Raw genomic sequence first — 72089 nt, 5'->3', positions numbered from 1 at the left:
AAAAATCGCAGGTTTTTCTTCTTCAAGACACAAAATCCGTGAATACGATTTCGTATTGAAAATTGAATTTTAACAGTTTTTTGAATGAATATCGTTACATTTGCTTGAATTAAAGCAAAAAGTATAAAAATAATGGTTTCAATGGTTATTTTTGAAAATAGTGAAGAAATACTCAAAATATGCTTCTTTGGCCGTGAAACGTCGATTTTGAAAATGTTATTAAAAATCGAGGTACATTTTTATTTATTGTTCAATCGAGATGAAATCACTTTTAATGAGTGTTTTATAGGGAATTAAGCTGAATTCGGTCAAAAATTTCTCCAGAAAAAAATTCATTCAAAAAAGTACCGAAAAAATCGCAGGTTTTTCTTCTTCAAGACACAAAATCCGTGAATACGATTTCTTATTTAAAATTGAATTTTAACAGTTTGTTGAATGAATATCGTTACATTTGCTTGAATTAACGCAAAAATTACAAAAATAATGGTTTCAGTGGTTATATTTGAAAACAGTGAACAAATACTCAAAATGTTTTTCTTAGGCCGAGTTACGTCGATTTTGAAAATGTTATTAAAAATCGAGGTACATTTTCATTTATTGTTCAATCGAGATGAAATCACTTTTAATGAGTGTTTTATAGGGAATTAAGCTGAATTCGGTCAAAAATTTCTCCTGAAAAAAATGCATTCAAAAAAGTACCGAAAAAATCGCATGTTTTTCTTCTTCAAGATACAAAATCCGTGACAACGATTTCTTATTGAAAAATTTAATTTTAACAGTTTTTTGATTGAATATCGTTACATTTGCTTGAATTAAAGCAAAAAGTATAAAAATAATGCTTTCAGTGAACATATTTGAAAATAGTGAAGAAATACTCAAAGTATGCTTCTTTGGCCGTGAAACGTCGATTTTGAAAATGTTATTAAAAATCGAGGTAAATTTTTAATTATTGGTCAATCGAGATGAAATCACTTTCAATGAGTGTTTTATAGGGAATTAAGCTGAATTCGGTCAAAAATTTCGCCAGAAAAAAATGCATTCAAAAAAGTACCGAAACAAATCGCATGTTTTTCTTCTTCAAGATACAAAATCCGTGACTACGATTTCTTATTGAAAAATTGAATTTTAACAGTTTTTTGAATGAATATCGTTACATTTGCTTGAATTAAAGCAAAAAGTATAAAAATAATGGTTTCAGTGGTTATTTTTGAAAATAGTGAAGAAATACTCAAAATATGCTTCTTTGGCCGTGAAACGTCGATTTTGAAAATGTTATTAAAAATCGAGGTAAATTTTTAATTATTGTTCAATCGAGATGAAATCACTTTCAATGAGTGTTTTATAGGGAATTAAGCTGAATTCGGTCAAAAATATCTCCAGAAAAAAATTCATTCAAAAATGTACCGAAAAATTCGCAGGTTTTTCTTCTTCAAGACACAAAATCCGTGAATACGATTTCTTATTGAAAATTGAATTTTAACAGTTTTTTGAATGAATATCGTTACATTGCTTGAATTAAAGCAAAAAGTATAAAAATAATGGTTTCAGTGAATATATTTGTAAATAGTGAACAAATACTCAAAATGTTTTTCTTAGGCCGAGTTACGTCGATTTTGAAAATGTTATTAAAAATCGAGGTACATTTTTATTTATTGTTCAATCGAGATGAAATCACTTTTATTGAGTGTTTTATAGGGAATTAAGCTGAATTCGGTCAAAAATTTCTCCAGAAAAAAATGCATTCAAAAAAGCACCGAAAAAATCGCATGTTTTTTTTCTTCAAGATACAAAATCCGTGACAACGATTTCTTATTTAAAATTGAATTTTAACAGTTTGTTGAATGAATATCGTTACATTTGCTTGAATTAACGCAAAAATTACAAAAATAATGGTTTCAGTGGTTATATTTGAAAACAGTGAACAAATACTCAAAATGTTTTTCTTAGGCCGAGTTACGTCGATTTTGAAAATGTTATTAAAAATCGAGGTACATTTTCATTTATTGTTCAATCGAGATGAAATCACTTTTAATGAGTGTTTTATAGGGAATTAAGCTGAATTCGGTCAAAAATTTCTCCTGAAAAAAATGCATTCAAAAAAGTACCGAAAAAATCGCATGTTTTTCTTCTTCAAGATACAAAATCCGTGACAACGATTTCTTATTGAAAAATTTAATTTTAACAGTTTTTTGATTGAATATCGTTACATTTGCTTGAATTAAAGCAAAAAGTATAAAAATAATGCTTTCAGTGAACATATTTGAAAATAGTGAAGAAATACTCAAAGTATGCTTCTTTGGCCGTGAAACGTCGATTTTGAAAATGTTATTAAAATTCGAGGTAAATTTTTAATTATTGTTCAATCGAGATGAAATCACTTTCAATGAGTGTTTTATAGGGAATTAAGCTGAATTCGCTCAAAAATTTCTCCAGAAAAAAATTCATTCAAAAAAGTACCGAAAAAATCGCAGGTTTTTCTTCTTCAAGACACAAAATCCGTGAATACGATTTCTTATTGAAAATTGAATTTTAACAGTTTTTTGAATGAATATCGTTACATTGCTTGAATTAAAGCAAAAAGTATAAAAATAATGGTTTCAATGAATATATTTGAAAATAGTGAAGAAATACTCAAAGTATGCTTCTTTGGCCGTGAAACGTCGATTTTGAAAATGTTATTAAAAATCGAGGTAAATTTTTAATTATTGGTCAATCGAGATGAAATCACTTTCAATGAGTGTTTTATAGGGAATTAAGCTGAATTCGGTCAAAAATTTCGCCAGAAAAAAATGCATTCAAAAAAGTACCGAAAAAAATCGCATGTTTTTCTTCTTCAAGATACAAAATCCGTGACAACGATTTCTTATTGAAAAATTGAATTTTAACAGTTTTTTGAATGAATATCGTTACATTTGCTTGAATTAAAGCAAAAAGTATAAAAATAATGGTTTCAGTGGTTATTTTTGAAAATAATGAAGAAATACTCAAAATATGCTTCTTTGGCCGTGAAACGTCGATTTTGAAAATGTTATTAAAAATCGAGGTAAATTTTTAATTATTGTTCAATCGAGATGAAATCACTTTCAATGAGTGTTTTATAGGGAATTAAGCTGAATTCGGTCAAAAATATCTCCAGAAAAAAATTCATTCAAAAATTTACCGAAAAAATCGCAGGTTTTTCTTCTTCAAGACACAAAATCCGTGAATACGATTTCTTATTGAAAATTGAATTTTAACAGTTTTTTGAATGAATATCGTTACATTGCTTGAATTAAAGCAAAAAGTATAAAAATAATGGTTTCAGTGAATATATTTGTAAATAGTGAACAAATACTCAAAATGTTTTTCTTAGGCCGAGTTACGTCGATTTTGAAAATGTTATTAAAAATCGAGGTACATTTTTATTTATTGTTCAATCGAGATGAAATCACTTTTATTGAGTGTTTTATAGGGAATTAAGCTGAATTCGGTCAAAAATTTCTCCAGAAAAAAATGCATTCAAAAAAGTACCGAAAAAAATCGCATGTTTTTTTTCTTCAAGATACAAAATCCGTGACAACGATTTCTTATTTAAAATTGAATTTTAACAGTTTGTTGAATGAATATCGTTACATTTGCTTGAATTAAAGCAAAAAGTATAAAAATAATGGTTTCAGTGGTTATTTTTGAAAATAGTGAAGAAATACTCAAAATATGCTTCTTTGGCCGTGAAACGTCGATTTTGAAAATGTTATTAAAAATCGAGGTACATTTTTATTTATTGTTCAATCGAGATGAAATCACTTTTAATGAGTGTTTTATAGGGAATGAAGCTGAGTTCGGTCAAACATTTCTCCAGAAAAAAATGCATTTAAAAGTGTACCGAAAAAATCGCATGTTTTTTTTCTTCAAGATACAAAATCCTTGACAACGATTTCTTATTTAAAATTGAATTTTAACAGTTTTTTGATTGAATATCGTTACATTTGCTTGAATTAAAGCAAAAAGTATAAAAATAATGCTTTCAGTGAACATATTTGAAAATAGTGAAGAAATACTCAAAGTATACTTCTTTGGCCGTGAAACGTCGATTTTGAAAATGTTATTAAAAATCGAGGTAAATTTTTAATTATTGTTCAATCGAGATGAAATCACTTTCGATGAGTGTTTTATAGGGAATTAAGCTGAATTCGGTCAAACATTTCTACAAAAAAAAATTCATTCAAAAAAGTACCGAAAAAATCGCAGGTTTTTCTTCTTCAAGACACAAAATCCGTGAATACGATTTCTTATTGAAAATTGAATTTTAACAGTTTTTTGAATGAATATCGTTACATTGCTTGAATTAAAGCAAAAAGTATAAAAATAATGGTTTCAATGAAAATATTTGAAAATAGTGAAGAAATACTCAAAGTATGCTTCTTTGGCCGTGAAACGTCGATTTTGAAAATGTTATTAAAAATCGAGGTAAATTTTTAATTATTGTTCAATCGAGATGAAATCACTTTCAATAAGTGTTTTATAGGGAATTAAGCTGAATTCGGTCAAACATTTCTCCAGGAAAAAATGCATTCAAAAAAGTACCGAAAAAAATCGCATGTTTTTCTTCTTCAAGATACAAAATCCGTGACAACGATTTCTTATTGAAAAATTGAATTTTAACAGTTTTTTGAATGAATATCGTTACATTTGCTAGAATTAAAGCAAAAAGTATAAAAATAATGGTTTCAGTGGTTATTTTTGAAAATAGTGAAGAAATACTCAAAATATGCTTCTTTGGCCGTGAAACGTCGATTTTGAAAATGTTATTAAAAATCGAGGTACATTATTATTTATTGTTCAATCGAGATGAAATCACTTTTAATGAGTGTTTTTTAGGGAATTAAGCTGAATTCGGTCAAAAATTTCTCCTGAAAAAAATGCATTCAAAAAAAACCGAAAAAATCGCATGTTTTTCTTCTTCAAGATACAAAATCCGTGACAACGATTTCTTATTGAAAAATTTAATTTTAACAGTTTTTTGATTGAATATCGTTACATTTGCTTGAATTAAAGCAAAAAGTATAAAAATAATGGTTTCAGTGAACATATTTGAAAATAGTGAAGAAATACTCAAAGTAAGCTTCTTTGGCCGTGAAACGTCGATTTTGAAAATGTTATTAAAAATCGAGGTAAATTTTTAATTATTGTTCAATCGAGATGAAATCACTTTCAATGAGTGTTTTATAGGGAATTAAGCTGAATTCGGTCAAACATTTCTCCAGAAAAAAATGCATTCAAAAGTGTACCGAAAAAATCGCATGTTTTTTTTCTTCAAGATACAAAATCCGTGACAACGATTTCTTATTTAAAATTGAATTTTAACAGTTTTTTGAATGAATATCGTTACATTTGCTTGAATTAGGTATTGTGGAAAAACTTTGGCTTTCTACGTTACGTTTGAGATCCCACAACGCCGCTCCCGGGTGGGCTCGAACCACCAACCTTTCTGTTAACAGCCAAACGCGCTAACCATTGCGCCAAGGAAGCCCAAATATTAAATATTCGTCAGGTATTGTGGAAAAACTCTGACATTTTACGTCACATCTGAGAACTCACAACACCGCTCCCGGGTGGGCCCGAACCACCAACCTATTGGTTAACAGCCGAACACGCTAAACATTGAGCCACGGAAGCTCAGAAATTAAATCGTTGTCACGTATTGTGGAAAAGTTTTGACTTTTTACGCTACATCTGAGACCCCACAACACCTCTCCCGGGTGGGCTCGAACCACCAACCTTTCGATTAACAGAAGAACGCGCTAACCATTGCGCCACGGAAGCTCAAAAATTAAATGGTCGTCAGGTATTGTGGAAAAACCTTGACATTTTACGTCACATCTGAGACCTCACAACACCGCTCCCGGATGGGCTCGAACTACCAAACTATTGGTTAACAGCCGAACGCGCTAACCATTGAGCCACGGAAGCTCAGAAATTAAATGGTCGTCAGGTATTGTGGAAAAACTTTGGCTTTCTACGTTACATTTGAGATCCCACAACACCGCTCCCGGGTGGGCTCGAACCACCAACCTATTGGCTAACAGCCGAACGCGCTAAACATTGAGCCACGGAAGCTCAGAAATTAAATCGTTGTCACGTATTGTGGAAAAGTTTTGACTTTTTACGCTACATCTGAGACCCCACAACACCGCTCCCGGGTGGGCTCGAACCACCAACCTATTTGTTAACAGCCGAACGCGTTAAGCATTGCGCCACGGAAGCCCAAAAATTAAATGGTCGTCAGGTATTGTGGAAAAACTTTGGCTTTCTACGTTACGTTTGAGATCCCACAACGCCGCTCCCGGGTGGGCTCGAACCACTAACCTCTCGATTAACAGCTGAACGCGCTAACCATTGCGCCACGGAAGCCCAAAAATTCAATGGTCGTCCGGTATTGTGGAAAAACCTGGACTTTTTACGTAACATCTGAGACCTCATAGCACCGCTCCCGGGTGTGCTCGAACCACCAACCTTTCTGTTAACAGCCGAACGCGCTAACGATTGCGCCACGGAAGCCCCAAAATTAAATGGTCGTCCGGTATTGTGGAAAAACCTGGACTTTTTACGTCACATCTGAGACGTCACAACACCGCTCCCGGATGGGCTCGAACCACCAACCTATTGGTTAACAGCCGAACGCGCTAATCATTGAGCCACGGAAGCTCAGAAATTAAATGGTTTTCACGTATTGCGGAAAATTTTTGACTTTTTACGCTACATCTGAGACCCCACAACACCTCTCTCGGGTGGGCACGAACCTTCAACCTTTCGATTAACAGCTGAACGCGCTAATCATTGCGCCACGGAAGCCCAAAAATTAAATGGTCGTCAGGTATTGTGGAAAAACATTGGCTTTCTACGTTACGTTTGAGATCCCACAACACCGCGCCCGGGTGGGCTCGAACCACCAACCTAATGGTTAACAGCCGAACGCCCTAACCATTGCGCCACGGAAGCCCAAAAATTAAATGATCGTCAGGTATTGTGGAAAAACTTTGGCTTTCTACGTTACATTTGAGATCCCACAACGCCGCTCCCGGGTGGGCTCGAACCACCAACCTTTCGGTTAACAGCCGAACGCGCTAACCATTGCGCCATGGAAGCCCAAAAATTAAATGTTCGTCAGGTATTGTGGAAAAACCTTGACTTTTTACGTCACATCTGAGACCTCACAACACCGCTCCCGGATGGGCTCGAACCACCAACCTATTGGTTAACAGCCGAACGCGCTAAACATTGAGCCACGGAAGCTCAGAAATTAAATCGTTGTCACGTATTGTGGAAAAGTTTTGACTTTTTACGCTACATCTGAGACCCCACAACACCTCTCCCGGGTGGGCTCGAACCACCAACCTTTCGATTAACAGAAGAACGCGCTAACCATTGCGCCACGGAAGCTCAAAAATTAAATGGTCGTCAGGTATTGTGGAAAAACCTTGACATTTTACGTCACATCTGAGACCTCACAACACCGCTCCCGGATGGGCTCGAACTACCAAACTATTGGTTAACAGCCGAACGCGCTAACCATTGAGCCACGGAAGCTCAGAAATTAAATGGTCGTCAGGTATTGTGGAAAAACTTTGGCTTTCTACGTTACATTTGAGATCCCACAACACCGCTCCCGGGTGGGCTCGAACCACCAACCTATTGGCTAACAGCCGAACGCGCTAAACATTGAGCCACGGAAGCTCAGAAATTCAATCGTTGTCACGTATTGTGGAAAAGTTTTGACTTTTTACGCTACATCTGAGACCCCACAACACCTCTCCCGGGTGGGCTCGAACCTTCAACCTTTCGATTAACAGCTGAACGCGCTAATCATTGCGCCACGGAAACCCAAAAATTAAATGGTCGTCAGGTATTGTGGAAAAACTTTGGCTTTCTACGTTACATTTGAGATCACACAACACCGCTCCCGGATGGGCTCGAACCACCAACCTATTGGTTAACAGCCGAACGCGCTAACCATTGGGCCACGGAAGCCCAAAAATTAAATGGTCGTCAGGTATTGTGGAAAAACTTTGGCTTTCTACGTCACATCTGAGACCTCACAACACCGCTCCCGGATGAGCTCGAACCACCAACCTATTGGTTAGCAGCCGAACGCGCTAACCATTGAGCCACGGAAGCTCAGAAATTAAATGATTGTCACGTATTGTGGATAAGTTTTGACTTTTTACGCTACATATGAGACCCCACAACACCTCTCCCGGGTGGGCTCGAACCTTCAACCTTTCGATTAACAGCTGAACGCGCTAATCATTGCGCCACGGAAGCCCAAAAATTAAATGTTCGTCAGGTATTGTGAAAAACGGTGTTGTGAGGTCTCAGATGTGACGTAAAATGTCAAGGTTTTTCCACAATACCTGACGACCATTTAATTTTTGAGCTTCCGAGGCGCAATGGTTAGCGCGTTCTTCTGTTAATCGAAAGGTTGGTGGTTCGAGCCCACCCGGGAGAGGTGTTGTGGGGTCTCAGATGTAGCGTAAAAAGTCAAAACTTTTCCACAATACGTGACAACGATTTAATTTCTGAGCTTCCGTGGCTCAATGTTTAGCGTGTTCGGCTGTTAACCAATAGGTTGGTGGTTCGGGCCCACCCGGGAGCGGTGTTGTGAGTTCTCAGATGTGACGTAAAATGTCAGAGTTTTTCCACAATACCTGACGAATATTTAATATTTGGGCTTCCTTGGCGCAATGGTTAGCGCGTTTGGCTGTTAACAGAAAGGTTGGTGGTTCGAGCACACCCGGGAGCGGTGTTGTGACGTCTCGAATGTAACGTAAAATGTCAGAGTTTTTCCACAATACCTGACGAACATTTAATTTTTGGGCTTCCGTGGCGCAATAATTAGCGCGTTCAGCTGTTAATCGAAAGGTTGGTGTTTCGAGCCCACCCGGGAGCGGTGTTGTGGGATCTCAAATGTAACGTAGAAAGCCAAAGTTTTTCCACAATACCTGACGACCATTTAATTTCTGAGCATCCGTGGCTCAATGGTTAGCGCGTTCGGCTGTTAACCAATAGTTTGGTAGTTCGAGCCCATCCGGGAGCGGTGTTGTGAGGTCTCAGATGTGACGTAAAAAGTCAAGGTTTTTCCACAATACCTGACGACCATTTAATTTTTGGGCTTCCGTGGCGCAATGATTAGCGCGTTCAGCTGTTAATCGAAAGGTTGAAGGTTCGAGCCCACCCGGGAGAGGTGTTGTGGGGTCTCATATGTAGCGTAAAAAGTCAAAACTTATCCACAATACGTGACAATCATTTAATTTCTGAGCTTCCGTGGCTCAATGGTTAGCGCGTTCGGCTGTTAACCAATAGGTTGGTGGTTCGAGCTCATCCGGGAGCGGTGTTGTGAGGTCTCAGATGTGACGTAAAAAGTCTAGGTTTTTACGCAAAACCTGACGAGCATTTAATTTTTGGGCTTCCGTGGCGCAATGGTTAGCGCGTTCTGCTGTTGACCCATAGGTTGGTGGTTCGAGCCCACCCGGGAGCGGTGTTGTGGGATCTCAAATGTAACGTAGAAAGCCAAAGTTTTTCCACAATACCTGACGACCATTTAATTTCTGAGCTTCCGTGGCTCAATGGTTAGCGCGTTCAGCTGTTAATCGAAAGGTTGGTGGTTGTGGGGTCTCAAATGAAACGTAGAAAGCCAAAGTTTTTCCACAATACCTGACAACCATTTAATTTCTGAGCTTCCGTGGCTCAATGGTTAGCGCGTTCGGCTGTTAGCCAATAGGTTGGCGCTTCAAGCATACCCGGGAGCGGTGTTGTGGGATCTCGAATGTAACGTAGAAAGCCAAAGTTTTTCCACAATACCTGACGACCATTTAATTTTTGGGCTTCCGTGGCGCAATGGTTAGCGCGTTCGGCTGTTAACCGAAAGGTTTTGGTTCAAGCCCATCCGGGAGCGGTGTTGTGACGTCTCAGATGTTACGTAAAAAGTCAAGGTTTTTCCACAATACCTGACGACCATTTAATTTTTGGGCTTCCGTGGCTCAATGGTTAGCGCGTTCGGCTGTTAACCAATAGGTTGGTGGTTCGAGGCCACCCGGGAGCGGTGTTGTGGGATCTCACATGTAACGTAGAAAGCCAAAGTTTTTCCACAATACCTGACGACCATTTAATTTTTGGGCTTCCGTGGCGCAATGGTTAGCGCGTTCGGCTGGTAACCGAAAGGTTGGTGGTTCAAGCCCACCCGGGAGCGGTGTTGTGGGATCACGAATGTAACGTAGAAAGCCAAAGTTTTTCCAGAATACCTGACGACCATTTAATTTTTGGGCTTCCGTGGCGCAATAATTAGCGCGTTCAGCTTTTAATCGAAAGGTTGGTGGTTCGAGCCCACCCGAGAGAGGTGTTGTGGGGTCTCTGATGTAGCGTAAAAAGTCAAAACTTTTCCACAATACGTGACAACCATTTAATTTCTGAGCTTTCGTTTCTCAATGGTTAGCGCGTTCGGCTGTTATCCAATAGGTTGGTGGTTCGAGCCCACCCGGGAGCGGTGTTGTGGGATCTCAAATGTAACGTAGAAAGCCAAAGTTTTTCCACAATACCTGACGACCATTTAATTTTTGGGCTTCCGGGGCGCAATGGTTAGCGCGTTCAGCTGTTAATCGAAAGGTTGGTGGTTCGAGCCCACCCGGGAGAGGTGTTGTGGGGTCTCAGATGTAGCGTAAAAAGTCAAAACTTTTCCACAATACGTGACAACGATTTAATTTCTGAGCTTCCGTGGCTCAATGTTTAGCGCGTTCGGCTGTTAGCCAATAGGTTGGTGGTTCGAGCCCACCCGGGAGCGGTGTTGTGGGATCTCAAATGTAACGTAGAAAGCCAAAGTTTTTCCACAATACCTGACGACCATTTAATTTCTGAGCTTCCGTGGCTCAATGGTTAGCGCGTTCGGCTGTTAACCAATAGTTTGGTAGTTCGAGCCCATCCGGGAGCGGTGTTGTGAGGTCTCAGATGTGACGTAAAATGTCAAGGTTTTTCCACAATACCTGACGACCATTTAATTTTTGAGCTACCGTGGCGCAATGGTTAGCGCGTTCTTCTGTTAATCGAAAGGTTGGTGGTTCGAGCCCACCCGGGAGAGGTGTTGTGAGTTCTCAGATGTGACGTAAAATGTCAGAGTTTTTCCACAATACCTGACGAATATTTAATATTTGGGCTTCCTTGGCGCAATGGTTAGCGCGTTTGGCTGTTAACAGAAAGGTTGGTGGTTCGAGCACACCCGGGAGCGGTGTTGTGACGTCTCGAATGTAACGTAAATTGTCAGAGTTTTTCCACAATACCTGACGAACATTTAATTTTTGGGCTTCCGTGGCGCAATACTTAGCGCGTTCAGCTGTTAATCGAAAGGTTGGTGTTTCGAGCCCACCCGGGAGAGGTTTTGTGGGGTCTCAGATGTAGCGTAAAATGTCAAAACTTTTCCACAATACGTAACAACCATTTAATTTCTGAGCTTCCGTGGCTCAATGCTTAGCGCGTTCGGCTGTTAGCCAATAGGTTGGTGGTTCGAGCCCAACCGAGAGAGGTGTTGTAGGTTCTCAGATGTAACGTAATAAGTCATAACTTATCCACAATACGTGACAACCATTTAATTTCTGAGCTTCCGTGGCTCAATGGTTCGCGCGTTCGGCTGTTAACCAATAGGTTGGTGGTTCGAGCCCACCCGGGAGCGGTGGTGTGGGATCTCAAATGTAACGTAGAAAGCCAAAGTTTTGCCACAATACCAGACGACCTTTAAATTTTTGGGCTTCCTTGGCGCAATGGTTAGCGCCTTCGGCTGTTAACCGAAAGGTTGGTGGTTCGAGCCCAACCGGAATAGGTGTTTTGACGTCTCAGATGTGACGTAAAAAGCCAAGGTTTTTTCCACAACACCTGACGACCATTTAATTTTTGGGCTTCCGTGGCGCAATGGTTAGCGCGTTCGGCTTTTAACCAATAGGTTGGTGGTTCGAGCCCATCCGGGAGCGGTGTAGTGAGGTCTCAGATGTAACGTAATATGTCAGAGTTTTTCCACAATACCTGACGAACATTTAATTTTTGGGCTTCCGTGCCGCAATGACTAGCGCGTTCAGCTGTTAATCGAAAGGTTGAAGGTTCGAGCCCACCCGGGAGAGGTGTTGTGGGGTCTCAGATGTAGCGTAAAAAGTCAAAACTTTTCCACAATACGTGACAACCATTTAATTTCTGAGCTTCCGTGGCTCAATGGTTACCGCGTTCGGCTGTTAACTAATAGGTTAGTGGTTCGAGCCCACCCGGGAGCGGCGTTGTGGGATCTCAAATGTAACGTAGAAAGCCAAAGTTTTTCCACAATACCTGACGATCATTTAATTTTTGGGCTTCCGTGGCGCAATGGTTAGGGCGTTCGGCTGTTAACCAATAGGTTGGTGGTTCGAGCCCACCCGGGCGCGGTGTTGTGGGATCTCAAACGTAACGTGGAAAGCCAAAGTTTTTCCACTATACCTGACGACCATTTAATTTTTGGGCTTCCGTGGCGCAATGATTAGCGCGTTCAGCTGTTAATCGAAAGGTTGAAGGTTCGAGCCCACCCGGGAGAGTTGTTGTGGGGTCTCAGATGTAGCGTAAAAAGTCAAAACTTTTCCACAATACGTGACAACCATTTAATTTCTGAGCTTCCGTGGCGCAATGGTTAGCGCGTTCAGCAGTTAACAAATAATTTAGTGGTTCGAGCCCACCCGGGAGCGGCGTTGTGGGATCTCAAACGTAACGTAGAAAGCCAAAGTTTTTCCACAATACCTAATTCAAGCAAATGTAACGATATTCATTCAAAAAACTGTTAAAATTCAATTTTAAATAAGAAATCGTTGTCACGGATTTTGTATCTTGAAGAAAAAAAACATGCGATTTTTTCGGTACACTTTTGAATGCATTTTTTTCTGGAGAAATGTTTGACCGAATTCAGCTTAATTCCCTATAAAACACTCATTGAAAGTGATTTCATCTCGATTGAACAATAATTAAAAATTTACCTCGATTTTTAATAACATTTTCAAAATCGACGTTTCACGGCCAAAGAAGCTTACTTTGAGTATTTCTTCACTATTTTCAAATATGTTCACTGAAACCATTATTTTTATACTTTTTGCTTTAATTCAAGCAAATGTAACGATATTCAATCAAAAAACTGTTAAAATTAAATTTTTCAATAAGAAATCGTTGTCACGGATTTTGTATCTTGAAGAAGAAAAACATGCGATTTTTTCGGTTTTTTTTGAATGCATTTTTTTCAGGAGAAATTTTTGACCGAATTCAGCTTAATTCCCTAAAAAACACTCATTAAAAGTGATTTCATCTCGATTGAACAATAAATAATAATGTACCTCGATTTTTAATAACATTTTCAAAATCGACGTTTCACGGCCAAAGAAGCATATTTTGAGTATTTCTACACTATTTTCAAAAATAACCACTGAAACCATTATTTTTATACTTTTTGCTTTAATTCAAGCAAATGTAACGATATTCATTCAAAAAACTGTTAAAATTCAATTTTTCAATAAGAAATCGTTGTCACGGATTTTGTATCTTGAAGAAGAAAAACATGCGATTTTTTTCGGTACTTTTTTGAATGCATTTTTTCCTGGAGAAATGTTTGACCGAATTCAGCTTAATTCCCTATAAAACACTTATTGAAAGTGATTTCATCTCGATTGAACAATAATTAAAAATTTACCTCGATTTTTAATAACATTTTCAAAATCGACGTTTCACGGCCAAAGAAGCATACTTTGAGTATTTCTTCACTATTTTCAAATATTTTCATTGAAACCATTATTTTTATACTTTTTGCTTTAATTCAAGCAATGTAACGATATTCATTCAAAAAACTGTTAAAATTCAATTTTCAATAAGAAATGGTATTCACGGATTTTGTGTCTTGAAGAAGAAAAACCTGCGATTTTTTCGGTACTTTTTTGAATGAATTTTTTTTTGTAGAAATGTTTGACCGAATTCAGCTTAATTCCCTATAAAACACTCATCGAAAGTGATTTCATCTCGATTGAACAATAATTAAAAATTTACCTCGATTTTTAATAACATTTTCAAAATCGACGTTTCACGGCCAAAGAAGCATACTTTGAGTATTTCTTCACTATTTTCAAATATGTTCACTGAAAGCATTATTTTTATACTTTTTGCTTTAATTCAAGCAAATGTAACGATATTCAATCAAAAAACTGTTAAAATTAAATTTTTCAATAAGAAATCGTTGTCACGGATTTTGTATCTTGAAGAAGAAAAACATGCGATTTTTTCGGTACTTTTTTGAATGCATTTTTTTCAGGAGAAATTTTTGACCGAATTCAGCTTAATTCCCTATAAAACACTCATTAAAAGTGATTTCATCTCGATTGAACAATAAATAAAAATGTACCTCGATTTTTAATAACATTTTCAAAATCGACGTTTCACGGCCAAAGAAGCATATTTTGAGTATTTCTTCACTATTTTCAAAAATAACCACTGAAACCATTATTTTTATACTTTTTGCTTTAATTCAAGCAAAAAAAACGATATTCATTCAACAAACTGTTAAAATTCAATTTTCAATAAGAAATCGTTGTCACGGATTTTGTATCTTGAAGAAAAAAAACATGCGATTTTTTCGGTACACTTTTAAATGCATTTTTTTCTGGAGAAATGTTTGACCGAATTCAGCTTAATTCCCTATAAAACACTCATTAAAAGTGATTTCATCTCGATTGAACAATAATTAAAAATGTACCTCGATTTTTAATAACATTTTAAAAATCGACGTTTCACCGCCAACGAAGCATATTTTGAGTATTTCTTCACTATTTACAAATATATTCACTGAAACCATTATTTTTATACTTTTTGCTTTAATTCAAGCAAATGTAACGATATTCATTCAAAAAACTGTTAAAATTCAATTTTTCAATAAGAAATCGTTGTCACGGATTTTGTATCTTGAAGAAGAAAAACATGCGATTTTTTCGGTACTTTTTTGAATGCATTTTTTTCTGGAGAAATTTTTGACCGAATTCAGCTTAATTCCCTATAAAACACTCATTAAAAGTGATTTCATCTCGATTGAACAATAAATAAAAATGTACCTCGATTTTTAATAACATTTTCAAAATCGACGTTTCACGGCCAAAGAAGCATATTTTGAGTATTTGTTCACTGTTTTCAAATATAACCACTGAAACCATTATTTTTATACTTTTTGCTTTAATTCAAGCAAATGTAACGATATTCATTCAACAAACTGTTAAAATTCAATTTTAAATAAGAAATCGTTGTCACGGATTTTGTATCTTGAAGAAAAAAAACATGCGATTTTTTCGGTACACTTTTGAATGCATTTTTTTCTGGAGAAATGTTTGACCGAATTCAGCTTAATTCCCTATAAAACACTCAATAAAAGTGATTTCATCTCGATTGAACAATAAATAAAAATGTACCTCGATTTTTAATAACATTTTCAAAATCGACGTAACTCGGCCTAAGAAAAACATTTTGAGTATTTGTTCACTGTTTTCAAATATAACCACTGAAACCATTATTTTTGTAATTTTTGCGTTAATTCAAGCAAATGTAACGATATTCATTCAACAAACTGTTAAAATTCAATTTCAAATAAGAAATCGTTGTCACCGATTTTGTATCTTGAAGAAAAAAAACATGCGATTTTTTCGGTACACTTTTAAATGCATTTTTTTCTGGAGAAATTTTTGACCGAATTCAGCTTAATTCCCTATAAAACACTCATTAAAAGTGATTTCATCTCGATTGAACAATAAATAAAAATGTACCTCGATTTTTAATAACATTTTCAAAATCGACGTTTCACGGCCAAAGAAGCATATTTTGAGTATTTGTTCACTGTTTTCAAATATAACCACTGAAACCATTATTTTTATACTTTTTGCTTTAATTCAAGCAAATGTAACGATATTCATTCAACAAACTGTTAAAATTCAATTTTAAATAAGAAATCGTTGTCACGGATTTTGTATCTTGAAGAAAAAAACATGCGATTTTTTCGGTACACTTTTGAATGAATTTTTTCTGGAGAAATGTTTGACCGAATTCAGCTTAATTCCCTATAAAACACTCATTAAAAGTGATTTCATCTCGATTGAACAATAAATAAAAATATACCTCGATTTTTAATAACATTTTCAAAATCGACGTTTCACGGCCAAAGAAGCATATTTTGAGTATTTCTTCACTATTTTCAAATATAACCACTGAAACCATTATTTTTATACTTTTTCCTTTAATTCAAGCAATGTAACGATATTCATTCAAAAAACTGTTAAAATTCAATTTTCAATAAGAAATCGTTGTCACGGATATGGTATCTTGAAGAAAAAAAACATGCGATTTTTTCGGTACACTTTTGAATGCATTTTTTTTTGGAGAAATGTTTGACCGAATTCAGCTTAATTCCCTATAAAACACTCTTTGAAAGTGATTTCATCTTGATTGAACAATAATTAAAAATTTACCTCGATTTTTAATAACATTTTCAAAATCGACGTTTCACGGCCAAAGAAGCATACTTTGAGTATTTCTTCACTATTTTCAAATATGTTCACTGAAACCATTATTTTTATACTTTTTGCTTTAATTCAAGCAATGTAACGATATTCATTCAAAAAACTGTTAAAATTCAATTTTTCAATAAGAAATCGATGTCACGGATTTTGTATCTTGAAGAAGAAAAACATGCGATTTTTTCGGTACTTTTTTGAATGAATTTTTTTCTGGAGAAATTTTTGACCGAATTCAGCTTCATTCCCTATAAAACACTCATTAAAAGTGATTTCATCTCGATTGAACAATAAATAAAAATGTACCTCGATTTTTAATAACATTTTCAAAATCGACGTTTCACGGCCAAAGAAGCATATTTTGAGTATTTCTTCACTATTTTCAAAAATAACCACTGAAACCATTATTTTTATACTTTTTGCTTTAATTCAAGCAAATGTAACGATATTCATTCAACAAACTGTTAAAATTCAATTTTAAATAAGAAATCGTTGTCACGGATTTTGTATCTTGAAGAAAAAAAACATGCGATTTTTTTCGGTACTTTTTTGAATGCATTTTTTTCTGGAGAAATTTTTGACCGAATTCAGCTTAATTACCTATAAAACACTCAATAAAAGTGATTTCATCTCGATTGAACAATAAATAAAAATGTACCTCGATTTTTAATAACATTTTCAAAATCGACGTAACTCGGCCTAAGAAAAACATTTTGAGTATTTGTTCACTATTTACAAATATATTCACTGAAACCATTATTTTTATACTTTTTGCTTTAATTCAAGCAATGTAACGATATTCATTCAAAAAACTGTTAAAATTCAATTTTCAATAAGAAATCGTATTCACGGATTTTGTGTCTTGAAGAAGAAAAACCTGCGATTTTTTCGGTACATTTTTGAATGAATTTTTTTCTGGAGATATTTTTGACCGAATTCAGCTTAATTCCCTATAAAACACTCATTGAAAGTGATTTCATCTCGATTGAACAATAATTAAAAATTTACCTCGATTTTTAATAACATTTTCAAAATCGACGTTTCACGGCCAAAGAAGCATATTTTGAGTATTTCTTCACTATTTTCAAAAATAACCACTGAAACCATTATTTTTATACTTTTTGCTTTAATTCAAGCAAATGTAACGATATTCATTCAAAAAACTGTTAAAATTCAATTTTTCAATAAGAAATCGTTGTCACGGATTTTGTATCTTGAAGAAGAAAAACATGCGATTTTTTTCGGTACTTTATTGAATGCATTTTTTTCTGGCGAAATTTTTGACCGAATTCAGCTTAATTCCCTATAAAACACTCATTGAAAGTGATTTCATCTCGATTGACCAATAATTAAAAATTTACCTCGATTTTTAATAACATTTTCAAAATCGACGTTTCACGGCCAAAGAAGCATACTTTGAGTATTTCTTCACTATTTTCAAATATATTCATTGAAACCATTATTTTTATACTTTTTGCTTTAATTCAAGCAATGTAACGATATTCATTCAAAAAACTGTTAAAATTCAATTTTCAATAAGAAATCGTATTCACGGATTTTGTGTCTTGAAGAAGAAAAACCTGCGATTTTTTCGGTACTTTTTTGAATGAATTTTTTTCTGGAGAAATTTTTGACCGAATTCAGCTTAATTCCCTATAAAACACTCATTAAAAGTGATTTCATCTCGATTGAACAATAAATAAAAATGTACCTCGATTTTTAATAACATTTTCAAAATCGACGTTTCACGGCCAAAGAAGCATATTTTGAGTATTTGTTCACTGTTTTCAAATATAACCACTGAAACCATTATTTTTATACTTTTTGCTTTAATTCAAGCAAATGTAACGATATTCATTCAACAAACTGTTAAAATTCAATTTTAAATAAGAAATCGTTGTCACGGATTTTGTATCTTGAAGAAAAAAAACATGCGATTTTTTCGGTACACTTTTGAATGAATTTTTTTCTGGAGAAATTTTTGAGCGAATTCAGCTTAATTCCCTATAAAACACTCATTGAAAGTGATTTCATCTCGATTGAACAATAATTAAAAATTTACCTCGAATTTTAATAACATTTTCAAAATCGACGATTCACGGCCAAAGAAGCATACTTTGAGTATTTCTTCACTATTTTCAAATATGTTCACTGAAACCATTATTTTTATACTTTTTGCTTTAATTCAAGCAAATGTAACGATATTCAATCAAAAAACTGTTAAAATTAAATTTTTCAATAAGAAATCGTTGTCACGGATTTTGTATCTTGAAGAAGAAAAACATGCGATTTTTTCGGTACTTTTTTGAATGCATTTTTTTCAGGAGAAATTTTTGACCGAATTCAGCTTAATTCCCTATAAAACACTCATTAAAAGTGATTTCATCTCGATTGAACAATAAATAAAAATGTACCTCGATTTTTAATAACATTTTCAAAATCGACGTTTCACGGCCAAAGAAGCATATTTTGAGTATTTCTTCACTATTTTCAAAAATAACCACTGAAACCATTATTTTTATACTTTTTGCTTTAATTCAAGCAAATGTAACGATATTCATTCAAAAAACTGTTAAAATTCAAAGAAATCGTATTCACGGATTTTGTGTCTTGAAGAAGAAAAACCTGCGATTTTTTCGGTACTTTTTTGAATGAATTTTTTTCTGGAGAAATGTTTGACCGAATTCAGCTTAATTCCCTATAAAACACTCATTAAAAGTGATTTCATCTCGATTGAACAATAAATAAAAATGTACCTCGATTTTTAATAACATTTTCAAAATCGACGTTTCACGGCCAAAGAAGCATATTTTGAGTATTTGTTCACTGTTTTCAAATATAACCACTGAAACCATTATTTTTATACTTTTTGCTTTAATTCAAGCAAATGTAACGATATTCATTCAACAAACTGTTAAAATTCAATTTTAAATAAGAAATCGTTGTCACGGATTTTGTATCTTGAAGAAAAAAAACATGCGATTTTTTCGGTACACTTTTGAATGAATTTTTTCTGGAGAAATGTTTGACCGAATTCAGCTTAATTCCCTATAAAACACTCATTAAAAGTGATTTCATCTCGATTGAACAATAAATAAAAATATACCTCGATTTTTAATAACATTTTCAAAATCGACGTTTCACGGCCAAAGAAGCATATTTTGAGTATTTCTTCACTATTTTCAAATATAACCACTGAAACCATTATTTTTATACTTTTTGCTTTAATTCAAGCAATGTAACGATATTCATTCAAAAAACTGTTAAAATTCAATTTTCAATAAGAAATCGTTGTCACGGATATGGTATCTTGAAGAAAAAAAACATGCGATTTTTTCGGTACACTTTTGAATGCATTTTTTTTTTGGAGAAATGTTTGACCGAATTCAGCTTAATTCCCTATAAAACACTCTTTGAAAGTGATTTCATCTTGATTGAACAATAATTAAAAATTTACCTCGATTTTTAATAACATTTTCAAAATCGACGTTTCACGGCCAAAGAAGCATACTTTGAGTATTTCTTCACTATTTTCAAATATGTTCACTGAAACCATTATTTTTATACTGTTTGCTTTAATTCAAGCAATGTAACGATATTCATTCAAAAAACTGTTAAAATTCAATTTTTCAATAAGAAATCGATGTCACGGATTTTGTATCTTGAAGAAGAAAAACATGCGATTTTTTCGGTACTTTTTTGAATGAATTTTTTTCTGGAGAAATTTTTGACCGAATTCAGCTTCATTCCCTATAAAACACTCATTAAAAGTGATTTCATCTCGATTGAACAATAAATAAAAATGTACCTCGATTTTTAATAACATTTTCAAAATCGACGTTTCACGGCCAAAGAAGCATATTTTGAGTATTTCTTCACTATTTTCAAAAATAACCACTGAAACCATTATTTTTATACTTTTTGCTTTAATTCAAGCAAATGTAACGATATTCATTCAACAAACTGTTAAAATTCAATTTTAAATAAGAAATCGTTGTCACGGATTTTGTATCTTGAAGAAAAAAAACATGCGATTTTTTCGGTGCTTTTTTGAATGCATTTTTTTCTGGAGAAATTTTTGACCGAATTCAGCTTAATTCCCTATAAAACACTCAATAAAAGTGATTTCATCTCGATTGAACAATAAATAAAAATGTACCTCGATTTTTAATAACATTTTCAAAATCGACGTAACTCGGCCTAAGAAAAACATTTTGAGTATTTGTTCACTATTTACAAATATATTCACTGAAACCATTATTTTTATACTTTTTGCTTTAATTCAAGCAATGTAACGATATTCATTCAAAAAACTGTTAAAATTCAATTTTCAATAAGAAATCGTATTCACGGATTTTGTGTCTTGAAGAAGAAAAACCTGCGATTTTTTCGGTACATTTTTGAATGAATTTTTTTCTGGAGATATTTTTGACCGAATTCAGCTTAATTCCCTATAAAACACTCATTGAAAGTGATTTCATCTCGATTGAACAATAATTAAAAATTTACCTCGATTTTTAATAACATTTTCAAAATCGACGTTTCACGGCCAAAGAAGCATATTTTGAGTATTTCTTCACTATTTTCAAAAATAACCACTGAAACCATTATTTTTATACTTTTTGCTTTAATTCAAGCAAATGTAACGATATTCATTCAAAAAACTGTTAAAATTCAATTTTTCAATAAGAAATCGTAGTCACGGATTTTGTATCTTGAAGAAGAAAAACATGCGATTTTTTTCGGTACTTTTTTGAATGCATTTTTTTCTGGCGAAATTTTTGACCGAATTCAGCCTAATTCCCTATAAAACACTCATTGAAAGTGATTTCATCTCGATTGACCAATAATTAAAAATTTACCTCGATTTTTAATAACATTTTCAAAATCGACGTTTCACGGCCAAAGAAGCATACTTTGAGTATTTCTTCACTATTTTCAAATATATTCATTGAAACCATTATTTTTATACTTTTTGCTTTAATTCAAGCAATGTAACGATATTCATTCAAAAAACTGTTAAAATTCAATTTTCAATAAGAAATCGTATTCACGGATTTTGTGTCGTGAAGAAGAAAAACCTGCGATTTTTTCGGTACTTTTTTGAATGAATTTTTTTCTTGAGAAATTTTTGAGCGAATTCAGCTTAATTCCCTATAAAACACTCATTGAAAGTGATTTCATCTCGATTGAACAATAATTAAAAATTTACCTCGATTTTTAATAACATTTTCAAAATCGACGTTTCACGGCCAAAGAAGCATACTTTGAGTATTTCTTCACTATTTTCAAATATATTCATTGAAACCATTATTTTTATACTTTTTGCTTTAATTCAAGCAATGTAACGATATTCATTCAAAAAACTGTTAAAATTCAATTTTCAATAAGAAATCGTATTCACGGATTTTGTGTCTTGAAGAAGAAAAACCTGCGATTTTTTCGGTACTTTTTTGAATGAATTTTTTTCTGGAGAAATTTTTGAGTGAATTCTGCTTAATTCCCTATAAAACACTCATTGAAAGTGATTTCATCTCGATTGAACAATAATTAAAAATTTACCTCGAATTTTAATAACATTTTCAAAATCGACGTTTCACGGCCAAAGAAGCATACTTTGAGTATTTCTTCACTATTTTCAAATATATTCATTGAAACCATTATTTTTGTAATTTTTGCGTTAATTCAAGCAAATGTAACGATAGTCAATCAAAAAACTGTTAAAATTAAATTTTTCAATAAGAAATCGTTGTCACGGATTATGTATCTTGAAGAAGAAAAACATGCGATTTTTTCGGTACTTTTTTGAATGCATTTTTTTCAGGAGAAATTTTTGACCGAATTCAGCTTAATTCCCTATAAAACACTCATTAAAAGTGATTTCATCTCGATTGAACAATAAATAAAAATGTACCTCGATTTTTAATAACATTTTCAAAATCGACGTTTCACGGCCAAAGAAGCATACTTTGAGTATTTCTTCACTCTTTTCAAATATGTTCACTGAAAGCATTATTTTTATACTTTTTGCTTTAATTCAAGCAAATGTAACGATATTCAATCAAAAAACTGTTAAAATTAAATTTTTCAATAAGAAATCGTTGTCACGGATTTTGTATCTTGAAGAAGAAAAACAAGAGATTTTTTCGGTACTTTTTTGAATGCATTTTTTTCAGGAGAAATTTTTGACCGCATTCAGCTTAATTCCCTATAAAACACTCATTAAAAGTGATTTCATCTCGATTGAACAATAAATGAAAATGTACCTCGATTTTTAATAACATTTTCAAAATCGACGTAACTCGGCCTAAGAAAAAAATTTTGAGTATTTGTTCACTGTTTTCAAATATAACCACTGAAACCATTATTTTTGTAATTTTTGCGTTAATTCAAGCAAATGTAACGATATTCATTCAACAAACTGTTAAAATTCAATTTTAAATAAGAAATCGTTGTCACGGATTTTGTATCTTGAAGAAAAAAAACATGCGATTTTTTCGGTACACTTTTGAATGAATTTTTTCTGGAGAAATGTTTGACCGAATTCAGCTTAATTCCCTATAAAACACTCATTTGAAGTGATTTCATCTCGATTGAACAATAATTAAAAATTTACCTCGAATTTTAATAACATTTTCAAAATCGACGATTCACGGCCAAAGAAGCATACTTTGAGTATTTCTTCACTATTTTCTAATATGTTCACTGAAACCATTATTTTTATACTTTTTGCTTTAATTCAAGCAAATGTAACGATATTCAATCAAAAAACTGTTAAAATTAAATTTTTCAATAAGAAATCGTTGTCACGGATTTTGTATCTTGAAGAAGAAAAACATGCGATTTTTTCGGTACTTTTTTGAATGCATTTTTTTAGGAGAAATTTTTGACCGAATTCAGCTTAATTCCCTATAAAACACTCATTAAAAGTGATTTCATCTCGATTGAACAATAAATAAAAATGTACCTCGATTTTTAATAACATTTTCAAAATCGACGTTTCACGGCCAAAGAAGCATATTTTGAGTATTTCTTCACTATTTTCAAAAATAACCACTGAAACCATTATTTTTATACTTTTTGCTTTAATTCAAGCAAATGTAACGATATTCATTCAAAAAACTGTTAAAATTCAAAGAAATCGTATTCACGGATTTTGTGTCTTGAAGAAGAAAAACCTGCGATTTTTTCGGTACTTTTTTGAATGAATTTTTTTCTGGAGAAATTTTTGACCGAATTCAGCTTAATTCCCTATAAAACACTCATTTAAAGTGATTTCATCTCGATTGAACAATAAATAAAAATGTACCTCGATTTTTAATAACATTTTCAAAATCGACGTAACTCGGCCAAAGAAAAACATTTTGAGTATTTGTTCACTGTTTTCAAATATAACCACTGAAACCATTATTTTTGTAATTTTTGCGTTAATTCAAGCAAATGTAACGATATTCAATCAAAAAACTGTTAAAATTAAATTTTTCAATAAGAAATCGTTGTCACGGATTATGTATCTTGAAGAAGAAAAACCTGCGATTTTTTCGGTACTTTTTTGAATGCATTTTTTTCAGGAGAAATTTTTGACCGAATTCAGCTTAATTCCCTATAAAACACTCATTAAAAGTGATTTCATCTCGATTGAACAATAAATAAAAATGTACCTCGATTTTTAATAACATTTTCAAAATCGACGTTTCACGGCCAAAGAAGCATACTTTGAGTATTTCTTCACTCTTTTCAAATATGTTCACTGAAAGCATTATTTTTATACTTTTTGCTTTAATTCAAGCAAATGTAACGATATTCAATCAAAAAACTGTTAAAATTAAATTTTTCAATAAGAAATCGTTGTCACGGATTTTGTATCTTGAAGAAGAAAAACATGAGATTTTTTCGGTACTTTTTTGAATGCATTTTTTTCAGGAGAAATTTTTGACCGAATTCAGCTTAATTCCCTATAAAACACTCATTAAAAGTGATTTCATCTCGATTGAACAATAAATGAAAATGTACCTCGATTTTTAATAACATTTTTAAAATCGACGTAACTCGGCCTAAGAAAAACATTTTGAGTATTTGTTCACTGTTTTCAAATATAACCACTGAAACCATTATTTTTGTAATTTTTGCGTTAATTCAAGCAAATGTAACGATATTCATTCAACAAACTGTTAAAATTCAATTTTAAATAAGAAATCGTATTCACGGATTTTGTGTCTTGAAGAAGAAAAACCTGCGATTTTTTCGGTACTTTTTTGAATGAATTTTTTTCTGGAGAAATTTTTGACCGAATTCAGCTTAATTCCCTATAAAACACTCATTTAAAGTGATTTCATCTCGATTGATTAATAAATAAAAATGTACCTCGATTTTTAATAACATTTTCAAAATCGACGTAACTCGGCCTAAGAAAAACATTTTGAGTATTTGTTCACTGTTTTCAAATATAACCACTGAAACCATTATTTTTGTAATTTTTGCGTTAATTCAAGCAAATGTAACGATATTCAATCAAAAAACTGTTAAAATTAAATTTTTCAATAAGAAATCGTTGTCACGGATTTTGTATCTTGAAGAAGAAAAACATGCGATTTTTTCGGTACTTTTTTGAATGCATTTTTTTCAGGAGAAATTTTTGACCGAATTCAGCTTAATTCCCTATAAAACACTCATTAAAAGTGATTTCATCTCGATTGAACAATAAATGAAAATGTACCTCGATTTTTAATAACATTTTTAAAATCGACGTAACTCGGCCTAAGAAAAACATTTTGAGTATTTGTTCACTGTTTTCAAATATAACCACTGAAACCATTATTTTTGTAATTTTTGCGTTAATTCAAGCAAATGTAACGATATTCATTCAACAAACTGTTAAAATTCAATTTTAAATAAGAAATCGTATTCACGGATTTTGTGTCTTGAAGAAGAAAAACCTGCGATTTTTTCGGTACTTTTTTGAATGAATTTTTTTCTGGAGAAATTTTTGACCGAATTCAGCTTAATTCCCTATAAAACACTCATTTAAAGTGATTTCATCTCGATTGAACAATAAATAAAAATGTACCTCGATTTTTAATAACATTTTCAAAATCGACGTAACTCGGCCTAAGAAAAACATTTTGAGTATTTGTTCACTGTTTTCAAATATAACCACTGAAACCATTATTTTTGTAATTTTTGCGTTAATTCAAGCAAATGTAACGATATTCAATCAAAAAACTGTTAAAATTAAATTTTTCAATAAGAAATCGTTGTCACGGATTATGTATCTTGAAGAAGAAAAACATGAGATTTTTTCGGTACTTTTTTGAATGCATTTTTTTCAGGAGAAATTTTTGACCGAATTCAGCTTAATTCCCTATAAAACACTCATTAAAAGTGATTTCATCTCGATTGAACAATAAATAAAAATGTACCTCGATTTTTAATAACATTTTCAAAATCGACGTTTCACGGCCAAAGAAGCATATTTTGAGTATTTCTTCACTATTTTCAAAAATAACCATTGAAACCATTATTTTTATACTTTTTGCTTTAATTCAAGCAAATGTAACGATATTCATTCAAAAAACTGTTAAAATTCAATTTTCAATACGAAATCGTATTCACGGATTTTGTGTCTTGAAGAAGAAAAACCTGCGATTTTTTCGGTACTTTTTTGAATGAATTTTTTTCTGGAGAAATTTTTGAGCGAATTCAGCTTAATTCCCTATAAAACACTCATTAAAAGTGATTTCATCTCGATTGAACAATAAATAAAAATGTACCTCGATTTTTAATAACATTTTCAAAATCGACGTTTCACGGCCAAAGAAGCATACTTTGAGTATTTCTTCACTCTTTTCAAATATGTTCACTGAAAGCATTATTTTTATACTTTTTGCTTTAATTCAAGCAAATGTAACGATATTCAATCAAAAAACTGTTAAAATTAAATTTTTCAATAAGAAATCGTTGTCACGGATTTTGTATCTTGAAGAAGAAAAACATGAGATTTTTTCGGTACTTTTTTGAATGCATTTTTTTCAGGAGAAATTTTTGACCGAATTCAGCTTAATTCCCTATAAAACACTCATTAAAAGTGATTTCATCTCGATTGAACAATAAATAAAAATGTACCTCGATTTTTAATAACATTTTCAAAATCGACGTAACTCGGCCTAAGAAAAACATTTTGAGTATTTGTTCACTGTTTTCAAATATAACCACTGAAACCATTATTTTTGTAATTTTTGCGTTAATTCAAGCAAATGTAACGATATTCAATCAAAAAACTGTTAAAATTAAATTTTTCAATAAGAAATCGTTGTCACGGATTATGTATCTTGAAGAAGAAAAACATGAGATTTTTTCGGTACTTTTTTGAATGCATTTTTTTCAGGAGAAATTTTTGACCGAATTCAGCTTAATTCCCTATAAAACACTCATTAAAAGTGATTTCATCTCGATTGAACAATAAATAAAAATGTACCTCGATTTTTAATAACATTTTCAAAATCGACGTTTCACGGCCAAAGAAGCATATTTTGAGTATTTCTTCACTATTTTCAAAAATAACCATTGAAACCATTATTTTTATACTTTTTGCTTTAATTCAAGCAAATGTAACGATATTCATTCAAAAAACTGTTAAAATTCAATTTTCAATACGAAATCGTATTCACGGATTTTGTGTCTTGAAGAAGAAAAACCTGCGATTTTTTCGGTACTTTTTTGAATGAATTTTTTTCTGGAGAAATGTTTGAGCGAATTCAGCTTAATTCCCTATAAAACACTCATTGAAAGTGATTTCATCTCGATTGAACAATAATTAAAAATTTACCTCGAATTTTAATAACATTTTCAAAATCGACGTTTCACGGCCAAAGAAGCATACTTTGAGTATTTCTTCACTATTTTCAAATATGTTCACTGAAACCATTATTTTTATACTTTTTGCTTTAATTCAAGCAAATGTAACGATATTCAATCAAAAAACTGTTAAAATTAAATTTTTCAATAAGAAATCGTTGTCACGGATTTTGTATCTTGAAGAAGAAAAACATGCGATTTTTTCGGTACTTTTTTGAATGCATTTTTTTCAGGAGAAATTTTTGACCGAATTCAGCTTAATTCCCTATAAAACACTCATTAAAAGTGATTTCATCTCGATTGAACAATAAATAAAAATGTACCTCGATTTTTAATAACATTTTCAAAATCGACGTTTCACGGCCAAAGAAGCATATTTTGAGTATTTCTTCACTATTTTCAAATATAACCACTGAAACCATTATTTTTATACTTTTTGCTTTAATTCAAGCGAATGTAACGATATTCATTCAACAAACTGTTAAAATTCAATTTTAAATAAGAAATCGTTGTCACGGATTTTGTATCTTGAAGAAAAAAAACATGCGATTTTTTCGGTACACTTTTGAATGCATTTTTTTCTGGAGAAATTTTTGACCGAATTCAGCTTAATTCCCTATAAAACACTCATTAAAAGTGATTTCATCTCGATTGATCAATATATATAAAAATGTACCTCGATTTTTAATAACATTTTCAAAATCGACGTAACTCGGCCTAAGAAAAACATTTTGAGTATTTGTTCACTATTTTCAAATATAACCACTGAAACCATTATTTTTGTAATTTTTGCGTTAATTCAAGCAAATGTAACGATATTCATTCAACAAACTGTTAAAATTCAATTTTAAATAAGATATCGTTGTCACGGATTTTGTATCTTGAAAAAAAACATGCGATTTTTTCGGTACACTTTTAAATGCATTTTTTTCTGGAGAAATGTTTGACCGAATTCAGCTTAATTCCCTATAAAACACTCATTAAAAGTGATTTCATCTCGATTGAACAATAAATAAAAATGTACCTCGATTTTTAATAACATTTTCAAAATCGACGTTTCACGGCCAAAGAAGCATATTTTGAGTATTTCTTCACTATTTTCAAATATAACCACTGAAACCATTATTTTTATACTTTTTGCTTTAATTCAAGCAAATGTAACGATATTCATTCAAAAAACTGTTAAAATTCAATTTTTCAATAAGAAATCGTTGTCACGGATTTTGTATCTTGAAGAAGAAAAACATGCGATTTTTTCGGTACACTTTTAAATGCATTTTTTTCTGGAGAAATTTTTGACCGAATTCAGCTTAATTCCCTATAAAACACTCATTGAAAGTGATTTCATCTCGATTTAACAATAATTAAAAATTTACCTCGATTTTTAATAACATTTTCAAAATCGACGTTTCACGGCCAAAGAAGCATACTTTGAGTATTTCTTCACTATTTTCAAATATGTTCACTGAAACCATTATTTTTATACTTTTTGCTTTAATTCAAGCAAATGTAACGATATTCAATCAAAAAACTGTTAAAATTAAATTTTTCAATAAGAAATCGTTGTCACGGATTTTGTATCTTGAAGAAGAAAAACATGCGATTTTTTCGGTACTTTTTTGAATGCATTTTTTTCAGGAGAAATTTTTGACCGAATTCAGCTTAATTCCCTATAAAACACTCATTAAAAGTGATTTCATCTCGATTGAACAATAAATAAAAATGTACCTCGATTTTTAATAACATTTTCAAAATCGACGTTTCACGGCCAAAGAAGCATACTTTGAGTATTTCTTCACTATTTTCAAATATGTTCACTGAAACCATTATTTTTATACTTTTTGCTTTAATTCAAGCAAATGTAACGATATTCAATCAAAAAACTGTTAAAATTAAATTTTTCAATAAGAAATCGTTGTCACGGATTTTGTATCTTGAAGAAGAAAAACATGCGATTTTTTCGGTACTTTTTTGAATGCATTTTTTTCTGGAGAAATTTTTGACCGAATTCAGCTTAATTCCCTATAAAACACACAATAAAAGTGATTGTGTGAAAACCTTGACTTTTTACGTCACATCTGAGACCTCACAACACCGCTCCCGGATGGGCTCGAACCACCAACCTATTGGTTAACAGCCGAACGCGCTAACCATTGCGCCACGGAAGCCCAAAAGTTAAATGTTCGTCTGGTGTTGTGGAAAAACTCTGACATTTTACGTTACATCTGAGACGTCACAACACCGCTCCCGGGAGGGCTCGAACCACCAACCTTTCGGTTAACAGCTGAACGCGCTGACCATTGCGCCACGGAAGCCCAAAAATTAAATGGTCGTCAGGTATTGCGGAAAAACTTTGGCTATTTACGTTACATTTGAGATCCAAAAACACCGCTCCCGGGTGGGCTCGAACCACCAAGCTATTGGTTAACAGCCGAACGCGCTAACCATTGAGCCACGAAAGATCAGAATATAAATGGTTATCACGTATTATGGAAAAAGTTTGACTTTTCACGCTTCATCTGAGACCTCACAACACCTCTCCCGGGTGGGCTCGAATACCAACCTTTCGATTAACAGCTGAACGCGCTAACCATTGCGCCACGGAAGCCCAAAAATTAAATGGTCGTCAGGTATTGCGGAAAAACTTTGGCTATTTACGTTACATTTGAGATCCAAAAACACCGCTCCCGGGTGGGCTCGAACCACCAACCTATTGGTTAACAGCCGAACGCGCTAACCATTGAGCCACGGAAGATCAGAAATTAAATGGTTGTCACGTATTGTGGAAAAGTTTTGACTTTTAACGCTACATCTGAGACCCCACAACACCTCTTCCGGTGGGCTCGAACCACCAACCTTTCGATTAAGTGCTCGACGCGCTAATTATTGCGCCACGGAAGGCCAAAAATTAAATGTTCGTCAGGTATTGTGGAAAAACTCTGACATTTTACGTAACATCTGAGACGTCACAACACCGCTCCCGGATGGGCTCGAACCACCAACCTTTCGGTTAACAGCCGAACGCGCTAGCCATTGCGCCACGGACGCCCAAAAATTAAATGGTTGCCAGGTTTTGTTGAAAAGTTACGACTTTTCACGCTACATCTGAGACCCCACAAAACCTCTCTTTTGGGCTCGAACCACCAACCTTTCGGTTAACAGCTGAACGCGCTAACCATTGCGCCACGGAAGCCCAAAAATTAAATGGTCGTCAGGTATTGCGGAAAAACTTTGGCTATTTACGTTACATTTGAGATCCAAAAACACCGCTCCCGGGTGGGCTCGAACCACCAAGCTATTGGTTAACAGCCGAACGCGCTAACCATTGAGCCACGAAAGATCAGAAAATAAATGGTTATCACGTATTATGGAAAAAAATTGACTTTTCACGCTTCATCTGAGACCTCACAACACCTCTCCCGGGTGGGCTCGAATACCAACCTTTCGATTAACAGCTGAACGCGCTAACCATTGCGCCACGGAAGCCCAAAAATTAAATGCTCGTCAGGTATTGTGGAAAAACTCTGACATTTTACGTTACATCTGAGACGTCACAACACCGCTCCCGGGAGGGCTCGAACCACCAACCTTTCGGTTAACAGCTGAACGCGCTGACCATTGCGCCACTGAAGCCCAAAAATTAAATTTTCGTCAGGTATTGAGGTAAAACCTTGTCTTTTTACTTCACATCTGAGACCTCACAACACCGCTCCCGGATGGGCTCGAACCACCAACCTTTCGGTTAACAGCCGAACGCGCTAACCATTCGCCACGGACGCCCAAAAATTAAATGGTCGTCAGGTATTGTGGAAAAACTTTGGCTATTTACGTTACATTTGAGATCCAAAAACACCGCTCCCGGGTGGGCTCGAACCACCAACCTATTGGTTAACAGCCGAACGCGCTAACCATTGAGCCACGGAAGATCAGAAATTAAATGGTTGTCACGTATTGTGGAAAAGTTTTGACTTTTAACGCTACATCTGAGACCCCACAACACCTCTTCCGGTGGGCTCGAACCACCAACCTTTTGATTAAGAGCTCGACGCGCTAATTATTGCGCCACGAAAGGACAAAAATTAAATGTTCGTCAGGTATTGTGGAAAAACTCTGACATTTTACGTAACATCTGAGACGTCACAACACCGCTCCCGGATGGGCTCGAACCACCAACCTTTCGGTTAACAGCCGAACGCGCTAGCCATTGCGCCACGGACGCCCAAAAATTAAATGGTTGTCAGGTTTTGTTGAAAAGTTACGACTTTTCACGCTACATCTGAGACCCCACAAAACCTCTCTTTTGGGCTCGAACCACCAACCTTTCGGTTAACAGCTGAACGCGCTAACCATTGCGCCACGGAAGCCCAAAAATTAAATGGTCGTCAGGTATTGCGGAAAAACTTTGGCTATTTACGTTACATTTGAGATCCAAAAACACCGCTCCCGGGTGGGCTCGAACCACCAACCTATTGGTTAACAGCCGAACGCGCTAACCATTGAGCCACGAAAGATCAGAAATTAAATGGTTGTCACGTATTGTGGAAAAGTTTTGACTTTTAACGCTACATCTGAGACCCCACAACACCTCTTCCGGTGGGCTCGAACCACCAACCTTTCGATTAAGTGCTCGACGCGCTAATTATTGCGCCACGGAAGGCCAAAAATTAAATGTTCGTCAGGTATTGTGGAAAAACTCTGACATTTTACGTAACATCTGAGACGTCACAACACCGCTCCCGGATGGGCTCGAACCACCAACCTTTCGGTTAACAGCCGAACGCGCTAGCCATTGCGCCACGGACGCCCAAAAATTAAATGGTTGCCAGGTTTTGTTGAAAAGTTACGACTTTTCACGCTACATCTGAGACCCCACAAAACCTCTCTTTTGGGCTCGAACCACCAACCTTTCGGTTAACAGCTGAACGCGCTAACCATTGCGCCACGGAAGCCCAAAAATTAAATGGTCGTCAGGTATTGCGGAAAAACTTTGGCTATTTACGTTACATTTGAGATCCAAAAACACCGCTCCCGGGTGGGCTCGAACCACCAAGCTATTGGTTAACAGCCGAACGCGCTAACCATTGAGCCACGAAAGATCAGAAAATAAATGGTTATCACGTATTATGGAAAAAAATTGACTTTTCACGCTTCATCTGAGACCTCACAACACCTCTCCCGGGTGGGCTCGAATACCAACCTTTCGATTAACAGCTGAACGCGCTAACCATTGCGCCACGGAAGCCCAAAAATTAAATGCTCGTCAGGTATTGTGGAAAAACTCTGACATTTTACGTTACATCTGAGACGTCACAACACCGCTCCCGGGAGGGCTCGAACCACCAACCTTTCGGTTAACAGCTGAACGCGCTGACCATTGCGCCACTGAAGCCCAAAAATTAAATTTTCGTCAGGTATTGAGGTAAAACCTTGTCTTTTTACTTCACATCTGAGACCTCACAACACCGCTCCCGGATGGGCTCGAACCACCAACCTTTCGGTTAACAGCCGAACGCGCTAACCATTCGCCACGGACGCCCAAAAATTAAATGGTCGTCAGGTATTGTGGAAAAACTTTGGCTATTTACGTTACATTTGAGATCCAAAAACACCGCTCCCGGGTGGGCTCGAACCACCAACCTATTGGTTAACAGCCGAACGCGCTAACCATTGAGCCACGGAAGATCAGAAATTAAATGGTTGTCACGTATTGTGGAAAAGTTTTGACTTTTAACGCTACATCTGAGACCCCACAACACCTCTTCCGGTGGGCTCGAACCACCAACCTTTTGATTAAGAGCTCGACGCGCTAATTATTGCGCCACGGAAGGCCAAAAATTAAATGTTCGTCAGGTATTGTGGAAAAACTCTGACATTTTACGTAACATCTGAGACGTCACAACACCGCTCCCGGATGGGCTCGAACCACCAACCTTTCGGTTAACAGCCGAACGCGCTAGCCATTGCGCCACGGACGCCCAAAAATTAAATGGTTGTCAGGTTTTGTTGAAAAGTTACGACTTTTCACGCTACATCTGAGACCCCACAAAACCTCTCTTTTGGGCTCGAACCACCAACTTTTCGGTTAACAGCTGAACGCGCTAACCATTGCGCCACGGAAGCCCAAAAATTAAATGGTCGTCAGGTATTGTGGAAAAACTTTGGCTATTTACGTTACATTTGAGATCCAAAAACACCGCTCCCGGGTGGGCTCGAACCACCAAGCTAATGGTTAACAGCCGAACGCGCTAACCATTGAGCCACGAAAGATCAGAAAATAAATGTTTATCACGTATTATGGAAAAAGTTTGACTTTTCACGCTACATCTGAGACCTCACAACACCTCTCACGGGTGGGCTCGAACCACCAACCTTTCGATTAACAGCTGAACGCGCTAACCATTGCGCCACGGAAGCCCAAAAAATAAATGCTCGTCAGGTATTGAGGTAAAACTTTGACTTTTTACTTCACATCCGAGACCTCACAACACCGCTCCCGGATGGGCTCGAACCACCAACCTTTCGATTAACAGCCGAACACGCTAACCATTGAGCCACGGAAGCTCAAAATTGAATGGTTGTCACGTATTGTGGAAAAGTTTTGACTTTTTACGCTATATCTGAGACCCCACATCACCTCTTCCGGGTGGGCTCGAACCACCAACCTATCGATTAACAGCTGAACGCGCTAACCATTGCGCCACGGAAGCCCAAAAATTAAATGTTCGTCAGGTATTGTGGAAAAACTCTGACATTTTACGTTACATCTGAGACATCACAACACCGCTCCCGGATGGGCTAGAACCACCAACCTATTGGTTAACAGCCGAACGCGCTAACCATTGAGCCACGGAATCACAGAAATTAAATGGTTGTCAGGTATTGTTGAAAAGTTACGACTTTTCACGCTACATCTGAGACCCCACAAAACCTCTCTCGTTTGGGCTCGAACCACCAACCTTTCGGTTAACAGCTGAACGCGCTGACCATTGCGCCACTGAAGCCCAAAAATTAAATGTTCGTCAGGTATTGTGGAAAAACTCTGACATTTTACGTTACATCTGAGACGTCACAACACTTCTCCCGGATGGGCTCGAACCACCAACCTATTGGTTAATAGCCGAACGCGCTAACCATTGCGCCACTGAAGCCCAAAAATGATATTTTCGTCAGGTATTGAGGTAAAACTTTGACTTTTTCCTTCACATCTGAGGCCTCACAACACCGCTCCCGGATGGGCTCGAACCACCAACCTTTCGGTTAACAGCCGAATGCGCTAACCATTCGCCACGGACGCCCAAAAATTAAATGGTCGTCAGGTATTGTGGAAAAACTCTGACATTTTACGTTACATCTGAGACGTCACAACACTTCTCCCGGATAGGCTCGAACCACCAACCAATAGGTTAACAGCCGAACGCGCTAACCATTGAGCCACAGAAGCTCAGAAATTAAATGGTTGTTAGGTTTTGTGGATAAGTTATGACTTTTTACGTTACATCTGAGACCCTACAACACCTCTCCCAGGTGGGCTCGAACCACCATCCTTTCGGTTAACAGCCGAACGCGCTAACCATTTCGCCAAGGAATACCAAAAATTAAATGGTTGTCACGTATTGTGGAAAAGTTTTGACTTTTAACGCTACATCTGAGACCCCACAACACCTCTTCCGGGTGGGCTCGAACCACCAACCTTTCGATTAAGAGCTGGACGCGCTAATTACTGCGCCACGGAAGCCCAAAAATTAAATGTTCGTCAGGTATTGTGGAAAAACTCTGACATTTTACGTAACATCTGAGACGTCACAACACCACTCCCGGATGGGCTCGAACCACCAACCTTTCGGTTAACAGCCGAACGCGCTAGCCATTGCGCCACGGACGCCCAAAAATTAAATGGTTGTCAGGTATTGTTGAAAAGTTACGACTTTTCACGCTACATCTGAGACCCCACAAATCCTCTCTCGTTTGGGCTCGAACCACCAACCTTTCGGTTAACAGCTGAACGCGCTGACCATTGCGCCACTGAAGCCCAAAAATTAAATGTTCGTCAGATATTGTGGAAAAACTTTGACTTTTTACTTCACATCTGAGGCCTCACAACACTTCTCCCGGATGGGATCGAACCACCAACCTATTGGTTTATAGCCGAACGCGCTAACCATTGCGCCACTGAAGCCCAAAAATTAAATTTTCGTCAGGTATTGAGGTAAAACTTTGACTTTTTACTTCACATCTGAGGCCTCACAACACCGCTCCCGGATGGGCTCGAACCACCAACGTTTCGGTTAACAGCCGAACGCGCTAACCATTGCGCCACGGAAGCCCAAAAATTAAATGGTCGTCAGGTATTGTAGAAAAGTTACGACTTTTCACGCTACATCTGAGACCCCACAAATCCTCTCTCGTTTGGGCTCGAACCACCAACCTTTCGGTTAACAGCTGAACGCGCTGACCATTGCGCCACTGAAGCCCAAAAATTAAATGTTCGTCAGGTATTGTGGAAAAACTTTGACTTTTTACTTCACATCTGAGGCCTCACAACACTTCTCCCGGATGGGATCGAACCACCAACCTATTGGTTTATAGCCGAACGCGCTAACCATTGCGCCACTGAAGCCCAAAAATTAAATTTTCGTCAGGTATTGAGGTAAAACTTTGACTTTTTACTTCACATCTGAGGCCTCACAACACCGCTCCCGGATGGGCTCGAACCACCAACGTTTCGGTTAACAGCCGAACGCGCTAACCATTGCGCCACGGAAGCCCAAAAATTAAATGGTCGTCAGGTATTGTAGAAAAACTTTGGCTATTTACGTTACATTTGAGATCCAAAAACACCGCTCCCGGGTGGGCTCGAACCACCAACCTATTGGTTAACAGCCGAACGCGCTAACCATTGAGCCACGAAAGCTCAGAAAATAAATGGTTGTCACGTATTATGGAAAAGTTTTGACTTTTTACGCTACATATGAGACCCAACAACACCTCTCCCGGGTGGGCTCGAACCACCAACCTTTCGATTAACAGCTGAACGCGCTAACCATTGCACCACGCAAGCCCAAAAATTAAATGTTCGTCAGGTATTGTGGAAAAACTCTGACATTTTACGTTACATCTGAGACGTCACAACACTTCTCCCAGATAGGCTCGAACCACCAACCAATTGGTTAACAGCCGAACGCGCTAACCATTGAGCCACAGAAGCTAAGAAATTAAATGGTTGTTAGGTTTTGTGGATAAGTTATGACTTTTTACGTTACATCTGAGACCCTACAACACCTCTCACAGGTGGGCTCGAACCAACATCCTTTCGGTTAACAGCCGAACGCGCTAACCATTGCGCCAAGGAAGCCCAAAAATTAAATGGTTGTCACGTATTGTGGAAAAGTTTTGACTTTTTACGCTACATCTGAGACCTCACAACACCTCTCCCGGGTGTGCTCGAACCACCAACCTTTCGATTAACAGCTGAACGCGCTAACCATTGCGCCACGGAAGCCCAAAAATTAAATGCTCGTCAGGTATTGTGGAAAAACTCTGACATTTTACGTTACATCTGAGACGTCACAACACCGCTCCCGGGAGGGCTCGAACCACCAACCTTTCGGTTAACAGCTGAACGCGCTAACCATTTCGCCAAGGAAGCCCAAAAATTAAATGGTTGTCACGTATTGTGGAAAAGTTTTGACTTTTAACGCTACATCTGAGACCCCACAACACCTCTTCCGGGTGGGCTCGAACCACCAACCTTTCGATTAAGAGCTGGACGCGCTAATTACTGCGCCACGGAAGCCCAAAAATTAAATGTTCGTCAGGTATTGTGGAAAAACTCTGACATTTTACGTAACATCTGAGACGTCACAACACCGCTCCCGGATGGGCTCGAACCACCAACCTTTCGGTTAACAGCCGAACGCGCTAGCCATTGCGCCACGGACGCCCAAAAATTAAATGGTTGTCAGGTATTGTTGAAAAGTTACGACTTTTCACGCTACATCTGAGACCCCACAAATCCTCTCTCGTTTGGGCTCGAACCACCAACCTTTCGGTTAACAGCTGAACGCGCTGACCATTGCGCCACTGAAGCCCAAAAATTAAATGTTCGTCAGGTATTGTGGAAAAACTTTGACTTTTTACTTCACATCTGAGGCCTCACAACACTTCTCCCGGATGGGATCGAACCACCAACCTATTGGTTTATAGCCGAACGCGCTAACCATTGCGCCACTGAAGCCCAAAAATTAAATTTTCGTCAGGTATTGAGGTAAAACTTTGACTTTTTACTTCACATCTGAGGCCTCACAACACCGCTCCCGGATGGGATCGAACCACCAACGTTTCGGTTAACAGCCGAACGCGCTAACCATTGCGCCACGGAAGCCCAAAAATTAAATGGTCGTCAGGTATTGTAGAAAAGTTACGACTTTTCACGCTACATCTGAGACCCCACAAATCCTCTCTCGTTTGGGCTCGAACCACCAACCTTTCGGTTAACAGCTGAACGCGCTGACCATTGCGCCACTGAAGCCCAAAAATTAAATGTTCGTCAGGTATTGTGGAAAAACTTTGACTTTTTACTTCACATCTGAGGCCTCACAACACTTCTCCCGGATGGGATCGAACCACCAACCTATTGGTTTATAGCCGAACGCGCTAACCATTGCGCCACTGAAGCCCAAAAATTAAATTTTCGTCAGGTATTGAGGTAAAACTTTGACTTTTTACTTCACATCTGAGGCCTCACAACACCGCTCCCGGATGGGCTCGAACCACCAACGTTTCGGTTAACAGCCGAACGCGCTAACCATTGCGCCACGGAAGCCCAAAAATTAAATGGTCGTCAGGTATTGTAGAAAAACTTTGGCTATTTACGTTACATTTGAGATCCAAAAACACCGCTCCCGGGTGGGCTCGAACCACCAACCTATTGGTTAACAGCCGAACGCGCTAACCATTGAGCCACGAAAGCTCAGAAAATAAATGGTTGTCACGTATTATGGAAAAGTTTTGACTTTTTACGCTACATATGAGACCCAACAACACCTCTCCCGGGTGGGCTCGAACCACCAACCTTTCGATTAACAGCTGAACGCGCTAACCATTGCACCACGCAAGCCCAAAAATTAAATGTTCGTCAGGTATTGTGGAAAAACTCTGACATTTTACGTTACATCTGAGACGTCACAACACTTCTCCCAGATAGGCTCGAACCACCAACCAATTGGTTAACAGCCGAACGCGCTAACCATTGAGCCACAGAAGCTAAGAAATTAAATGGTTGTTAGGTTTTGTGGATAAGTTATGACTTTTTACGTTACATCTGAGACCCTACAACACCTCTCCCAGGTGGGCTCGAACCAACATCCTTTCGGTTAACAGCCGAACGCGCTAACCATTGCGCCAAGGAAGCCCAAAAATTAAATGGTTGTCACGTATTGTGGAAAAGTTTTGACTTTTTACGCTACATCTGAGACCTCACAACACCTCTCCCGGGTGTGCTCGAACCACCAACCTTTCGATTAACAGCTGAACGCGCTAACCATTGCGCCACGGAAGCCCAAAAATTAAATGCTCGTCAGGTATTGTGGAAAAACTCTGACATTTTACGTTACATCTGAGACGTCACAACACCGCTCCCGGGAGGGCTCGAACCACCAACCTTTCGGTTAACAGCTGAACGCGCTAACCATTTCGCCAAGGAAGCCCAAAAATTAAATGGTTGTCACGTATTGTGGAAAAGTTTTGACTTTTAACGCTACATCTGAGACCCCACAACACCTCTTCCGGGTGGGCTCGAACCACCAACCTTTCGATTAAGAGCTGGACGCGCTAATTACTGCGCCACGGAAGCCCAAAAATTAAATGTTCGTCAGGTATTGTGGAAAAACTCTGACATTTTACGTAACATCTGAGACGTCACAACACCGCTCCCGGATGGGCTCGAACCACCAACCTTTCGGTTAACAGCCGAACGCGCTAGCCATTGCGCCACGGACGCCCAAAAATTAAATGGTTGTCAGGTATTGTTGAAAAGTTACGACTTTTCACGCTACATCTGAGACCCCACAAATCCTCTCTCGTTTGGGCTCGAACCACCAACCTTTCGGTTAACAGCTGAACGCGCTGACCATTGCGCCACTGAAGCCCAAAAATTAAATGTTCGTCAGGTATTGTGGAAAAACTTTGACTTTTTACTTCACATCTGAGGCCTCACAACACTTCTCCCGGATGGGATCGAACCACCAACCTATTGGTTTATAGCCGAACGCGCTAACCATTGCGCCACTGAAGCCCAAAAATTAAATTTTCGTCAGGTATTGAGGTAAAACTTTGACTTTTTACTTCACATCTGAGGCCTCACAACACCGCTCCCGGATGGGCTCGAACCACCAACGTTTCGGTTAACAGCCGAACGCGCTAACCATTGCGCCACGGAAGCCCAAAAATTAAATGGTCGTCAGGTATTGTAGAAAAGTTACGACTTTTCACGCTACATCTGAGACCCCACAAATCCTCTCTCGTTTGGGCTCGAACCACCAACCTTTCGGTTAACAGCTGAACGCGCTGACCATTGCGCCACTGAAGCCCAAAAATTAAATGTTCGTCAGGTATTGTGGAAAAACTTTGACTTTTTACTTCACATCTGAGGCCTCACAACACTTCTCCCGGATGGGATCGAACCACCAACCTATTGGTTTATAGCCGAACGCGCTAACCATTGCGCCACTGAAGCCCAAAAATTAAATTTTCGTCAGGTATTGAGGTAAAACTTTGACTTTTTACTTCACATCTGAGGCCTCACAACACCGCTCCCGGATGGGCTCGAACCACCAACGTTTCGGTTAACAGCCGAACGCGCTAACCATTGCGCCACGGAAGCCCAAAAATTAAATGGTCGTCAGGTATTGTAGAAAAACTTTGGCTATTTACGTTACATTTGAGATCCAAAAACACCGCTCCCGGGTGGGCTCGAACCACCAACCTATTGGTTAACAGCCGAACGCGCTAACCATTAGCCACGAAAGCTCAGAAAATAAATGGTTGTCACGTATTATGGAAAAGTTTTGACTTTTTACGCTACATATGAGACCCAACAACACCTCTCCCGGGTGGGCTCGAACCACCAACCTTTCGATTAACAGCTGAACGCGCTAACCATTGCACCACGCAAGCCCAAAAATTAAATGTTCGTCAGGTATTGTGGAAAAACTCTGACATTTTACGTTACATCTGAGACGTCACAACACTTCTCCCAGATAGGCTCGAACCACCAACCAATTGGTTAACAGCCGAACGCGCTAACCATTGAGCCACAGAAGCTAAGAAATTAAATGGTTGTTAGGTTTTGTGGATAAGTTATGACTTTTTACGTTACATCTGAGACCCTACAACACCTCTCCCAGGTGGGCTCGAACCAACATCCTTTCGGTTAACAGCCGAACGCGCTAACCATTGCGCCAAGGAAGCCCAAAAATTAAATGGTTGTCACGTATTGTGGAAAAGTTTTGACTTTTTACGCTACATCTGAGACCTCACAACACCTCTCCCGGGTGTGCTCGAACCACCAACCTTTCGATTAACAGCTGAACGCGCTAACCATTGCGCCACGGAAGCCCAAAAATTAAATGCTCGTCAGGTATTGTGGAAAAACTCTGACATTTTACGTTACATCTGAGACGTCACAACACCGCTCCCGGGAGGGCTCGAACCACCAACCTTTCGGTTAACAGCTGAACGCGCTGACCATTGCGCCACTGAAGCCCAAAAATTAAATTTTCGTCAGGTATTGAGGTAAAACTTTGACTTTTTACTTCACATCCGAGACCTCACAACACCGCTCCCGGATGGGCTCGAACCACCAACCTTTCGATTGACAGCCGAACGCGCTAACCATTGAGCCACGGAAGCTCAGAAATTAAATGGTTGTCACGTATTGTGGAAAAGTTTTGACTTTTTACGCTACATCTGAGACCCCACAAAACCTCTCTCGTTTGGGCTCGAACCACCAACCTTTCGGTTAACAGCTGAACGCGCTGACCATTGCGCCACTGAAGCCCAAAAATTAAATGTTCGTCAGGTATTGTGGAAAAACTCCGACATTTTACGTTACATCTGAGACGTCACAACACTTCTCCCGGATGGGCTCGAACCACCAGCCTATTGGTTTATAGCCGAACGCGCTAACCATTGCGCCACTGAAGCCCAAAAATTAAATTTTCGTCAGGTATTGAGGTAAAACTTTGACTTTTTACTTCACATCTGAGGCCTCACAACACCGCTCCCGGATGGGCTCGAACCACCAACGTTTCGGTTAACAGCCGAACGCGCTAACCATTGCGCCACGGACGCCCAAAAAAAATGGTCGTCAGGTATTGCGGAAAAACTTTGGCTATTTACGTTACATTTGAGATCCAAAAACACCGCTCCCGGGTGGGCTCGAACCACCAAGCTATTGGTTAACAGCCGAACGCGCTAACCATTGAGCCACGAAAGATCAGAAAATAAATGGTTATCACGTATTATGAAAAAAGTTTGACTTTTCACGCTTCATCTGAGACCTCACAACACCTCTCCCGGGTGGGCTCGAATACCAACCTTTCGATTAACAGCTGAACGCGCTAACCATTGCGCCACGGAAGCCCAAAAATTAAATGCTCGTCAGGTATTGTGGAAAAACTCTGACATTTTACGTTACATCTGAGACGTCACAACACCGCTCCCGGGAGGGCTCGAACCACCAACCTTTCGGTTAACAGCTGAACGCGCTGACCATTGCGCCACTGAAGCCCAAAAATTAAATTTTCGTCAGGTATTGAGGTAAAACCTTGTCTTTTTACTTCACATCTGAGACCTCACAACACCGCTCCCGGATGGGCTCGAACCACCAACCTTTCGGTTAACAGCCGAACGCGCTAACCATTCGCCACGGACGCCCAAAAATTAAATGGTCTTCAGGTATTGTGGAAAAACTTTGGCTATTTACGTTACATTTGAGATCCAAAAACACCGCTCCCGGGTGGGCTCGAACCACCAACCTATTGGTTAACAGCCGAACGCGCTAACCATTGAGCCAGGGAAGATCAGAAATTAAATGGTTGTCACGTATTGTGGAAAAGTTTTGACTTTAACGCTACATCTGAGACCCCACAACACCTCTTCCGGGTGGGCTCGAACCACCAACCTTTCGATTAAGTGCTCGACGCGCTAATTATTGCGCCACGGAAGGCCAAAAATTAAATGGTCTTCAGGTATTGTGGAAAAACTTTGGCTATTTACGTTACATTTGAGATCCAAAAACACCGCTCCCGGGTGGGCTCGAACCACCAAGCTATTGGTTAACAGCCGAACGCGCTAACCATTGAGCCACGAAAGATCAGAAAATAAATGGTTATCACGTATTATGGAAAAAGTTTGACTTTTCACGCTACATCTGAGACCTCACAACACCTCTCCCGGGTGGGCTCGAACCACCAACCTTTCGATTAACAGCTGAACGCGCTAACCATTGCGCCACGGAAGCCCAAAAAATAAATGCTCGTCAGGTATTGAGGTTAAACTTTGACTTTTTAATTCACATCCGAGACCTCACAACACCGCTCCCGGATGGGCTCGAACCACCAACCTTTCGATTAACAGCCGAACGCGCTAACCATTGAGCCACGGAAGCTCAGAAATTAAATGGTTGTCACGTATTGTGGAAAAGTTTTGACTTTTTACGCTACATCAGAGACCCCACATCACCTCTTCCGGGTGGGCTCGAACCACCAACCTTTCGATTAACAGCTGAACGCGCTAACCATTGCGCCACGGAAGCCCAAAAAATAAATGTTCGTCAGGTATTGTGGAAAAACTCTGACATTTTACGTTACATCTGAGACATCACAACACCGCTCCCGGATGGGCTAGAACCACCAACCTATTGGTTAACAGCCGAACGCGCTAACCATTTAGCCACGGAAGCTCAGAAATTAAATGGTTGTCAGGTATTGTTGAAAAGTTACGACTTTTCACGCTACATCTGAGACCCCACAAAACCTCTCTCGTTTGGGCTCGAACCACCAACCTTTCGGTTAACAGCTGAACGCGCTGACCATTGCGCCACTGAAGCCCAAAAATTAAATGTTCGTCAGATATTGTGGAAAAACTCTGACATTTTACGTTACATCTGAGACGTCACAACACTTCTCCCGGATGGGCTCGAACCACCAACCTATTGGCTAATAGCGGAACGCGCTAACCATTGCGCCACTGAAGCCCAAAAATTAAATTTTCGTCAGGTATTGAGGTAAAACTTTGACTTTCTACTTCACATCTGAGGCCTCACAACACCGCTCCCGGATGGGCTCGAACCACCAACCTTTCGGTTAACAGCCGAATGCGCTAACCATTCGCCACGGACGCCCAAAAATTAAATGGTCGTCTGGTATTGTGGAAAAACTTTGGCTATTGACGTTACATTTGAGATCCAAAAACACCGCTCCCGGGTGGGCTCGAACCACCAACCTATTGGTTAACAGCCGAACGCGCTAACCATTGAGCCACGAAAGCTCAGAAAATAAATGGTTGTCACGTATTGTGGAAAAGGTTTGACTTTTTACGCTACATATGAGACCCAACAACACCTCTCCCGGGTGGGCTCGAACCACCAACCTTTCGATTAACAGCTGAACGCGCTAACCATTGCGCCACGCAAGCCCAAAAACTAAATGTTCGTCAGGTATTGTGGAAAAACTCTGACATTTTACGTTACATCTGAGACGTCACAACACTTCTCCCGGATAGGCTCGAACCACCAACCAATTGTTTAACAGCTGAACGCGCTAACCATTGAGCCACAGAAGCTCAGAAATTAAATGGTTGTTAGGTTTTGTGGATAAGTGTGACATTATGCTTTGTATTATTAGTAGGCCAGTTTATGAACAGCCCCATATTAGCTTAATGTCTATTATTTATCTAATCTTTCGTGTATAAAAAGGCCCCCTCTCTGTGTTAAAAATTCAGTCTATCTCGGACCTCGATCATGTATAAATCATTGTAAATAAAACCATAGTTTTAAAGTATCAACTCCTGTGTAGTCGTACAAACACACAACATGGTGTCAGAAGTTCGTTAATGTGGTATTTAGTCGCGCGATATCACGGTTAGCTTTAATTCGTTAATCAGTAATCGACTAGATTTGCGGTCTACCTCGACACGGAAAATGCAGAACGCCGCAGCCTTTCAAGTGCAACCGCCTTGCGAATTCAACTTTTCGAATTCCAATGAGTGGCCCCGATGGAGGAGGAGGTTCGAGAGATTCAGATCCGCGTCCGGTCTTAGTTCCAAGACAGGAGAGGAACAAGTCAACGCGTTAATATACATGATGGGCGACAAAGCTGATGACGTATTCTTGTCATTTACGTTTGCCACCGATGCAGAGAAGTCTGACTTCAATGTCGTTATGAATAAATTCGAAGGACATTTCATTCTCCGGAGGAACGTTATCTACGAGCGAGCAACCTTCAACTCACGAGTTCAGCAAGATGGCGACCCGGAAGAAGAGTTTATCACCGCGTGTCGAGCCCAGATTGAGAAATGTGCCTACGGAACTCTCCAAGACCGAATAGTAGTCGGGGTGCGAGACAAAGCCCTGTCGGAAAAAATGCAACTAGACGGAAACCTTACACTGGAGAAAGCGATCTCAACCGCCCGCCATGCCGAAGAAGTTCGCCGACAACAACAAGAATTAAACGCAGGAAGTTATAAAAACGGAACTCCGGCTGTTGTCGAAAAGCTTGGCTCTCGAAACACCTCTCAGACGAAGGAGAACAGGCGACCAAGAGCAACTCATCCTTCAAGACCAATTCAACGCGATCAAAAGGTTACTTCAGATACCTGCAAGAAATGCGGAATGTTCGAGAAACACAATCGAGAGCGATGCCCAGCATATAGAGCAGTTTGCAGGAAGTGTAAGAAGATTGGCCGCTACGAGCGTGTGTGTCAAAGGTCAACCACCAACTACAATCGTGAGGTCACATCGCAAATGATCTCTGTGGATGATGATGACTCAACGCCAATGGATACGTTCTTGGGAAAAGTCAGCAGCGACGAGATACAAGATCGTTGGATGGTAAACATTAGGATTAATGCAAAGCAAGTTCAATTCAAGATAGATACCGGCGCGGACGTTTGCGTATTACCAGACTCGCTGTACAAGGCGAAATTTCAAGACTTAGCACTGAATAAATCTGACCGACGTCTGTTTGGACCAGGGAAGACCTTGATTAACTGCAAAGGTTTCATTGAAGCCTACCTGTCAAGTAGAGATACCACCATCCATGACAAGGTCTATGTCATCGACCAATTGCAAGTTCCACTTCTAAGCCTCAGAGCAAGTGAAGACCTGAAAATAGTTCAAAGAATCGATGAGCTGCAACTCACGGAGACGAGTATAAGACCAAAGGACCATTATCCTCAACTATTTACCGGCTTAGGACGAGTCAAACGAAGCTACAAACTGAAGCTGAAACCGAACGCAGTACCGTATGCAGTGACGACTCCACGTCGAGTTGCGATTCCTTTGATGTCACAAGTCGAAGCTGAATTGAAACGAATGGTGGACTTGGGAGTAATCCGGAGAGTCGAGGACCCCACAGACTGGTGCGCTCCCATGGTGGTCGTGAGAAAGGATTCTGGCGAATTAAGGATATGCGTGGATTATACGCAACTGAATAACTACGTACAACGTGAACGGTACCAGATACCGGCTGTAGACCATACGCTTGGACGACTGGCTGGAGCCAAGATCTTCTCAAAACTTGATTGTAATTCCGGTTATTGGCAGATACCGCTACATCCGGACTCCATATTACTAACGACTTTCATGACGCCATTTGGAAGATATTTCTGCAATTGCCTGCCCTTTGGTTTAACATCTGCATCCGAGCACTACCAAAGCCAAATGTCTTCGTATATTGAAGGCGTCAAGAACACAGTTTGTCATCAGGACGACATTCTAGTATGGGGCAAGGACATGGCCGAACTTGATGAAAACCTAAAGGAAGTTCTCGAAAGATTGAAAGACCAAGGAGTCACGCTCAATGAAAGGAAATGCCTCTTTGGAGTCAAAAGGATCAAGTTTTTGGGGCACGTAATAGACAGTGCCGGGATCAGTCCAGACGAGGAGAAGGTTCGAGCCATAGTCGAGATGAAATCACCATCTGATGTCGCAGAGCTACGTCGTCTATTAGGAATGGTAAATTATCTTGGAAAGTTCATTCCCCGAATGGCCGAGCAGCTTAAACCACTAAGTAGTCTATTGAGCACCAAGAACAGCTGGATTTGGGGCCCAAGTCAAGAAATGGCCTTCAAATACCTCAAGACGACGCTCACAAGCAAGCCTGTTTTGGGTATCTTCGATCCGAGGAAGCCAACAGTAGTATCCGCCGATGCGTCAAGCTATGGGATTGGAGCAATACTTCGACAAGAACAAGCCAATGGAACTTACAAAGTCATTGCCTATGCCTCGAAGACATTATCCTCGACAGAACAACGCTATGCGCAGATCGAGAAGGAGGCGTATGCATTAACGTGGGCATGCCAGCGATTTGAGGATTTCATAACGGGTATAACAATAAAGCTAGAAACTGATCATCAGCCCCTTGTTTCCATATTGCATTCGAAACAACTGGACGATTTATCTCCGAGACTGCAAAGGCTACGTCTACGCATGATGCGATACTCGTACAAGGTCTCCTACGTGCCTGGAAAATCCTTAGTTGCCGCTGATACATTGTCTAGAGCTCCGTTGATAGACGTTGACGACAACGAGCTACAACAAGAAATTTCTGCTCACGTACAGTTAGTAATGATGAACCTACCCACTACAGATCCAAAGCTTGCGGAAATTCTTCATAAACAACAGGAAGATGCTACATGCAGAACATTACAACGTTACCTCGAACATGGATGGCCGGAGAAAAAACGCGTACACAGTAGTTGTAATGACTACTTCAGCTACAGGCATGAAATCACCATCCAAGACGGAATCATCATGAAAGGCAGCAGACTGCTCATTCCAAGTTCCATGCGTCCAGAAATAAGGGATCGAATTCATCAAGATCACATGGGAATCGTCAAATGTCGAGAAAGAGCCAAACAATCCGTCTGGTGGCCTGGAATTTCACGGGAAATCGAAGATAAGGTGAAAAGATGCGAACGATGTCTCAAAGAATCAGTCAACTTTCATGAGCCCTTAAAGCCAACAAGCTTACCCGAACGACCATGGCAAGCAGTTGCCATAGATATGCTACATCATGGGGGAAAATGGTACCTGGTCATGATGGACTACTACTCAAAATATCTGGAATTGGCTCGAATGAAAGATCAAACTACAAAAACTGTCATCGAGATCATCGAAGATATATTTGCACGACACGGAATTCCAGAGGTGGTCCGCAGCGATAATGGCACTAATTTATCAGCGACAAGAACCTTGGAATTCATCGCATTCTCCAAGAAATATGGATTTCGATCTATCACGAGCAGCCCAAGATATCCTCAAAGTAATGGGTTCGCAGAAGCAGCAGTAAAGACAGCGAAATCCATTTTAAAGAAATCTGACAACATCCCTTTGGCACTCTTGGCGTACCGATCTACACCGACGTCCAATGGTATCAGTCCAGCACAAATGCCATCTCCGAACAACGCTCCCATTACCGTCAAACATGCTTGTCCCGACGATCTTATCAGCAGAACGTATCAAAGAAACATCACTAACGCAGAAAAAAACTCAGAAACGAAATTACGACCAACGCCATAGAGTCAGAGAGCTACACAAATTAGATCTTGGGAAAAGGGTATGGATAACCGATTTACGCAAAGAAGGAACCGTTGTCGAGAAAGCAGAGGAGCCCCGATCATATATAATCGAGACGTCTAAAGGAAGGATTCGAAGAAACCGGTTCCATCTAGTTCCCCTACCGGACAGTCATCAAAATCACGGAATCAAGTCTTTCACTCCGGAATCAAGTATTGGCCCAGAGGACGTCATAGATCCACCAAACATCATTGATCGAGAGGAACCTGTCTCTGAGCCAGCCCACGACAATCATCCATGCAATGCTGAAAACATTCAAGATACCGACAGAGAGAACTTGCGAGCTGATCCATCTGAGTCCAATACCACGAGGTCACCGGAAAGTACGAATAAGAGAAAGACAAGAAGCAAATTGCCAAAAGACGACAAAGGGACAGTAACACGATCCGGAAGAATCTCAAAGCCATCGACTAAGTTAAATTTATAAAACGCATTCTTATTTGTATAAAAAAAGGGGATGTGACATTATGCTTTGTATTATTAGTAGGCCAGTTTATGAACAGCCCCATATTAGCTTAATGTCTATTATTTATCTAATCTCTCGTGTATAAAAAGGCCCCCTCTCTGTGTTAAAAATTCAGTCTATCTCGGACCTCGATCATGTATAAATCATTGTAAATAAAACCATAGTTTTAAAGTATCAACTCCTGTGTAGTCGTACAAACACACAACAATAAGTTATGACTTTTTACGTTACATCTGAGACCCTACAAAACCTCTCCCAGGTGGGCTCGAACCACCATCCTTTCGGTTAACAGCCGAACGCGCTAACCATTGCGCCATGGAAGCCCAAAAATTAAATGGTAGTCAGGTATTGTGGAAAAACTTTGGCTTTCTACGTTACATTTGAGATCCCACAACACCGCTCCCGGGTGGGCTCGAACCACCAACCTTTCGATTAACAGCTGGACGCGCTAATTATTGCGCCACGGAAGCCCAAAAATTAAATGTTCGTCAGGTATTGTGGAAAAACTCTGACATTTTACGTAACATCTGAGACGTCACAACACCGCTCCCGGATGGGCTCGAACCACCAACCTTTCGGTTAACAGCCGAACGCGCTAACCATTGCGCCACGGACGCCCAAAAAAAATATGGTCGTCAGGTATTGTGGAAAAACTTTGGCTTTTTACGTTACATTAGAGATCCCACAACACCGCTCCCGGGTGGGCTCGAACCACCAACCTTTCGGTTAACAGCCGAACGCGCTAACCATTGCGCAACGGAAGCCCAAATATTAAATGGTCGTCAGGTATTGAGGTAAAACTTTGTCTTTTTACTTCACATCTGAGACCTCACAACACCGCTCCCGGCTGGGCTCGAACCACCACCTTTCGGTTAACAGCCGAACGCGCTAACCATTGCGCCACGGACGCCCAAAAATTAAATGGTCGTCAGGTATTGTGGAAAAACTTTGGCTATTTACGTTACATTTGAGATCCCAAAACACAGCTCCCGGATGGGCTCGAACCACCAACCTTTCGATTAACAGCCGAACGCGCTAACATTGAGCCACGGAAGCCCAAAAATTAAATGTTCGTCAGGACAATAAATAAAAATGTACCTCGATTTTTAATAACATTTTCAAAATCGACGTTTCACGGCCAAAGAAGCATATTTTGATTATTTCTACACTATTTTCAAATATAACCACTGAAACCATTATTTTTATACTTTTTGCTTTAATTCAAGCAATGTAACGATATTCATTCAAAAAACGGTTAAAATTCAATTTTCAATAAGAAATCGTATTCACGGATTTTGTGTCTTGAAGAAGAAAAACCTGCGATTTTTTCGGTACTTTTTTGAATGCATTTTTTTCTGGAGAAATTTTTGACCGAATTCAGCTTAATTCCAATAAAACACTCATTAAAAGTGATTTCATCTCGATTGAACAATAAATAAAAATGTACCTCGATTTTTAATAACATTTTCAAAATCGACGTAACTCGGCCTAAGATATGGCCGTTGCCGAGAGTGCTAGTTAAAAATTCGAATTTAAATTAAGTGAGACAAATTAACCTTCATCTTTATAACCTTGACTTTTTACGTCACATCTGAGACCTCACAACACCGCTCCGGGATGGGGTCGAACCACCAACCTATTGGTTAACAGCCGAACGCGCTAACCATTGAGCCACGGAAGCTCAGAAATTAAATGGTTGTCAGGTATTGTGGAAAACCTTGACTTTTTACGTCACATCTGAGACCTCACAACACCGCTCCCGGATGGGCTCGAACCACCAACCTATTGGTTAACAGCCGAACGCGCTAACTATTGCGCCACGGAAGCCCAAAAGTTAAATGCTCGTCAGGTATTATGTAAAAACCTTGACTTTTTACGTCACATCTGAGACCTCACAACACCGCTCCCGGATGGGGTCGAACGACCAACCTATTGGTTAACAGCCGAACGCGCTAACCATTGCGCCACGGAAGCCCAAAAGTTAAATGCTCGTCAGGTATTGTGTAAAAACCTTGACTTTTTACGTCACATCTGAGACCTCACAACACCGCTCCCGGATGGGCTCGAACCACCAACCTATTGGTTAACAGCCGAACGCTCTAACCATTGCGCCACGGAAGCCCAAAAGTTAAATGCTCGTTAGGTATTGTGTAAAAACCTTGACTTTTTACGTCACATCTGAGACCTCACAACACCGCTCCCGGATGGGGTCGAACCACCAACCTATTGGTTTACAGCCGAACGCGCTAACCATTGCGCCACGGAAGCCCAAAAATTAAATGGTCGTCATTTATTGTGCAAAAACTTTGGCTTTCTACGTTACATTTCAGATCCCACAACACCGCTCCCGGGTGGGCTCGAACCACCAACCTATTGGTTAACAGCCGAACGCGCTAACCATTGAGCCACGGAAGCTCCGAAATTAAATGGTTGTCAGGTATTGTAGAAAACCTTGACTTTTTACGTCACATCTGAGACCTCACAACACGGCTCCCGGATGGGCTCGAACCACCAACCTATTGGTTAACAGCCGAACGTGCTAACCATTGCGCCACGGAAGCCCAAAAATTAAATGGTCGTCAGGTATTGTGGAAAAACTTTGGCTTTCTACGTTACATTTGAGGCCCCACAACACCTTTCCCGGGTGGGCTCGAACCACCAACCTTTCGATTAACAGCTGAACGCGCTAACCATTGCGCCACGGGAGCCCAAAAATTAAATGCTCGTCAGGTATTGTGTAAAAACCTTGACTTTTTACGTCACATCTGAGACCTCACAACACCGCTCCCGGATGGGCTCGAACCACCAACCTATTGGTTAACAGCCGAACGCGCTAAACATAGCGCCACGGAAGCCCAAAAGTTAAATGCTCGTCAGGTATTGTGTAAAAACCTTGACTTTTTACGTCACATCTGAGACCTCACAACACCGCTCCCGGATGGGCTCGAACCACCAACCTATTGGTTAACAGCCGAACGCGCTAACCATTGCGCCACGGAAGCCCAAAAGTTAAATGCTCGTCAGGTATTGTGTAAAAACCTTGACTTTTTACGTCAAATCTGAGACCTCAAAACACCGCTCCCGGATGGGGTCGAACCACCAACCTATTGGTTAACAGCCGAACGCGCTAACCATTGCGCCACGGAAGCCCAAAAATTAAATGGTCGTCATTTATTGTGCAAAAACTTTGGCTTTCTACGTTACATTTGAGATCCCACAACACCGCTCCCGGGTGGGCTCGAACCACCAACCTATTGGTTAACAGCCGAACGCGCTAACCATTGAGCCACGGAAGCTCAGAAATTAAATGGTTGTCAGATTTTGTGGAAAAACTTTGGCTTTCTACGTTACATTTGAGATCACACAACACCGCTCCCGGGTGGGCTCGAACCACCAACCTATTGGTTAACAGCCGAACGCGCTAACCATTGCGCCACGGAAGCCCAAAAGCTAAATGCTCGTCAGGTATTGTGCAAAAAACTTGACTTTTTACGTCACATCTGAGACCTCACAACACCGCTCCCGGATGGGCTCGAACCACCAACCTATTGGAAAACAGCCGAACGCGCTAACCATTGCGCCACGGAAGCCCAAAAGTTAAATCCTCGTCAGGTATTGTGTAAAAACCTTGACTTTTTACGTCACATCTGAGACCTCACAACACCGCTCCCGGATGGGCTCGAACCACCAACCTATTGGTTAACAGCCGAACGCGCTAACCATTGCGCCACGGAAGCCCAAAAATTAAATGGTCGTCAGGTATTGTGGAAAAACTTTGGCTTTCTACGTTACATTTCAGACCCCACAACACCTCTCCCGGGTGGGCTCGAACCACCAACCTTTCGATTAACAGCTGAACGCGGTAACCATTGTGCCACGGAAGCCCAAAAATTAAATGCTCGTCAGGTATTGTGTAAAAACCTTGACTTTTTACGTCACATCTGAGACCTCACAACACCGCTCCCGGATGGGCTCGAACCACCAACCTATTGGTTAACAGCCGAACGCGCTAACCATTGCGCCACGGAAGCCCAAAAATTAAATGGTCGTCAGGTATTGTGGAAAAACTTTGGCTTTCTACGTTACACAACACCGCTCCCGGGTGGGATCAAACCACCAACCTATTGGTTAACAGCTGAACGCGCTAACCATTGAGCCACGGAAGCCCAAAAATTAAACGGTTGTCAAGTATTGTGGAAAAACTTTGGCTTTTTACTTCACATCTGAGACCTCACAACACCGCTCCCGGATGGGCTCGAACCACCAACCTTTCGGTTAACAGCCGAACGCGCTAACCATTGCGCCACGGACGCCCAAAAAAAATGGTCGTCAGGTATTGCGGAAAAACTTTGGCTATTTACGTTACATTTGAGATCCAAAAACACCGCTCCCGGGTGGGCTCGAACCACCAAGCTATTGGTTAACAGCCGAACGCGCTAACCATTGAGCCACGAAAGATCAGAAAATAAATGGTTGTCAGGTATTGTTGAAAAGTTACGACTTTTCACGCTACATCTGAGACCCCACATCACCTCTTCCGGGTGGTCTCGAACCACCAACCTTTCGATTAACAGCTGAACGCGCTAACCATTGCGCCAAGGAAGCCCAAAAATTAAATGTTCGTCAGGTATTGTGGAAAAACTCTGACATTTTACGTTACATCTGAGACATCACAACACCGCTCCCGGATGGGCTAGAACCACCAACCTATTGGTTAACAGCCGAACGCGCTAACCATTGAGCCACGGAAGCTCAGAAATTAAATGGTTGTCAGGTATTGTTGAAAAGTTACGACTTTTCACGCTACATCTGAGACCCCACAAAACCTCTCTCGTTTGGGCTCGAACCACCAACCTTTCGGTTAACAGCTGAACGCGCTGACCATTGCGCCACTGAAGCCCAAAAATTAAATGTTCGTCAGGTATTGTGGAAAAACTCTGACATTTTACGTTACATCTGAGACGTCACAACACTTCTCCCGGATGGGCTCGAACCACCAACCTTTTGGTTAATAGCCGAACGCGCTAACCATTGCGCCACTGAAGCCCAAAAATTAAATTTTCGTCAGGTATTGAGGTAAAACTTTGACTTTTTACTTCACATCTGAGGCCTCACAACACCGCTCCCGGATGGGCTCGAACCACCAACCTATTGGTTAACAGCCGAACGCGCTAACCATTGCGCCACGGAAGCCCAAAAATTAAATGGTCGTCAGGTATTGTGGAAAAACTTTGGCTTTCTACGTTACATTTCAGACCCCACAACACCTCTCCCGGGTGGGCTCGAACCACCAACCTTTCGATTAACAGCTGAACGCGGTAACCATTGTGCCACGGAAGCCCAAAAATTAAATGCTCGTCAGGTATTGTGTAAAAACCTTGACTTTTTACGTCACATCTGAGACCTCACAACACCGCTCCCGGATGGGCTCGAACCACCAACCTATTGGTTAACAGCCGAACGCGCTAACCATTGCGCCACGGAAGCCCAAAAATTAAATGGTCGTCAGGTATTGTGGAAAAACTTTGGCTTTCTACGTTACACAACACCGCTCCCGGGTGGGATCAAACCACCAACCTATTGGTTAACAGCTGAACGCGCTAACCATTGAGCCACGGAAGCCCAAAAATTAAACGGTTGTCAGGTATTGTGGAAAAACTTTGGCTTTTTACTTCACATCTGAGACCTCACAACACCGCTCCCGGATGGGCTCGAACCACCAACCTTTCGGTTAACAGCCGAACGCGCTAACCATTGCGCCACGGACGCCCAAAAAAAATGGTCGTCAGGTATTGCGGAAAAACTTTGGCTATTTACGTTACATTTGAGATCCAAAAACACCGCTCCCGGGTGGGCTCGAACCACCAAGCTATTGGTTAACAGCCGAACGCGCTAACCATTGAGCCACGAAAGATCAGAAAATAAATGGTTGTCAGGTATTGTTGAAAAGTTACGACTTTTCACGCTACATCTGAGACCCCACATCACCTCTTCCGGGTGGTCTCGAACCACCAACCTTTCGATTAACAGCTGAACGCCCTAACCATTGCGCCAAGGAAGCCCAAAAATTAAATGTTCGTCAGGTATTGTGGAAAAACTCTGACATTTTACGTTACATCTGAGACATCACAACACCGCTCCCGGATGGGCTAGAACCACCAACCTATTGGTTAACAGCCGAACGCGCTAACCATTGAGCCACGGAAGCTCAGAAATTAAATGGTTGTCAGGTATTGTTGAAAAGTTACGACTTTTCACGCTACATCTGAGACCCCACAAAACCTCTCTCGTTTGGGCTCGAACCACCAACCTTTCGGTTAACAGCTGAACGCGCTGACCATTGCGCCACTGAAGCCCAAAAATTAAATGTTCGTCAGGTATTGTGGAAAAACTCTGACATTTTACGTTACATCTGAGACGTCACAACACTTCTCCCGGATGGGCTCGAACCACCAACCTTTTGGTTAATAGCCGAACGCGCTAACCATTGCGCCACTGAAGCCCAAAAATTAAATTTTCGTCAGGTATTGAGGTAAAACTTTGACTTTTTACTTCACATCTGAGGCCTCACAACACCGCTCCCGGATGGGCTCGAACCACCAACCTATTGGTTAACAGCCGAACGCGCTAACCATTGCGCCACGGAAGCCCAAAAATTAAATGGTCGTCAGGTATTGTGGAAAAACTTTGGCTTTCTACGTTACATTTCAGACCCCACAACACCTCTCCCGGGTGGGCTCGAACCACCAACCTTTCGATTAACAGCTGAACGCGGTAACCATTGTGCCACGGAAGCCCAAAAATTAAATGCTCGTCAGGTATTGTGTAAAAACCTTGACTTTTTACGTCACATCTGAGACCTCACAACACCGCTCCCGGATGGGCTCGAACCACCAACCTATTGGTTAACAGCCGAACGCGCTAACCATTGCGCCACGGAAGCCCAAAAATTAAATGGTCGTCAGGTATTGTGGAAAAACTTTGGCTTTCTACGTTACACAACACCGCTCCCGGGTGGGATCAAACCACCAACCTATTGGTTAACAGCTGAACGCGCTAACCATTGAGCCACGGAAGCCCAAAAATTAAACGGTTGTCAGGTATTGTGGAAAGACTTTGGCTTTCTACGTTACATTTGAGACCCCACAACACCTCTCCCGGGTGGACTCGAACCACCAACCTTTCGGTTAACAGCTGAACGCGCTAACCATTGCGCCACTGAGGCCCAAAAATTAAATGGTCGTCAGGTATTGTGGAAAAACTTTGGCTATTTACGTTACATTTGAGATCCCAAAACACCGCTCCCGGGTGGGCTCGAACCACCAACCTATTGGTTAACAGCCGAACGCGCTAACCATTGAGCCACGGAAGCTGAGAAATTAAATGGTTGTCACGTATTGTGGAAAAGTTTTGACTTTTTACGCTACATCTGAGACCACACAATACCTCTTCCGGGCGGGCTCGAACCAACAACCTTTCGATTAACAGCTGAACACGCTAACCATTGCGCCACGGAAGCCCAAAAGTTAAATGTTCGTCAGGTGTTTTGGAAAAACTCTGACATTTTACGTTACATCTGAGACGTCACAACACCGCTCCCGGGAGGGCTCGAACCACCAACCTTTCGGTTAACAGCTGAACGCGCTGACCATTGCGCCACTGTAGCCCAAAAATTAAATTTTCGTCAGGTATTGAGGTAAAACCTTGACTTTTTACTTCACATCTGAGACCTCACAACACCGCTCCCGGATGGGCTCGAACCACCAACCTATTGGTTAACAGCCGAACGCGCTAACCATTGCGCCACGGAAGCCCAAAAGTTAAATGCTCGTCAGGTATTATGTAAAAACCTTGACTTTTTACGTCACATCTGAGACCTCACAACAACGCTCCCGGATGGGGTCGAACGACCAACCTATTGGTTAACAGCCGAACGCGCTAACCATTGCGCCACGGAAGCCCAAAAATTAAATGGTCGTCATTTATTGTGCAAAAACTTTGGCTTTCTACGTTACATTTCAGATCCCACAACACCGCTCTCGGGTGGGCTCGAACCACCAACCTATTGGTTAACAGCCGAACGCGCTAACCATTGCGCCACGGAAGCCCAAAAGTTTAATGCTCGTCAGGTATTGTGTAAAAACCTTGACTTTTTACGTCACATCTGAGACCTCACAACACCGCTCCCGGATGGGCTCGAACCACCAACCTATTGGTTAACAGCCGAACGCTCTAACTATTGCGCCACGGAAGCCCAAAAGTTAAATGCTCGTTAGGTATTGTGTAAAAACCTTGACTTTTTACGTCACATCTGAGACGTCACAACACCGCTCCCGGGAGGGCTCGAACCACCAACCTTTCGGTTAACAGCTGAACGCGCTGACCATTGCGCCACTGTAGCCCAAAAATTAAATTTTCGTCAGGTATTGAGGTAAAACCTTGACTTTTTACTTCACATCTGAGACCTCACAACACCGCTCCCGGATGGGCTCGAACCACCAACCTATTGGTTAACAGCCGAACGCGCTAACCATTGCGCCACGGAAGCCCAAAAGTTAAATGCTCGTCAGGTATTATGTAAAAACCTTGACTTTTTACGTCACATCTGAGACCTCACAACAACGCTCCCGGATGGGGTCGAACGACCAACCTATTGGTTAACAGCCGAACGCGCTAACCATTGCGCCACGGAAGCCCAAAAATTAAATGGTCGTCATTTATTGTGCAAAAACTTTGGCTTTCTACGTTACATTTCAGATCCCACAACACCGCTCTCGGGTGGGCTCGAACCACCAACCTATTGGTTAACAGCCGAACGCGCTAACCATTGCGCCACGGAAGCCCAAAAGTTTAATGCTCGTCAGGTATTGTGTAAAAACCTTGACTTTTTACGTCACATCTGAGACCTCACAACACCGCTCCCGGATGGGCTCGAACCACCAACCTATTGGTTAACAGCCGAACGCTCTAACTATTGCGCCACGGAAGCCCAAAAGTTAAATGCTCGTTAGGTATTGTGTAAAAACCTTGACTTTTTACGTCACATCTGAGACCTCACAACACCGCTCCCGGATGGGGTCGAACCACCAACCTATTGGTTTACAGCCGAACGCGCTAACCATTGCGCCACGGAAGCCCAAAAATTAAATGGTCGTCATTTATTGTGCAAAAACTTTGGCTTTCTACGTTACATTTCAGATCCCACAACACCGCTCCCGGGTGGGCTCGAACCACCAACCTATTGGTTAACAGCCGAACGCGCTAACCATTGAGCCACGGAAGCTCCGAAATTAAATGGTTGTCAGGTATTGTGGAAAACCTTGACTTTTTACGTCACATCTGAGACCTCACAACACGGCTCCCGGATGGGCTCGAACCACCAACCTATTGGTTAACAGCCGAACGTGCTAACCATTGCGCCACGGAAGCCCAAAAATTAAATGGTCGTCAGGTATTGTGGAAAAACTTTGGCTTTCTACGTTACATTTGAGACCCCACAACACCTTTCCCGGGTGGGCTCGAACCACCAACCTTTCGATTAACAGCTGAACGCGCTAACCATTGCGCCACGGGAGCCCAAAAATTAAATGCTCGTCAGGTATTGTGTAAAAACCTTGACTTTTTACGTCACATCTGAGACCTCACAACACCGCTCCCGGATGGGCTCGAACCACCAACCTATTGGTTAACAGCCGAACGCGCTAAACATAGCGCCACGGAAGCCCAAAAGTTAAATGCTCGTCAGGTATTGTGTAAAAACCTTGACTTTCTACGTCACATCTGAGACCTCACAACACCGCTCCCGGATGGGCTCGAACCACCAACCTATTGGTTAACAGCCGAACGCGCTAACCATTGCGCCACGGAAGCCCAAAAGTTAAATGCTCGTCAGGTATTCTGTAAAAACCTTGACTTTTTACGTCAAATCTGAGACCTCAAAACACCGCTCCCGGATGGGGTCGAACCACCAACCTATTGGTTAACAGCCGAACGCGCTAACCATTGCGCCACGGAAGCCCAAAAATTTAATGGTCGTCATTTATTGTGCAAAAACTTTGGCTTTCTACGTTACATTTGAGATCCCACAACACCGCTCCCGGGTGGGCTCGAACCACCAACCTATTGGTTAACAGCCGAACGCGCTAACCATTGAGCCACGGAAGCTCAGAAATTAAATGGTTGTCAGATATTGTGGAAAAACTTTGGCTTTCTACGTTACATTTGAGATCACACAACACCGCTCCCGGGTGGGCTCGAACCACCAACTTATTGGTTAACAGCCGAACGCGCTAACCATTGAGCCACGGAAGATCAGAAATTTAATGGTTGTCACGTATTGTGGAAAAGTTTTGACTTTTAACGCTACATATGAGACCCAACAACACCTCTCCCGGGTGGGCTCGAACCACCAACCTATTGGTTAACAGCCGAACGCGCTAACCATTGAGCCACGGAAGATCAGAAATTTAATGGTTGTCACGTATTGTGGAAAAGTTTTGACTTTTAACGCTACATATGAGACCCAACAACACCTCTCCCGGGTGGGCTCGAACCACCAACCTTTCGATTAACAGCTGAACGCGCTAACCATTGCGCCACGCAAGCCCAAAAATTAGATGTTCGTCAGATATTGTGGAAAAACTCTGACATTTTACGTTACATCTGAGACGTCACAACACTTCTCCCGGATAGGCTCGAAAAACCAACCAATTGGTTAACAGCCGAACGCGCTAACCATTGAGCCACAGAAGCTCAGAAATTAAATGGTTGTTAGGTTTTGTGGATAAGTTATGACTTTTTACGTTACATCTGAGACCCTACAACACCTCTCCCAGGTGGGCTCGAACCACCATCCTTTCGGTTAACAGCCGAACGCGCTAACCATTGCGCCAAGGAAGCCCAAAAATGAAATGGTCGTCAGGTATTGTGGAAAAACTTTGGCTATTTACGTTACATTTGAGATCCCAAAACACCGCTCCCGGGTGGGCTCGAACCACCAACCTATTGCTTAACAGCCGAACGCGCTAACCATTGAGCCACGGAAGCTCAGAAAATAAATGGTTATCACGTATTATGGAAAAAGTTTGACTTTTCACGCTACATCTGAGACCTCACAACACCGCTCCCGGATGGTCTCGAACCACCAACCTTTTGATTAACAGCCGAACGCGCTAACATTGAGCCACGGAAGCCCAAAAATTAAATGTTCGTCAGGACAATAAATAAAAATGTACCTCGATTTTTAATAACATTTTCAAAATCGACGTTTCACGGCCAAAGAAGCATATTTTGAGTATTTCTTCACTATTTTCAAATATAACCACTGAAACCATTATTTTTATACTTTTTGCTTTAATTCAAGCAATGTAACGATATTCATTCAAAAAACTTTTAAAATTCAATTTTCAATAAGAAATCGTTGTCACGGATTTTGTGTCTTGAAGAAGAAAAACCTGCGATTTTTTCGGTACTTTTTTGAATGCATTTTTTTCTGGAGAAATTTTTGACCGAATTCAGCTTAATTCCCTATAAAACACGAATTAAAAGTGATTTCATCTCCAGAAAAAAAATTTCTCCAGAAAAAAAAGCATTCAAAAAAGTACCGAAAAAATCGCAGGTTTTTCTTCTTCAAGACACAAAATCCGTGAATACGATTTCTTATTGAAAATTGAATTTTAACAGTTTATTGAATGAATATCGTTACATTGCTTGAATTAAAGCAAAAAGTATAAAAATAATGGTTTCAGTGGTTATATTTGAAAATAGTGAAGAAATACTCAAAATATGCTTCTTTGGCCGTGAAACGTCGATTTTGAAAATGTTATTAAAAATCGAGGTACATTTTTATTTATTGTTCAATCGAGATGAAATCACTTTTATTGAGTGTTTTATAGGAAATTAAGCTGAATTCGGTCAAAAATTTCTCCTGAAAAAAATGCATTCAAAAAAGTACCGAAAAAATCGCATGTTTTTCATCTTCAAGATACAAAATCCGTGACAACGATTTCTTATTGAAAAATTTAATTTTAACAGTTTTTTGATTGAATATCGTTACATTTGCTTGAATTAAAGCAAAAAGTATAAAAATAATGGTTTCAGTGAACATATTTGAAAATAGTGAAGAAATACTCAAAGTATGCTTCTTTGGCCGTGAAACGTCGATTTTGAAAATGTTATTAAAAATCGAGGTAAATTTTTAATTATTGTTAAATCGAGATGAAATCACTTTCAATGAGTGTTTTATAGGGAATTAAGCTGAATTCGGTCAAAAATTTCTCCAGAAAAAAATGCATTCAAAAGTGTACCGAAAAAATCGCATGTTTTTCTTCTTCAAGATACAAAATCCGTGACAACGATTGTTAAATTTTTTATGTTATACCATGCCATTGTTTAATTTCAAGTGGATATAACATATATACATTAAGTTTTTTCATGAATCTTTAACATTATTTATTATAAGACACCATTGTTAAATCTATTTTTATTTGATTAAATTAAAATTGTTATATTAAATTAAACAGATAGGCACGGGGCTTACAAGTCACAATGTGACTTAGCCCCGTGGTATACTGTATCTGTAATGCAAATAAAATAAACATTTTGAATTGAATTGAATTGAATTGAATTATTGAAAAATTGAATTTTAACAGTTTTTTGAATGAATATCGTTACATTTGCTTGAATTAAAGCAAAAAGTATAAAAATAATGGTTTCAGTGGTTATATTTGAAAATAGTGAAGAAATACTCAAAATATGCTTCTTTGGCCGTGAAACGTCGATTTTGAAAATGTTATTAAAAATCGAGGTACATTTTTATTTATTGTTCAATCGAGATGAAATCACTTTTAATGAGTGTTTTATAGGGAATTAAGCTGAATTCGGTCAAAAATTTCTCCAGAAAAAAATGCATTCAAAAAAGTACCGAAAAAATCGCATGTTTTTCTTCTTCAAGATACAAAATCCGTGACAACGATTTCTTATTGAAAAATTTAATTTTAACAGTTTTTTGATTGAATATCGTTACATTTGCTTGAATTAAAGCAAAAAGTATAAAAATAATGGTTTCAGTGAATATATTTGTAAATAGTGAAGAAATACTCAAAATATGCTTCGTTGGCGGTGAAACGTCGATTTTTAAAATGTTATTAAAAATCGAGGTAAATTTTTAATTATTGTTCAATCGAGATGAAATCACTTTTAATGAGTGTTTTATAGGGAATTAAGCTGAATTCGGTCAAACATTTCTCCAGAAAAAAATGCATTTAAAAGTGTACCGAAAAAATCGCATGTTTTTTTTTTCAAGATACAAAATCCGTGACAACGATTTCTTATTTAAAATTGAATTTTAACAGTTTGTTGAATGAATATCGTTACATTTGCTTGAATTAACGCAAAAATTACAAAAATAATGGTTTCAGTGGTTATATTAGAAAATAGTGAACAAATACTCAAAATGTTTTTCTTAGGCCGAGTTACGTCGATTTTGAAAATGTTATTAAAAATCGAGGTACATTTTTATATATTGTTCAATCGAGATGAAATCACTTTTAATGAGTGTTTTATAGGGAATTAAGCTGAATTCGGTCAAAAATTTCTCCAGAAAAAAATGCATTCAAAAGTGTACCGAAAAAATCGCATGTTTTTTTTCTTCAAGATACAAAATCCGTGACAACGATTTCTTATTTAAAATTGAATTTTAACAGTTTGTTGAATGAATATCGTTACATTTGCTTGAATTAAAGCAAAAAGTATAAAAATAATGGTTTCAGTGGTTATTTTTGAAAATAGTGAAGAAATACTCAAAATATGCTTCTTTGGCCGTGAAACGTCGATTTTGAAAATGTTATTAAAAATCGAGGTACATTTTTATTTATTGTTCAATCGAGATGAAATCACTTTTAATGAGTGTTTTATAGGGAATTAAGCTGAATTCGGTCAAAAATTTCTCCAGAAAAAAATGCATTCAAAAAAGTACCGAAAAAATCGCATGTTTTTCTTCTTCAAGATACAAAATCCGTGACAACGATTTCTTATTGAAAAATTTAATTTTAACAGTTTTTTGATTGAATATCGTTACATTTGCTTGAATTAAAGCAAAAATTATAAAAATAATGGTTTCTGTGAATATATTAGTAAATAGTGAAGAAATACTCAAAATATGCTTCGTTGGCGGTGAAACGTCGATTTTTAAAATGTTATTAAAAATCGAGGTACATTTTTAATTATTGTTCAATCGAGATGAAATCACTTTTAATGAGTGTTTTATAGAGAATAAAGCTGAATTCGGTCAAACATTTCTCCAGAAAAAAATGCATTTAAAAGTGTACCGAAAAAATCGCATGTTTTTTTTTTCAAGATACAAAATCCGTGACAACGATTTCTTATTTAAAATTGAATTTTAACAGTTTGTTGAATGAATATCGTTACATTTGCTTGAATTAACGCAAAAATTACAAAAATAATGGTTTCAGTGGTCATATTAGAAAATAGTGAAGAAATACTCAAAATATGCTTCTTTGGCCGTGAAACGTCGATTTTGAAAATGTTATTAAAAATCGAGGTACATTTTTATATATTGTTCAATCGAGATGAAATCACTTTTAATGAGTGTTTTATAGGGAATTAAGCTGAATTCGGTCAAAAATTTCTCCAGAAAAAAATGCATTCAAAAGTGTACCGAAAAAATCGCATGTTTTTTTTCTTCAAGATACAAAATCCGTGACAACGATTTCTTATTTAAAATTGAATTTTAACAGTTTGTTGAATGAATATCGTTACATTTGCTTGAATTAAAGCAAAAAGTATAAAAATAATGGTTTCAGTGGTTATTTTTGAAAATAGTGAAGAAATACTCAAAATATGCTTCTTTGGCCGTGAAACGTCGATTTTGAAAATGTTATTAAAAATCGAGGTACATTTTTATTTATTGTTCAATCGAGATGAAATCACTTTTAATGAGTGTTTTATAGGGAATTAAGCTGAATTCGGTCAAAAATTTCTCCAGAAAAAAATGCATTCAAAAAAGTACCGAAAAAATCGCATGTTTTTCTTCTTCAAGATACAAAATCCGTGACAACGATTTCTTATTGAAAAATTTAATTTTAACAGTTTTTTGATTGAATATCGTTACATTTGCTTGAATTAAAGCAAAAATTATAAAAATAATGGTTTCTGTGAATATATTAGTAAATAGTGAAGAAATACTCAAAATATGCTTCGTTGGCGGTGAAACGTCGATTTTTAAAATGTTATTAAAAATCGAGGTACATTTTTAATTATTGTTCAATCGAGATGAAATCACTTTTAATGAGTGTTTTATAGAGAATAAAGCTGAATTCGGTCAAACATTTCTCCAGAAAAAAATGCATTTAAAAGTGTACCGAAAAAATCGCATGTTTTTTTTTTCAAGATACAAAATCCGTGACAACGATTTCTTATTTAAAATTGAATTTTAACAGTTTGTTGAATGAATATCGTTACATTTGCTTGAATTAACGCAAAAATTACAAAAATAATGGTTTCAGTGGTCATATTAGAAAATAGTGAAGAAATACTCAAAATATGCTTCTTTGGCCGTGAAACGTCGATTTTGAAAATGTTATTAAAAATCGAGGTACATTTTTATTTATTGTTCAATCGAGATGAAATCACTTTTAATGAGTGTTTTATGGGGAATTAAGCTGAATTCGGTCAAAAATTTCTCCAGAAAAAAATTCATTCAAAAAAGTACCGAAAAAATCGCATGTTTTTCTTCTTCAAGATACAAAATCCGTGACAACGATTTCTTATTGAAAAATTTAATTTTAACAGTTTTTTGATTGAATATCGTTACATTTGCTTGAATTAAAGCAAAAATTATAAAAATAATGGTTTCTGTGAATATATTAGTAAATAGTGAAGAAATACTCAAAATATGCTTCGTTGGCGGTGAAACGTCGATTTTTAAAATGTTATTAAAAATCGAGGTACATTTTTAATTATTGTTCAATCGAGATGAAATCACTTTTAATGAGTGTTTTATAGAGAATAAAGCTGAATTCGGTCAAACATTTCTCCAGAAAAAAATGCATTTAAAAGTGTACCGAAAAAATCGCATGTTTTTTTTTTCAAGATACAAAATCCGTGACAACGATTTCTTATTTAAAATTGAATTTTAACAGTTTGTTGAATGAATATCGTTACATTTGCTTGAATTAACGCAAAAATTACAAAAATAATGGTTTCAGTGGTTATATTAGAAAATAGTGAACAAATACTCAAAATGTTTTTCTTAGGCCGAGTTACGTCGATTTTGAAAATGTTATTAAAAATCGAGGTACATTTTTATATATTGTTCAATCGAGATGAAATCACTTTTAATGAGTGTTTTATAGGGAATTAAGCTGAATTCGGTCAAAAATTTCTCCAGAAAAAAATGCATTCAAAAGTGTACCGAAAAAATCGCATGTTTTTTTTCTTCAAGATACAAAATCCGTGACAACGATTTCTTATTTAAAATTGAATTTTAACAGTTTGTTGAATGAATATCGTTACATTTGCTTGAATTAAAGCAAAAAGTATAAAAATAATGGTTTCAGTGGTTATTTTTGAAAATAGTGAAGAAATACTCAAAATATGCTTCTTTGGCCGTGAAACGTCGATTTTGAAAATGTTATTAAAAATCGAGGTACATTTTTATTTATTGTTCAATCGAGATGAAATCACTTTTAATGAGTGTTTTATAGGGAATTAAGCTGAATTCGGTCAAAAATTTCTCCAGAAAAAAATGCATTCAAAAAAGTACCGAAAAAATCGCATGTTTTTCTTCTTCAAGATACAAAATCCGTGACAACGATTTCTTATTGAAAAATTTAATTTTAACAGTTTTTTGATTGAATATCGTTACATTTGCTTGAATTAAAGCAAAAATTATAAAAATAATGGTTTCTGTGAATATATTAGTAAATAGTGAAGAAATACTCAAAATATGCTTCGTTGGCGGTGAAACGTCGATTTTTAAAATGTTATTAAAAATCGAGGTACATTTTTAATTATTGTTCAATCGAGATGAAATCACTTTTAATGAGTGTTTTATAGAGAATAAAGCTGAATTCGGTCAAACATTTCTCCAGAAAAAAATGCATTTAAAAGTGTACCGAAAAAATCGCATGTTTTTTTTTTCAAGATACAAAATCCGTGACAACGATTTCTTATTTAAAATTGAATTTTAACAGTTTGTTGAATGAATATCGTTACATTTGCTTGAATTAACGCAAAAATTACAAAAATAATGGTTTCAGTGGTCATATTAGAAAATAGTGAAGAAATACTCAAAATATGCTTCTTTGGCCGTGAAACGTCGATTTTGAAAATGTTATTAAAAATCGAGGTACATTTTTATTTATTGTTCAATCGAGATGAAATCACTTTTAATGAGTGTTTTATGGGGAATTAAGCTGAATTCGGTCAAAAATTTCTCCAGAAAAAAATTCATTCAAAAAAGTACCGAAAAAATCGCAGGTTTTTCTTCTTCAAGACACAAAATCCGTGAATACGATTTCTTACTGAAAATTGAATTTTAACAGTTTTTTGAATGAATATCGTTACATTGCTTGAATTAAAGCTAAAAGTATAAAAATAATGGTTTCAGTGAACATATTTGAAAATAGTGAAGAAATACTCAAAGTATGCTTCTTTGGCCGTGAAACGTCGATTTTGAAAATGTTATTAAAAATCGAGGTAAATTTTTAATTATTGTTCAATCGAGATGAAATCACTTTCAAAGAGTGTTTTATAGGGAATTAAGCTGAATTCGGTCAAACATTTCTCCAAAAAAAATGCATTCAAAAGTGTACCGAAAAAATCGCATGTTTTTTTTCTTCAAGATACAATATCCGTGACAACGATTTCTTATTTAAAATTGAATTTTAACAGTTTGTTGAATGAATATCGTTACATTTGCTTGAATTAACGCAAAAATTACAAAAATAATGGTTTCATTGGTTATATTTGAAAACAGTGAACAAATACTCAAAATGTTTTTCTTAGGCCGAGTTACGTCGATTTTGAAAATGTTATTAAAAATCGAGGTGCATTTTTATTTATTGTTCAATCGAGATGAAATCACTTTTAATGAGTGTTTTATAGGGAATTAAGCTGAATTCGGTCAAAAATTTCTCCAGAAAAAAATGCACTCAAAAAAGTACCGAAAAAAATCGCATGTTTTTCTTCTTCAAGATACAAAATCCGTGACAACGATTTCTTATTGAAAAATTGAATTTTAACAGTTTTTTGAATGAATATCGTTACATTTGCTTGAATTAAAGCAAAAAGTATAAAAATAATGGTTTCAGTGGTTATATTTGAAAATAGTGAAGAAATACTCAAAATATGCTTCCTTGGCCGTGAAACGTCGATTTTGAAAATGTTATTAAAAATCGAGGTACATTTTTATTTATTGTTCAATCGAGATGAAATCACTTTTAATGAGTGTTTTATAGGGAATTAAGCTGAATTCGGTCAAAAATTTCTCCTGAAAAAAATGCATTCAAAAAAGTACCGAAAAAATCGCATGTTTTTCTTCTTCAAGATACAAAATCCGTGACAACGATTTCTTATTGAAAAATTTAATTTTAACAGTTTTTTGATTGAATATCGTTACATTTGCTTGAATTAAAGCAAAAAGTATAAAAATAATGCTTTCAGTGAACATATTTGAAAATAGTGAAGAAATACTCAAAGTATGCTTCTTTGGCCGTGAAACGTCGATTTTGAAAATGTTATTAAAAATCGAGGTAAATTTTTAATTATTGTTCAATCGAGATGAAATCACTTTCAATGAGTGTTTTATAGGGAATTAAGCTGAATTCGGTCAAAAATTTCTCCAAAAAAAAATGCATTTAAAAGTGTACCGAAAAAATCGCATGTTTTTTTTCAAGATACAAAATCCGTGACAACGATTTCTTATTTAAAATTGAATTTTAACAGTTTGTTGAATGAATATCGTTACATTTGCTTGAATTAACGCAAAAATTACAAAAATAATGGTTTCAGTGGTTATATTTGAAAACAGTGAACAAATACTCAAAATGTTTTTCTTAGGCCGAGTTACGTCGATTTTGAAAATGTTATTAAAAATCGAGGTACATTTTCATTTATTGTTCAATCGAGATGAAATCACTTTTAATGAGTGTTTTATAGGGAATTAAGCTGAATTCGGTCAAAAATTTCTCCTGAAAAAAATGCATTCAAAAAAGTACCGAAAAAAATCGCATGTTTTTCTTCTTCAAGATACAAAATCCGTGACAACGATTTCTTATTGAAAAATTTAATTTTAACAGTTTTTTGATTGAATATCGTTACATTTGCTTGAATTAAAGCAAAAAGTATAAAAATAATGGTTTCAGTGAACATATTTGAAAATAGTGAAGAAATACTCAAAGTATGCTTCTTTGGCCGTGAAACGTCGATTTTGAAAATGTTATTAAAAATCGAGGTAAATTTTTAATTATTGTTAAATCGAGATGAAATCACTTTCAATGAGTGTTTTATAGGGAATTAAGCTGAATTCGGTCAAAAATTTCTCCAGAAAAAAATGCATTCAAAAGTGTACCGAAAAAATCGCATGTTTTTCTTCTTCAAGATACAAAATCCGTGACAACGATTGTTAAATTTTTTATGTTATACCATGCCATTGTTTAATTTCAAGTGGATATAACATATATACATTAAGTTTTTTCATGAATCTTTAACATTATTTATTATAAGACACCATTGTTAAATCTATTTTTATTTGATTAAATTAAAATTGTTATATTAAATTAAACAGATAGGCACGGGGCTTACAAGTCACAATGTGACTTAGCCCCGTGGTATACTGTATCTGTAATGCAAATAAAATAAACATTTTGAATTGAATTGAATTGAATTGAATTATTGAAAAATTGAATTTTAACAGTTTTTTGAATGAATATCGTTACATTTGCTTGAATTAAAGCAAAAAGTATAAAAATAATGGTTTCAGTGGTTATATTTGAAAATAGTGAAGAAATACTCAAAATATGCTTCTTTGGCCGTGAAACGTCGATTTTGAAAATGTTATTAAAAATCGAGGTACATTTTTATTTATTGTTCAATCGAGATGAAATCACTTTTAATGAGTGTTTTATAGGGAATTAAGCTGAATTCGGTCAAAAATTTCTCCAGAAAAAAATGCATTCAAAAAAGTACCGAAAAAATCGCATGTTTTTCTTCTTCAAGATACAAAATCCGTGACAACGATTTCTTATTTAAAATTGAATTTTAACAGTTTGTTGAATGAATATCGTTACATTTGCTTGAATTAACGCAAAAATTACAAAAATAATGGTTTCAGTGGTTATATTAGAAAATAGTGAACAAATACTCAAAATGTTTTTCTTAGGCCGAGTTACGTCGATTTTGAAAATGTTATTAAAAATCGAGGTACATTTTTATATATTGTTCAATCGAGATGAAATCACTTTTAATGAGTGTTTTATAGGGAATTAAGCTGAATTCGGTCAAAAATTTCTCCAGAAAAAAATGCATTCAAAAGTGTACCGAAAAAATCGCATGTTTTTTTTCTTCAAGATACAAAATCCGTGACAACGATTTCTTATTTAAAATTGAATTTTAACAGTTTGTTGAATGAATATCGTTACATTTGCTTGAATTAAAGCAAAAAGTATAAAAATAATGGTTTCAGTGGTTATTTTTGAAAATAGTGAAGAAATACTCAAAATATGCTTCTTTGGCCGTGAAACGTCGATTTTGAAAATGTTATTAAAAATCGAGGTACATTTTTATTTATTGTTCAATCGAGATGAAATCACTTTTAATGAGTGTTTTATAGGGAATTAAGCTGAATTCGGTCAAAAATTTCTCCAGAAAAAAATGCATTCAAAAAAGTACCGAAAAAATCGCATGTTTTTCTTCTTCAAGATACAAAATCCGTGACAACGATTTCTTATTGAAAAATTTAATTTTAACAGTTTTTTGATTGAATATCGTTACATTTGCTTGAATTAAAGCAAAAATTATAAAAATAATGGTTTCTGTGAATATATTAGTAAATAGTGAAGAAATACTCAAAATATGCTTCGTTGGCGGTGAAACGTCGATTTTTAAAATGTTATTAAAAATCGAGGTACATTTCTAATTATTGTTCAATCGAGATGAAATCACTTTTAATGAGTGTTTTATAGAGAATAAAGCTGAATTCGGTCAAATATTTCTCCAGAAAAAAATGCATTTAAAAGTGTACCGAAAAAATCGCATGTTTTTTTTTTCAAGATACAAAATCCGTGACAACGATTTCTTATTTAAAATTGAATTTTAACAGTTTGTTGAATGAATATCGTTACATTTGCTTGAATTAACGCAAAAATTACAAAAATAATGGTTTTAGTGGTCATATTAGAAAATAGTGAAGAAATACTCAAAATATGCTTCTTTGGCCGTGAAACGTCGATTTTGAAAATGTTATTAAAAATCGAGGTACATTTTTATTTATTGTTCAATCGAGATGAAATCACTTTTAATGAGTGTTTTATGGGGAATTAAGCTGAATTCGGTCAAAAATTTCTCCAGAAAAAAATTCATTCAAAAAAGTACCGAAAAAATCGCAGGTTTTTCTTCTTCAAGACACAAAATCCGTGAATACGATTTCTTACTGAAAATTGAATTTTAACAGTTTTTTGAATGAATATCGTTACATTGCTTGAATTAAAGCAAAAAGTATAAAAATAATGGTTTCAGTGAACATATTTGAAAATAGTGAAGAAATACTCAAAGTATGCTTCTTTGGCCGTGAAACGTCGATTTTGAAAATGTTATTAAAAATCGAGGTAAATTTTTAATTATTGTTCAATCGAGATGAAATCACTTTCAAAGAGTGTTTTATAGGGAATTAAGCTGAATTCGGTCAAACATTTCTCCAAAAAAAATGCATTCAAAAGTGTACCGAAAAAATCGCATGTTTTTTTTCTTCAAGATACAATATCCGTGACAACGATTTCTTATTTAAAATTGAATTTTAACAGTTTGTTGAATGAATATCGTTACATTTGCTTGAATTAACGCAAAAATTACAAAAATAATGGTTTCATTGGTTATATTTGAAAACAGTGAACAAATACTCAAAATGTTTTTCTTAGGCCGAGTTACGTCGATTTTGAAAATGTTATTAAAAATCGAGGTGCATTTTTATTTATTGTTCAATCGAGATGAAATCACTTTTAATGAGTGTTTTATAGGGAATTAAGCTGAATTCGGTCAAAAATTTCTCCAGAAAAAAATGCACTCAAAAAAGTACCGAAAAAAATCGCATGTTTTTCTTCTTCAAGATACAAAATCCGTGACAACGATTTCTTATTGAAAAATTGAATTTTAACAGTTTTTTGAATGAATATCGTTACATTTGCTTGAATTAAAGCAAAAAGTATAAAAATAATGGTTTCAGTGGTTATATTTGAAAATAGTGAAGAAATACTCAAAATATGCTTCCTTGGCCGTGAAACGTCGATTTTGAAAATGTTATTAAAAATCGAGGTACATTTTTATTTATTGTTCAATCGAGATGAAATCACTTTTAATGAGTGTTTTATAGGGAATTAAGCTGAATTCGGTCAAAAATTTCTCCTGAAAAAAATGCATTCAAAAAAGTACCGAAAAAATCGCATGTTTTTCTTCTTCAAGATACAAAATCCGTGACAACGATTTCTTATTGAAAAATTTAATTTTAACAGTTTTTTGATTGAATATCGTTACATTTGCTTGAATTAAAGCAAAAAGTATAAAAATAATGCTTTCAGTGAACATATTTGAAAATAGTGAAGAAATACTCAAAGTATGCTTCTTTGGCCGTGAAACGTCGATTTTGAAAATGTTATTAAAAATCGAGGTAAATTTTTAATTATTGTTCAATCGAGATGAAATCACTTTCAATGAGTGTTTTATAGGGAATTAAGCTGAATTCGGTCAAAAATTTCTCCAAAAAAAAATGCATTTAAAAGTGTACCGAAAAAATCGCATGTTTTTTTTCAAGATACAAAATCCGTGACAACGATTTCTTATTTAAAATTGAATTTTAACAGTTTGTTGAATGAATATCGTTACATTTGCTTGAATTAACGCAAAAATTACAAAAATAATGGTTTCAGTGGTTATATTTGAAAACAGTGAACAAATACTCAAAATGTTTTTCTTAGGCCGAGTTACGTCGATTTTGAAAATGTTATTAAAAATCGAGGTACATTTTCATTTATTGTTCAATCGAGATGAAATCACTTTTAATGAGTGTTTTATAGGGAATTAAGCTGAATTCGGTCAAAAATTTCTCCTGAAAAAA

The 72089-nt window shown here is 37.6% G+C and overlaps 6 non-coding genes across 6 annotated transcripts; 1 reads left to right on the top strand and 5 right to left on the bottom strand.

Annotated features, from left to right (window-relative positions):
* Positions 1-10152: 10152 nt before the first annotated feature.
* Positions 10153-10225, top strand: TRNAT-GGU (transfer RNA threonine (anticodon GGU)). Its single transcript has one exon. It is a non-coding gene; the product is annotated as a tRNA-Thr (tRNA).
* Positions 10226-41254: 31029 nt separating this feature from the next.
* On the bottom strand, positions 41255-41327 carry TRNAD-GUC (transfer RNA aspartic acid (anticodon GUC)). The gene has a single exon. It is a non-coding gene; the product is annotated as a tRNA-Asp (tRNA).
* A 9610-nt stretch (positions 41328-50937) lies between these two features.
* Positions 50938-51010, bottom strand: TRNAY-GUA (transfer RNA tyrosine (anticodon GUA)). The gene has a single exon. It is a non-coding gene; the product is annotated as a tRNA-Tyr (tRNA).
* Positions 51011-53715: 2705 nt separating this feature from the next.
* On the bottom strand, positions 53716-53788 carry TRNAN-AUU (transfer RNA asparagine (anticodon AUU)). The gene has a single exon. It is a non-coding gene; the product is annotated as a tRNA-Asn (tRNA).
* Positions 53789-55171: 1383 nt separating this feature from the next.
* Positions 55172-55244, bottom strand: TRNAN-AUU (transfer RNA asparagine (anticodon AUU)). Its single transcript has one exon. It is a non-coding gene; the product is annotated as a tRNA-Asn (tRNA).
* Positions 55245-57805: 2561 nt separating this feature from the next.
* TRNAY-GUA (transfer RNA tyrosine (anticodon GUA)) lies at positions 57806-57878 on the bottom strand. The gene has a single exon. It is a non-coding gene; the product is annotated as a tRNA-Tyr (tRNA).
* Positions 57879-72089: the final 14211 nt, after the last annotated feature.

This window comes from Phalangium opilio, unplaced genomic scaffold (assembly GCF_054372755.1).
Source record: "Phalangium opilio isolate 3A_F unplaced genomic scaffold, DU_Popi_V2 ptg000087l_1, whole genome shotgun sequence".
Lineage (NCBI taxonomy): Eukaryota > Metazoa > Arthropoda > Arachnida > Opiliones > Phalangiidae > Phalangium > Phalangium opilio.
Note: the sequence above shows the minus strand (reverse complement) of the source record. Positions and strands in the feature narration are given on the sequence as shown.